The sequence below is a fragment of the Sturnira hondurensis genome, unplaced genomic scaffold, assembly GCF_014824575.4.
Source record: "Sturnira hondurensis isolate 20B ecotype Veracruz unplaced genomic scaffold, ASM1482457v3 Scaffold0004998, whole genome shotgun sequence".
Lineage (NCBI taxonomy): Eukaryota > Metazoa > Chordata > Mammalia > Chiroptera > Phyllostomidae > Sturnira > Sturnira hondurensis.
In genome coordinates this window covers 2,302,615-2,353,691 of record NW_028077629.1, presented here as the reverse complement: position 1 = coordinate 2,353,691, position 51,077 = coordinate 2,302,615, and the positions used below count along the sequence as shown (strand labels likewise).

The window sequence follows — 51,077 nt, the reverse complement described above, 5'->3', positions numbered from 1 at the left end:
AAAAAAGTTTAAAAATAAAAGTAAAAAACAAAAACAAAAAAACAAAAAAAACCCAACAACAAAAACTCCTTCCTTGTTGGTTTCAAACTGTCCAATCCGGTTTTTCTGGTTTCGGTGGGACCCCTCTGTGGACTGGGTTGTAGGCCCAGGCGCACACCCGCCCACCAGCCAGGCTACCAGACTGGGGTGCAGGCGTCCGACCACCTGACAGGCTGCCTTGGTCCCACGGGATCTGGTACTGTCCTGTGGCTGGGTGAGAAGCAAGTCAAGCTGCCTTCACAGCAGAACACCTCAGTCCACTTTCCAGTAAAAACTTCTCCAGAAAGCGTGCCTCTCAGCCCAGCCCAATCCCCAACCTGACTGGTTAGGACAATGCTCCTCTCAAATTTCCTGGGCTGGCAGGCTGGTGGGCTGGCGACCACAGAGATCACAACTGAACACGGCCCCCTGTCCTTGCCACCCTCCCTGCACACCTAGGCAGACAGGTCTCTGTCACCCAGCCCCTCCTAGATGGTGAGGGAGGGAGCCAGCTCTTCCAGGGACCCCGCAGCCGGCCCAATCCTTCACTGGGTGCTGGGCTCCCTATGAGTCCTCTGTGGCACTGGCCACAGACGGAAGCCTCTACACCCCTAACAGCGGCAGTGGCGGCTCTGAGGCGTTTGGGCTGGCCCAGGGCAGCCGGTCCTGCCACTGCCGCGTTTGTCTTTACTCACAGTTGCTGGGCTCCCGCTGAGTCCTCTGTGGCAGACGCCCCGACGCTGGCCATAGACAGAAGCCTCTGGGCCCTGGAAGCTGCGGAACCCGCAGCTCCGAGGTCTTTACGCGCCAGCCAATGGCTGCTGGTCCAACCGCTGCTGCTTTTGACTTTACTCTGGGGTGCCTGGCTCCCGAGGGCAGCCGGCCCTGCCGCTGCCGCTTTTGTCTTTACTCACAGGTGCCAGGGTCCCGATGAGTCCTCTGTGTCAGACGCCCCTGTCGCTGGGCGCAGGGGGAAGCCTCTGGGCCCCGACCGCTGAGGCAGCCAAGGCTCCAAGGTCTTTATGCGCTGGCCAATGGCAGCCGTCCTGCCGCCGCCGCCACCGCTGCTGCTGCCCTTGACTTTTCTCAGGGTTGCCGGGCTCCCGATGAGTTCTCCGTGGCAGCCGCCCTTGTCGCTGGGCACAGACGGAAGGAAGCCTCTGGGCTCCAACCGCTGCGGCAGCCGCGGCTCCGAGGTCTTTACTTGCTGGCTAATGGCTGCCGCAGGTCTGGCCGCCTCCGTCCTTACTCGCGTCCCTGAAACCCCAACAACCCCCAGCGGTCTGGTTCGTCACTATCTCTGGTCTCTTATTTTCATAAATGCTGAGGAATTGTTGGTTGGGGAATTGATTGCGCTGTTCTTCTGTAAATCTGCCCGGATTTTCCCCCAAGTGTAGGAGAACTGCAGTGGCTCCGTCCTACTCCGCCGCCATTTTCTCCCCTCCTCTTATTGATTGATTTTTAAAGACAGAGGGGGAAGTAGAGAGAGAAAACCAGGGAGAAACATTGATTTGTTGTTCCACTTATTTATGCATTCATTGGTTGCTTCTCGTATGTGCTCTGATAGGGGATTAAACCCACCACTTTGTGTATTGAGATGACGCACTAATCAACTGAGCTATCTGGTCAGGGCAATATCCAAAATTTATAAGAAACTCCTAACATTCAACACCAAAAGAACAAACAATTCAATGTAAAAATTAGCAAAGGACCTGAATAGACACTTCCCCAAAGAGGACATACAGATGGCCAGTAGACATATGAAAAGATGCTCAATGTCACTAATCATCAGAGAAATACAAATTAACACCACAATAAAATATCACCCCGCATCACACCTGTCAGAATGGCTATCATCAATAAATCAACACATAACAAGTTCTGGTGGGGATATGGAGAAAAGGGAACTCTAATGCACTGTTGGTGAGAATGCAAATTGATGCAGAAAGTCATTGCAGAAAACAGTAGGGGGGGGTCCTTAAAAAATTAAAATACTCTTTTACCTATCAGAACCTGGTGTGCAATGACTGCAAAACAGTAGCATTCCTTGGTAGTGCATATGGTCTGTTGCAAGCATGGTGTGCTTTAAGGCACCTTGGATGTGGCCCTTTCTGGTGGAGGCTCATGTCTGACTTCATGCTGTCCTCAGTCTAGGCTCCAGATAGCTATGTGGGGTGCCTTTGGAAAGCCCCAGGGCACAGCGACCACCATCAACATTGGCCAAATCATTACGTCCATCCCACCAAGCTGCAAAACAAGTAGCATGTGACAAAGGCCCTATGTGGAGCTAAGTTCAAGTTTCCTGGCCTCCAGAAGATCCATATCTTGAAGAAGTGAGCTTTACTAAGTTGAGTGAGGATGAGTTTGAAGACATAGAGGCTGAAAAGTGGCTCATCCCAGATGGCTGTGGGGTCAAATACATCTCAAGTTGCGGTCCCCTAGAAAAACTGTGGGCTCTGAACTCATGAGAGTCTCTGCTCCATCAAAAAATGAAAAGACAACCTACTGAATGGGAGAACATATTCATTAATCATATATTTGATAAGGGGTTAATATCCAAAATTTATTGATTGATTTTTAAAGAGAGAGGGGGAAGTAGAGAGACACCTACTAATAAACGCTATTTGTTGTCCAAAAAAAATTAAAATAGAGCTGCCTATGACTCAGTGATTTCACTTCTGGGAATTTATTTGGAGAAACCCGAAACACTAATTTAAAAGAATGTATGTACACCTGTGTTCATTGCAACACTACTCACAATTGCCAAGATATGGAAGCAGTTCAAGTGTCCTTCAGTAGACGATTGAATGAAGAAGATGTGGTACTTTTCTACAATGGAATATTTCTTGGCCATAAAAAAGGATAAAATCTGCCCTGGCTGGTACAGCTCAGTGGATTGAGCGCAGGCCTATGAACCAACGGATTGCGGTTCGATTCCCAGTCAGGGCACATGCCTAGGTTGCAGGCCAGTTCCCAGCAGGGGACGCCGAGAGGCAACCATACATCGATATTTCTCTTCCTCTTTCCTTTCTTTCCCTTCCCCCTCTAAAGATGAATAAATAAATAAAATCTTTAAAAAATCTCTATCTAAAAAAAAAGGATAAAGTCTTTTCACTTGCAACGACATGGATAGACCTAGATGGTATTATGCTCAGTGAAATAAGTCAGAGAAAGACAAATACCATATGGTTTCACTTATATGTAAAATCTAAAGAACAAAAATAAATGAACAAACAAAACTGAAACAGACTCATACACGCAGAGGGGACTGGTGGTCGCCAGAGGGAGGAAGGTGGGGGATTGGGTGAAACAGGTGAAGGGATTAAGAAGCACGAATAGGCTGTTACAAATAGTCATAGGGATGTGAAGTACAGCATTAAGAATGCAGTCAATAATATTGTAATAACTAGGTACGGTACGAGGCTTATACCAGAATATAGTGAGAGGGAGAGAGACTGAGGTAACGTAAGTACATGATTTTCTAATCACCATGCTCTAAACCTGAAGCCAATACAAAAGAGTAAATTCCTCTTTCCTCCACCAGGGCGAAGTCTCTCTCTAGCACCGTTTCTTAGGGGAGCCCAACAGGCAGCTAGCTGGCCAAGGAGAGAGGTCATTCACCGAACCCCAGCCCACTTCCTGCTGGGTATGTAGCTTGGAGTCATTAGCCTGATAGGGAGCACAGAGTCCCCCCTTACAGCCACCGTCACCAAAGTGTGGTACCTGCACCCACAAGGTAGGTACACAAAACAATCCACAAGGAAATGGGAAGAAATTTATTTTACATTTTTTAAAAAGATTTTATTTATTTATCTTTAGAGGGGAAGGAAAGGAGAGAAATATCAATGTATGGTTGCCTCTTGTGAGTCCCCTGCTTGGAACTGGCCTGCAACCCAGGCATGTGCCCTGACTGGGAATTGAACCATGATCGTGTGGTTCGTAGGCCCACGCTCAATCCACTGAGCTACACCAGCCAGGGCTTATTTTACATTTTTAATCTAAAAAAGTAAGTAAGAAAGAAAACTTTATTATATTTAAAGTGCAGGTTGAAAGGGAAAGCTCTCTTTGGGAACATGAAGTGTGAAAAAATGAAAATAAAGGATGCAACTAAGAGGAAAACAATCTAAGGGAAACAGCAGGAGAAAAACTGTTCTTGCTTAAATGCGATACTTACATGTGAAGTGGCAAGGAAGAGGAACAAAGAGTGGTACCTGAGAGCTTTCTGTATAATTAGGACATGTTTGTACTACTAGACACTCAAGAAATTCAATTCGAGTCTTTGACTTATTTTTTGGATATAAGAATCATATGGCCTGTCCCACAATCAAACTTCCTAGCTATTTATACAATCTGGTATGGTATCTGTAACAGTGTCAGTTACTTAAAAATAAAAGGATTACAGAGACAAAAGTGATAGCTGCGGAGGATGGAAGGAAGTCTTCCCTAAGAAAGACACCTGTGCACTAAATTAGTCTTCATCAGGGCCAGCGTCTTAGAGATGACCATCGACATGAGTCTGAGACAGGGCAGAGGCCAACCCACAGTAGGTTTTACATGGCTTAACAGAGAGAAACTAAAGACACTGGTAAAGACTCCATGCAGCCCTTTCTCCTTGAGAACTCCATCAGGTGTTAATACTATAGTTTACCACTGTTTCTTGGGTGTGTCTTAAGCTTTGATTTTATATTTACAAACAATCATGGGGACAAGCACGTTCATATCTTAGTGCATTAGTTGTCATTTAGAGTAACCCAGAGATCCCTTTAGATTTTCCCTTTTTTGAGTTTGGGCATGATTCAAGTTGATAACCCTTTATTGAACACAAGTAGCCAAACTTCAAGAAGTTATGATGAAGAAGAAAAGCATTCCAGGCAGAGAGAAAGTTTGAATAAAGTCACTGAAGTCAGAGCAAAGAGGACATTTAATATGTAAACCACCAGATGGGCTGGGAGTGAGGGATGGAGAAAGCTGTCTGAAAGGGCCTGACCCACCAGACTAAAATGCTAGGGAGGGCAGGCCCCAAGGTGGTGAGGAGTCACTGAAGGATTTTAAGTAAGAAAGTGACAGGAGTACACTTTTTACTTGTGACCCATCACAGTATGGATTGGAGAAATAAAAAAAAACTCATTCAAGGACACCAGTGCAATTATAAAGGCTACACAGAATTATAAAGACTCTTCCATAATACCGGGTGTCTACCTGAATCCACATGGTTCTAGAGTAACAGTATAAGCAAAACATTCATTTCTTTTTTTACATTTTTAATTGAGCAGTCTGATTTCAGTGAACATCCTCTTAAACAAAACCCCTAAATTATGCAGGCTCATGGGAAAAAGGAATTGTACAGGTCATTGTGTAGTTCTGCTTGAGAGGCTATTAGGTTCAGGGCTAAGATCCCATCCATCCCCCAGCTCTGCTTCCTCTAGGTTAGCTCCATTTTCGGGCTCCAGCTGCTCCCAGATTTCTCTTCTGGTTCACAATATCTGGGCAGGTGTCATCCAAAAGTTCTCTTTGTCCCCAAACCTTTTACTAGGTTTCCCAGAAGCCTAGCAAACATCACCTAGAATTTTACGGACTGACTGCAGGCCAAATAATTCTATTAGGTACTGTAAGGCACAGTGTCTAGGTCACATAACACTTTTAGACACCCAAGAAAATGTCTTAATTTCTTTTGAAGTCAGATGAAAATAAATGTCTAGGGTAAACTCTTTATAAGACTTCTCTGATAGTAGATTAAAAATTATTTGATAAATAATTTGATAAAGTGGAATATTGATCATACATGTACATTAAGTGCTATCACTGTTTTTGATTCTTGCGCTGTTTTACGCCAGATGAAAACATAATCTAAGGTAGCTTCTGCTCATCAGGACTGGTTTACCTCTTATTCTTCGTAGGGCTATTTTCTAGTGCTCCCGAGCAGAGAATTAAAAAACATAAATAGCAAAGCATGTATTTGAATAAATTGAACTCATGTGGTGAACTCAGATACACATTCTTTTAAGGAGCAGTGAACTAACCAAAATTTCCTTCAAAAAGCCATTTTTCGGGAATGAGTCTGAAAAAAGCCAAACCTACATATATTCGAAAACTACTCAGCCACTGGGATGATGGCAAAGTTGTGGAGAGGGGTGGTGGTGAGATTGCACAATGATGTGAACGCACTGCGACACTGAACTGTACAATTAAACATGGCTAACATGATCAATTTTGTGTTCTACATACTTTGTCACAATAAAAAGTTTTAAAAATTCATCCTGAATAAAACCAAATTGGACAATGTTCTCCAAATTGAGCTTGAACTTTCATTGTATGTTGTTTGGTTTGAGTCTTGAATGACCCCCACACCAGTGGTCCATAAATCCCTTCCAAAATCTTTCTGAGTGTTTGGCTTTGTTTTGAAGGATAACATTTATTGGATACATAAAATATAATTCATGTCTTTACTGATTCATTAAAATAAGTAAATAAATACACAGTCCAAACAAATGCACAATTTGGATTAAAAGTCCTATCTTTAGCTCCAAGAAAATGGCTATTGCTTTTCTAACATATGTGTTCAATACTTGTATTTGCCAAACAATCACTCCTCCAGAGATACCCTATGACTGCTTTTAATTGGAACATGTTGGGCTGCTTTATCTGATGTCCAAATCAGATGAAAAATATTTGCAGGGAAAACTGGCTAATGGTTCACTGTCCATGTTCTGGCCAAGGTGTGTGTACACGGCCCAAATTATGTTCAGCTCTAGTCTGTTGGGATCAACTCTCAGCACAGAGTTGCTCGTCCTGTGATCCAGGAAGTTGCTGTCAAATATCTCAAGTAGGATTCTTAAGCCAAGTGGTTATATGTATTTTCAATACAAAACTGACTTAGGTTTCTATCTGTCTTAAACTCAGGGTGTTGTATTCCAAGATTTTTTTCATAATAGTATATAAGCTCTTCTGCATTAAGTCTAGGTACACAGTAATAAAATTTTTGATTTCATTTTGTTTTTATTTTAACAATTTTTTGTTATGGCCAATTTAATATCATTTCAGCTGATTGTAGGTATTTCTTATTAATTTAAGTGCATTTAATTTTGCTCATATATAAAGTGATTACTATCCAACTAAATTCAAATGGCTTATTGCAAATTCTTCTTCCGTAATGCTTCAGGGTTTTTTCCCCCACTAATAAAACCCTGTATCCTTCTCCAGTATAGCTTATGACATGTATATAATTAATGGCATACCATACTGAATACCACCACTGATGATGACTCTAGTCAATAGTTCAATCAGTTACTATGTAATGATGTCTGATCAAATAGATTAATTTTTCAGAACATCATGTTTGACTTTTATTTTGAAATAGAGTGGCCACATTTTATATTTTGATTACATTATTGTCTTTTATTTCCTGTTACTAATACTCATAGCATACCCAATTTACTGCCACCAGACATTTTATAAACACTAAATATGAATTAACTTATTCAATACTTACAACACTACCATAGGTTATGTATAATTATTACCTTAATAGTAAAGGAAATGAGGTGCAGAATTTCCCACATTTGTATAGCTAATAATTAAAGGAGTTACAATTTGAACCCAGGTGGTGTGTCTTCAAAAGTGTTGTTTCTAATTCTCAAACTATAACACAGGCACATCCTAATAAATTTCCTACCTGTATCTATTCATCTCATGTGTTTGTCTCCTTGTACCCCGTACTCATACATTATCATACAAGACTCTTGGTTGTTTTGTTTTGCGCCTTCATAGTATTTATTTTAGTTAATGAAACTTATATGGCAGAAGGTAGGAGAATATTTCTGATGCAGTTGTTTTGCTCTGAGTTACTGGGTATTGGTCTCCTTGTCAGTTGTGACTAGCAATGAGTGAGGATTGCTAGGACAACTTTGTTGTACAGAAATCAGTTTCTGCAGCAATGCCATAGAATAAAAGATATTGCAAATATATTTAAAGCTGTTCCTATAGAATAATTGAGAGTCCATATAAAGATAATCTAGGTGAGCACTGTAATTGTAATAGTGGAAATAAAAGCTGAGGTCCAGCACTGCTCCTGATTTGTCTCTGGCGGGACTTGCAGTTGGCTGCAGGGCCGAGAACGGGAGCTACTTCTCCTGATTCCCCATTTAGTGCTCTTTCCCCTCTGCCCTCAAGAACTCGTGATCTCACAGTGGGTGTCGGAGAATAAAAAAGACAGTGATAAAACTGGAAATGTGTTAAGAAGAGCACAGGATGGAAAATGGAATCTAAATGGAAAGACCAGAAAGTGCTTCTGAAAGGAGATGGTACAAAACCTTAGAGCTGACTAGGTAAAGAGAAGGGAAGAATGCCGGACAGAGTGAGAGCGGCATATTAAAAGTCCCAGATGCCTGAGAGCGGGGTGCCTGGTCAGAGGCTGCACCTCACTCAGGATGTCTGGGTGAGCTGGAATAAGGGGAAAGAGGAGGCTGGAGGTGGACTAAAGGGAAAAACCAGCGCCTACTATGCCATACTGAAGAATTAAACTTAAATAAACTTTTTTTGAATGACACTGGATTTTATACAAAGAAGGGTTGTGATTCGATTTGCATTTTAGAACGAGTGCTCTGGCAGTTTGCACTGGACTCTGGAGCGGGGAGAGAGGACTGGAAATACTGAAGGGACGATGCAAGAGGAAACTCGCAGTGCAACGGAGAGAACCAAACAGAGTCTGGAGGTGGTGTGGATACAGTGATGTTTTGCAAACACGCGCCATAGGTGTCTGTTGCGGGCCATCGAGTCCAAAACGCAGAAGGAGGAGGCACCAGGAGATTCGCCATGAGGCAGAGACATCCAGTTGGTATAGGACAGGTTCTGTGGGTACCATGCTGAGCAGACCATTCGAAAGTGAGACAGAAATGTGATGGTCAATCATCGATTTAATAAACACCTAGTGAGCATGTACAACGTGCCAGGTATTGTGAAAGGCTCTGGGAATTCAGAGATAAAGCAGAGCCTACCCCTGCCTCCCAGGGGTTTATAGTTTACAGAGGAGATGAGGGACGTGAAGAGTAAAGGAAAGCAAAGACTGTAGGTGCTCTTTTGCAAATGTGTCTAGGGCGTGCTGGGACAGTCAGTTCTCCCCAGAAAAGTTCATTTGAGACAGTGCTCTGAAGTTATATTCTCAGCGTTCTTGAAAAAAATGATTTGCATAAATGATAAAGTGCTAATTTGCTGAGAATTTTTCTTTGGCATTTGACTCTAATGGGTAACATGCTCATTGGTGAGTTTTTCTAAACCATTGTTTCAGGAATAGTAGTAGCTAACATTTATTAATTGTTTACTGCATGTCAGATAATATTCTAAATATTTCAAGTATATTTTCTAATTTGATCCTCCCAATGACTCCAGAAAATTAGTACTATTACAATCTCTATTTTATTTACTTTGTAATTAATGTTATTTATTTCTCAATAAAAACAATTATGACACATAATCACATGTATAAATTATGTTAATCAAGTTATTAAACACCAAATAGCACCTTGGTTTTTTAATCATAATAACTAGAATTCAAAGGCACTGAGGTACAATGCCTTACCTTCATGGCAAGACTTTTCACACTAATTTTCACATACAATCCGTAAATTACACATAAGAGAATTGAAGCACAGAAAGAATAAGTAATTCACCCAAGGTCCCTGGTTAAAACTGGCTGCTCTAGAACTCAGGCATATGGAGTTGACTCCAAATCTCATATCTTCTTGTAGGAAAAAGTCGGAACAAGTGCCAAGAGAAAAGATAGTAAAATCTTTTTTGTATCGTCTGCCGTGGATGAATGTTGACATCTATTATTTCCCTCTTTCTAAAAATTGTTATGGAGTTACCTTTTTTCAGGAGCTCATTATTGTTCTGAGTGAAAAGCCCATTGGACCTCCTTCTTCTACACATGCAAACTGCCAGGGCTCATCTAGGAGCTTCTTCCCCCCAGGTCTGCAGGGAGACCGCAGAGGTCTTGCCTTTAGAAAGACACTTAGTTTTTATAAAGAACTAGTTAGTACGTCTTTTGAATGATTACTTTGGCTGAGAGAAATACTATAATGGAGAAAGTTATAATTCATTAAAGGCAAATTATCAAACACTTACTTCTGTATTTCAGGCACTGTGCCAATCTCTGGAGATAAAAACAAGTGAGGTATGATTTCTGCCACATGTTATAAAAAAATAATGTTTAAGGCCTTCATTTCTGTGTCCTCATAAAGAAAAAACACCCACAGAACATACTATGGGCCTAAATCTTAGTGGGTGATATGGGAGGAAAATGATATATTTGCATTAATATACTTAGCTTCTACGTTAAGATGCAACAATCACTTAGTTTGATTTCCAAAGTAGAGGGCCACTATTAGACCCTTGGAAATTTCTTTTCACTTTTATCACTAGTTTTCTGGGTAGTCCAGTGTTTTACTTTACAGAGTCATTCTTTGACAGAACTAACACAATCTTGATGCCCTGGATCTGAATATTTGGGTATATTTTAACTGACTGAGAACCACTGACATTTGTGTGTGTGTGTGTGTGTGTGTGTGTGTGTGTGTACACTCGCACGTAGTAAATTATCCTCTTGATTTCTTTAGTTGGCTGTGTCTGCTTTTGCTCATTGTTAGCCTTCCCAAATACTTAATGACTAACCAAGACTGTGACCACCCTCACTGTTATCACATTAAACATGTTCAGTCCAGCCAACACCTCTTTTACTGGCTCCTTTATCTTGTATGCTTTAAAAAAATCAATTCTAGACACATTTCCTTTTAGTAGTATCATTTTATCTTCTCTCTCCAACTCTAAGTCTTTTGTCAAATAGAGCCATTCTTCTAGAGAAATGACAGAGATCCTTAGCAACACAGTCAGTCTTTGAACACAGTGGTGGTGAGCAAAAGCAGTGCAACCTCCCATCTCCAGCAGGCTACCCCAAGGAAGGAGCATCGTGGCGTGGAAGAAGGTCCAACACTGCACTGCTGTGAGGACAAATGTGGGACACTTGTCCTTAATCTACTGACTTGAATCTCCTCAAAAGAAAAGAGTAGGAGTAGGAATAGGCAATTTTGTGAATGAATGTAAAACATACCATACAGAAACCAAAAACAAATTACTGAATTTTCTGCTTAAAATTTCATTCTCTTAGTCTGGACCACAGTACAATGGCTACAACAGTGAAGATCTTAAAGTGAAATTAATGTTCAGCTAGTTAGAATGTGCTGTGTGTCAGGCTTGCTGATAATAATGTTTTAGATTATCTTTGAACTTTAAAATATATGATCAATTGTTTTTGTTTATGATTATGAATTTAATAATAATATGGCACATAATTAATTTTATTAAGAAATAATTTTGGATTGTGATTTAAAAAGCATAGTTGAGAAAGCCACCTCATTGACATCTTATAACTAATGATAATTCCAATTTAACGGTCAATCTGACTTTTCAGGTTTGATAGAAATTGCCATTAGACAACATGTGAGGACACAGAAAGAGGAAGCTCTCCTGAACATTAAGTTAGGTTGCTAGAGATCAGTCTCCTGCCTCCAGTCTTGCTCTTTTACAATTAGATTAATCTTTCTAAATAACAATGTAATCTTGTTACTCTTTGCCTCAAACCTTCAGTAACTCTTTATTGTCTACATAAAGGTAAGGCAGTTGATTACAGCAGTGGTCTCCCCCAAAATTAAGTATACAAATTTCTTCTCTATAAAATTATATATGTCCTGCTATAATTATTTAACATCTTAAAGAATAATTCTCTCTTAGCCTGGAACCTATTGCTAAACATCCTGGTTTAAATTCATGCCTCAGATGGCCTTCCTGATTGTCTGACTAACTCTATCAGACCACCTCCTCCTCTCACGTCTGATTAGATTATCATTTGCTTAACTTGGTTGTCAGAGAAGAGCAGGGGAAAAGTCGGCCTTGTGGTTTTCCTTTGTCTGTGCTTGCACTTTAGTATTTCCCAGTTAGAGTTTCTGTGCAGGGGTCTTTTCATGGACCATCCACTTATAATTGTCTGAGATATATTATAAAGTCCATCAGCTCACATCAACAGGCCTACAATATAGAGCTTTCGAAGACTCTGCAGTCAGTCCCTGATTAGACACTGGATCTTGACTTCTGTTTCTGGATAGAGGGCCATTTGGTGTTAGATAAATTCCTCCAAGTAGGACACACCTAACAACAGTGCATAAAATGTTTTTCAGAAGGACTACTGATTAACACTAGCAGAGGAATTAAGGAAACTTCAGAGGCCAAAACCACCGGGAAAGTGGAAAGTGAGCACTAGGTTTTAAGGGACCACCTGTGTGGTAAAGAGGAAAAGCTGGGCCCTTACCAAGGTGGAGGTTTAGACCTGAGACCTTGGCATAAAGTGTGGGCACTTAAAGTATAATGTTCTTATTACGTGAACTAAGGGGTACAATTAACCATCATTTTAGAGAGAAATGCCTGCTACATTCTAGGACAATTGACAAAAAAGGAAAGTTCTAATAATCCCTAATCTCAAGCCTGAACTCATGATGGTTTGTTGACTAAAATTCACACTCTCTTAGAACCCCCAACAATCCCCCCCCCGCCTCAAAAAGACCAAAAATTTATTTTAAAGCAATTCTAGATGGTAGTGCTCTCTGGAAAAAAGCACATTAAAGTTAGGCATCAAAGGATTCTCACAGATAAGGTTCCAAGGAAAATTGATTGAAAATAAAAAGTTACGGGACTTCCGCCAAGATGGAGGCATAGGTGGGAACACTGTGCCTTCTCCCACAATCAAGTTTGAATACAACAAAGGTTTGGAGAACAAAGACACAGCCAAAGAACAGAAAATTGAACTATATGAAAGTCTGACAACAAGGAACCGTTCAACCAGACCGGTAAGAGGGGCGGAGCCAGCAGCAGAGCGGGGACAGGCAGGAAAGATCCCCCAACCCCAGACACCCAGGCAGCCCAGTGAGGGCTTGGGGCGGTGGACTGGCTGCAGTCACATATTCATGTGCAGATAAACCAGCGGGGAAGTGAGCAGTGAGACCGACCGAGCAGCCCCCAGGAGCAAACCCAGCCGCAAACCCAGCAGCAGGCTGACCGTGGTCGCACATTCTCATGCAGTGGGACAGACCTCATGGCCCGTGGTGGTGGCAGGAGGCAGCCCCCCACCCCCACATTGCTTTCCTTTGGCCCCACCCCCACATACAGGGTCACAACCCAGCCACTGAGTTGCCCCGCCCTGGTGAATACCTACGGCTCTGCTCCTCATATGTAACAGGCGCGAACAGTCCAAAATATGGCTCAAGAAGAACTCGAAGCCCCAGAGCCAATAACTCTAAGCAACCAAGAAATAGCCTCTCAGATGCACAATTCAAAACACTGGTGATCAGGATGCTCACAGAACTGGTTGATTTTAGCCACAAATTAGAGGAACATATGAAGGCTAAACTAATTGAAATGAAGGGAAATGCACAGGAAACCAATAGTGATGGAAAGGAAACTGGGACTCAAATCAATGGAATGGGCCAGAAGGAAGAACAAAACATCCAACCAGAAAGGAATGAAGAAACGAGAATTCAAAAAAATGAGGAGAAGCTTAGGAACCTCCAGGACATCTTTAAACGTTCCAACATCTGGATTATAGGGGTACCAGAAGAGGAAAAGAAACAGCCACGAGTGGAAAACGTATTTGAGCAAATAATACAGGAGAACTTCCCCAGTCTGGCAAAGGAAATGACTTCCAGGAAATCCAGGAAGCTCAGAGAGTGCCAAAGAAGTTGGACCCAAGAAGGAACACACCAAGGCACAGCAGAATTACACTAGCCAAAATTAAAATGAAGGAGAGAATCCCAGAAGTAGCAAGAGATAAGGGAAGAGTTACCTACAAAGGAGTTCCCATCAGATTGTCAGCAGATTTCTCAAAAGAGACCTTATAGGCAAGAAGGAGTTGGAAGTATTCCAAGTCCCAAAATCCAAAGACCTACATCCAAGACTGCTCTACCCAGCAAAGCTTTCATTTAGAATGGAAGGGCAGATAAAGTGCTTCTCAGATAAGATCAAATTCAAGGANTATGGAAATGTAGGTGAGTGTTTTCATTTTCACAATGACTGGGAGTGTGACTGGCAAGTTACTTAACTTGTCTGTGTCTGTTTCCTTATTATTATAATAGCATAATAATATTTATCACATGGGATTGTTGTGAAGACCACAGGCTATGCTAAATACATAGAAAGCATTCATAACGGGCCATGGCACGATAACGTAACAATTACAGAACCCTGGAGCTACCCTCTGGGAATCCAAAGAGGAGTTAAGACAGTGAAGAATTGTCTGACTCAAATTTTCAAGTCCACCATCAAAAAACATTAAAAACCTATCCAACTCATTTTTGTACTATCACACTATTTTTCTCCATCTCACCTCATCACACCCCATCCTCTAGTCACTCGCTGAATTCTCTTTTTCATCTACTAGATAGTTACAGAAAGCCATAGTAGTTACAGGAGCTATTCTTTGCAATGTGAAGGCATACGTGGCAGACACAAGCTAGTCTCGGGCATTCTCACTTTCTCTTCCAGGTCATTTGGGGAATTTACTTCTCTCAGCCTCTCTTGCAGTTGCAGTAGAGCTATACAATTGGATTCTGGTTAGTGGAATAGTAGAAATAACGCACACAACTTGCGGGCTGGGCACAGAACATCCTATGCTATCTTCTCCTTCCTTGCTCTCTCTATGAGCACGGCAAATGCAAAGCACCCAGGGGTGGACTCCAAAGAGACCGGGAGCTCCGAATCAGCACCTCCAAAACACTTAGTCAGGCTTCGACATAAGTAAGAAATGAATCATTATTGTGTTATGTTACTGAAAAATTTATTTTGACCAATACAGCATGAAACTTTTCCTTTTTCATTTTGTAAACTTAGAATAGAACACAGTGCCTGGTTTATAGTAGCTCTCTATAAATACTTATTAACACAAAGAAGGAAGGAAGAGAGGGAGGGAGGGAAGAAATAATCTCCAAGTAAATTTACTCATTCCTTATCTTATATGAAGTAATTATTCTAACTCACCTACGTTTTAAATTCTAAGTCATGTTCCTCTCAACTTTTTTTTATATAAATAAAACTCTTTCCTGCCTCTTACTTATTTGCATTTACTGACATTATAAGGATTGAAGTAAGATCATTTACATTTTTTTAAAAAAGCCATCAGGTGTCTTGGGGAGAGGAGAAATGGGGCACCTTCAGAAGTGCTTTGACAGTTGGGAGTTCAGGAGGAGCAGGGAGTTCATGGGGCTTCTCCCACAAAGATGAATTCGGAGTCACTTGGATATTCCCCCTCCCCCAAAACCGCCCCAGTGCCAGTGGCCTACAGGGCCTGCAGGACCTGAAGGCTCAGCTCAGTGTTCTGAGTGCCCCCATCTCTCGGCCGCCGCAGCTGAGGCTGCGGTGGGCTGTGAATACTGGGCAGCCCAGAGGCCTGCAGGGCATACCGTAGGGCTTAGCTGAAGAGATTATTGGTGATGGGCATTCCTGACTAGACACCCAAGGACATTGGTGAGTTTCCTGAGGAATAGTCTTGGGTGCCAGGTGTAAGCATGTGAGAGCTGCTCTTGGGAGAGCTGGCCAGAGTAGTGGCCAGCTCACTCTGGGTGAGGGACCTGGGTCCAGCAGCTCCATTGTACCCCAGGGAGGCTGGGCAGCAGCTGAGTGTGCTGTGAGAAGGCCTGGGCCTGGCACGTGGGTTAAAGTCATCCTCATCATCAGAGAGCCCTTCAAACATGAAGCCACCTGGCATGTCCCAGTATGAGCTGGAAGGAGTGCTCCGGGAAGAGAAGTTAGCCCCCCTGCCACCCCTGTAGCTGCGTGCTGTCTGTCACCTAGTGAGTGCAAAACCAGAACAGTATCTTTGACTAGGGTTGGGTACCAAGCATGTTAGGATTAGCAAAGACAGAGAAAAGGTCCTTGTACTGGAGAACATGGAGAGTAATTGGGACACTGCTGGGGCCTGGGTGGCTGCAATGATCTGATCCAGAGACTCCTTATTGATGAGCATCTTAAAGACCACCTTTCTGTGGAGCTACTGTGCAAGGAGTGTGCAGCCCCCAGAACTCCTGCAGGGCAGCCACTTTGTCCACAGGTACTGGTTTTCTTACAGAACAGACCCAAGGGGCGGGGCGTATGATATACTATCACCCCCCACTAGGTTCACTATGCCCGCCGCCAGAGGAAAGATGTTTCTCCATGATGGAGATTTGTGAAAAGGAAAGGAATTATTTATTTAAAAGCTGCACAGACTTAGAATAGTGACTGTCTTCATTAAAACACTAAAGTCCTTTAGAATACCCACAGACTCACACAGTTTTAAAAGCTAAACAGACTTAGAGTAGTGAATTAATGTCTTCACTAAAATACTACAGTCTTTTAGAATACCCACAGACGCACAGTCTTTCCTTCTCCCTCTGCCCTAGCCTGGGGTACTCTATCTCTGGAAAAGAAGTAGAAGTCCATGATTTGGGCTCCCAGCACCATCAGCTGTGTTGCTTTCATGATCTCCAGTTAATCCAAAGCCATGTGGCACCTTCTCATGGCCCACCAGCCAGAGTCCTTTCACCCCTCTTCTTCCAGGCAACGTCTCTCCTTCTTTCTAAGCCACATGGCAAAAGGGAGCACCCCAAAGCCATGGGGTCCCCACTCTGCCAAAGCCACACGGTTCTCTCTCACATGGCTGCCATGCCTGGGTTTAAATCCTCGAGTGCTAATCTTCCTCTGCAGCCCCATTTCCAACTCCTCCTACAATCAGTTACACCTGCCAGCATTCCTGTACCTTTACAGCTCTACTGGGCTGCCATAGTAAGTCCGGGCAGGTGTGGCCCCATGGCACAGAGCCAATCATCTCCAAGCTCTCCTGTAGGTGCTATAACCAGGGGGAGCTGCCTCCCAGTTACATCTTGAGTGGAAGTCATTTGCATTCCCCTGGCTCAAAGTATGGCCACAGCTATTTAACATATCCATGAAACCAGTTAAAGGTTATAGATATGTTAAATGACCATGCCAGAGGTTAGTTGCAAAGCTGTTGCTATGCAAAACAACTCTCAATGGCCCTGCTCCATGTGTCCCATCCCCTACCTCAGACTGGTGGGGGGTGAGAACATCCTATATATATATATTTCTAACACTTCCTGGACATCTTGAGTTCTGAACCCCATTACAAATCTCTATTTGGGGCCACCCTCTTGGCTGCCCCCTATCACAGTTTCTGATGGAGCATTCGCATAGAACATGGATTGTGGACCCATAGATTGTGAATGCCATAGACATCAAGAGTCTGGTTGTCCTTTAGCTTCTGGCCACAGTAGATCAGATCAATCAGCTCAGGTTTCAGAACTGACTCCTGGAGATTGCCAGCAATAAGCTGCTTCAGAAATGAAGAACTCTACCCTCCCCAGTTCCCTTCTGGTGAGTATTCTCCCTGCTCTGTCTCTGGCAACCAACAGAAAAATCGACTGTAGGGCAAGTGGCTGGTCAGCCAGGTTCACCAACAGGTACCAATCTGAGACAGACATCCTCTCTGTTTTCGTGGTTTCTCTTTCTCCCTGTCCTGCAGCAGGAAGATCATTTATATGTCAAAGGAAAAATTCAGAATTTTTCCTCAACCATTTCCTTTTCCAAAAAGGAAAACCATAGTGAGCATTTCACCCATGGAGTTAAAGTGAAAATTATGCAGTAGGATCAAATGGAGACTGTGGATGAGTATCTTAGACTAGTCCTGGGGACCCCGCAGATAACACAAGCCCAGTGGTAGAAAGGACAGGAGTCCAAGAGGAGCTACTAGAGTGGCTCCTCTTTGGGCTTTGCCCTCATCCATCTCTTGCCATAGATTCTGTGCTGAAGAAGTACTGGAAGGATAGGTATGAAAGGTTAGCTAGTGGAAGGCAGGAGTGGGTACAGAGCAGGAGAGGAGGAAGAGACGTCTCAAGATCAGCAGCTGGAGGGAAATGAGAATCTCCGCTCTGCACTGCATGGCAGGTTTTCCTGGGTGAGCACAATTTGTTCATTAAGCTTAGATACTTTACGGACTGTCATATGTCTTAACACTAACACACATGATTAGATGTTCTTTTCAATTTTTATGATTCAAATTATTCTGAAGACTTTAAGAAAGGAAGAATAAACCAAGACCTTCAGTTGACATTGGCTACATCTAAAAAACACACGTGTGTAGTTTTTTACTGTTATTTTTCTTATACTTCTCCAAGATTTTTTCTTTTGGAAATAAGCACTGTTATAAGTGCACTGGAGTGTCCAAGGAGATAGTTAGGAGACTACTTTTAAACATATGGCAAAACAAATATGTAAAAGTATTTGGAAATGAATTTTTCCAATCATGAACATTCTTACCAATGCTTGGATAAACACAAAAGAAACTTTTATAGCTCTCTGGTGGTGCTTTGATTTAAGACAAGAAAACACTGGTAATCATTTTTCCCTCCAGTACACTATAAAACTTTTCTATTTTCTATGAGGGAAAACATTTTTACAAGACTATAGCTTTCACTGAAGAAATACCCACTTTTATTCATCATGCCATACAAATAAATGTATGTTCTGATTTTTTAAAGTGCTGTTATTTTCACAGTAATCTTTATACTTTTCTTGGACACTCCTGACAAAACACCTTTTAATACACAGGTCCTGAGACATTTTATAAACTATGTGTTTGTAAATTTCATACTGTCTCTTTCAAATAAAAACCTCAGACAGTGTTTATAAGGAGACTGTGTACTTGCTCCTGCGTTTCAGAACACGTGGAGATGGCTTCCTTTTAATTCTCCCAGGAACCCCAGTTTTAGAATCATGAGGATAGATGACAGACTTCAAGACTGACTGTGGAGAATGGACTCCCTTGAAGGGAGATAATCCAGAACTGGGGAAGGAATTGAATTAGAATAGTGGCTTTTGGTCTCCAGTCCACAAGACCATTGGAGGTTCTGAAACACAGGAAGAAGTTTATATGCACATCAACCACTAACATTATTTAGAATCAATAAAATGTCTTGCAAACATATGTATTAATAACTCTCAGATTTTTTTTTTATGTAGATGCCCGTAATAAAAGTAATAAAATGTCAAAGTATTGCTGAATTCGTGGTGGCTGTTGCTACTAGCTGTTCCCCATCAGTTACCTTCAAGCAGAGTGTGCACGAATTAGTTCCGTTACTAGAGCACCACCCGTGGGGGAGTGGGTCTGACTTAGAACAGAAATGTTCTGTGATGTCCAGAAATTTCTGTTTTAACTGAAGCAAATAGTTTCCACTAGATATTCTCTTTTTATCAGGGAGAGTTGTCATGGCTTCCTTATAAAGATCAATACATCTTGGTAATAACTGCCAAAGTAAGTTCTCAGTCAAGTTACAGGTTGTTGGTTTTGCTGACTGGAGGCCCAGTGGCCCATGGATAAGCCTCCTTGATGGCGATTATTTGTATGACTCAGATTCCAAAGTCTTGCTTCAGTCTCTATTGCAGGCTCCATCAGCCTGATGGGACATCCAGGTGCTTCCGTTTGTACTAATGCCCTTGCTGGTGTATGCTTGAACTGTAATTGGAGGGACTTAAAAGCCTGCATATGGGCTTTCCTTGCAAGACCTACTCTGTGTTGTTAATTACTGTAGTTGAGGTAGGTTTTCTGTGGAGGATGGGTTTATTGCCGTTCCTGGATCTACTGTTCTGGCCAGTCCAGTGCCACACAGAACATCCATAAATGTTCAAGAATGAACACCAAATGGAAGTGTTCTCTGAAGGATAACACAGTTCTTCATTTAGAAAAGAGTCCCCCTTACCTTCTGAAGAGCTCCAGATTGTTTTCTTTTGTTTTCATTGCTCTCTGCTTTAATTGACTTAAATATTCATCTCGAATAAGTTGAATTGTGGCAGGTTTTTTTCCAGAGAGAATGTTGATAGAACAGGTTGTTTTAAAATTTTATCGATCAATACCAGTGGTCTGCAAACTGAGGCATACCTAGGCTTTTCATGAGAAATGTGTACATGAAATGTTTTGAGGAAATTAACTTCCTTATTCTCAGCTTTCATATATACTTTTTCTTAAAACTGATCTGCCTGGAAATGACTGTTCTCAAGGAGTCATGCCAATTTTCCTCTCCCATCTTCCCTTTCACTGTATAAAAAGTGAGGTGAACAGTTCAGCCATTTGGAATTTTACTACATACATTGTATCAGGGTGTAAAAATCTCTGAAAGTGCCAAATACAGGAAAAGCCAAAAATTTGCTATCAGTGAAGCCTCATTTAAGCAAGGCACCATAAATCTACAATATTTCCCTATCTTAGACATGTTTCTGTGAATGGTGTTAGAAATGGGGTGTTTTGGTCCTTTTTGGAGTGTTCTGGATTTAGATATATTGTAGAATAGGAGTAGCAAGAGTGGTGACCAGTTTTGTTTAATAATCATTTCTTTTTTTAAGATTTTATTTATTTATTCATCTTTGGAGGGGAAGGAGAGAGGGAGAGAAACATCAATGTATGGTTGCCTTTCGTGCGTCTCCTGCTGGGAGTTGTCCTGCAGGGAACCTGCCTGCAACCCAGGCATGTGCCCTGACTGGGTATTGAACCTCGATCCTCTGGTTCGCAGGCCCGCGCTTAATCCACTGAGCTACATCAGCCAGGGCTAACGATCATTTCTTTTTCTTGCCCTTAATTATAGGCAGCAAATATTTCACCTATGGAAGAATACAAAAAGCCAAGCAAAGAGAGCATCAGTAATGCATATAAAAACGAGAGCACTTTATTTCATAGTCAGCAAATTCAGTTTCTTAAACTTCTCCAATGATCCTGCGCTTCACCCTTCCTTAGCCCTTAACTTCTAGGCTCATGAATGAGACCTTGTCATTTCCAGTAACTGCAGGTCTCCACAGTCTCCCACCACCACAGATATCTACTGACCAATAAATGTAACTATACACTCTGCTTTCCCACCTGTCATACCATGGTAGAAAGCCAATTCCTCTGCTTAGATGAATATCTCATCCTTTCTCTCCCCACACAAGCACTAAAAATAGTGATTCTACCCCTTCCTACATAATAATTTTTTTTCTCTCTACCATGTACTCATGTATTGTATCAGTATCCAAACCTGCTCTTATATTTTTCTGTCTTAAAACTACCTGCTTTTAAGATGGCAGCATAAGCAAACACAGCTTACCTCCTCCCACAATCACTTCAAAATTACAATTAAATTATAAAACAACCATCACTCAGAGCCATCAGAAATCTAGTTAAATGAAAGTATGATAAGTACAGAAGTAAAGTAACCACATCTATCCAGTCTGGTAGGAGGAGCAGAGACACAGAACAGGGTGGTCCCACACCCATGTGTAGTGGATGAAAATGTGGGAGGGATATCTTCAGGGGAAGGAATCCTAGCCTTACACTAGGCCCCCAGCCTATGGTTCCAGTGCCAAGAACATAAGTCCCCATAACTTCTGGCTACAAAAACCAGCAGGGATTGAATTAGTGGAAGGAAATTCTGGAATCCCAAACAGTTCCCCTTAAAGAACCCACATATGGACTTATTCAGGTTCACTTCATCTGAGCTCCAGTACCGGGGTAGTAGCTTGGAAGGAACCATTGACACAGGGAGGGACTGAAGTGTCTGGCATCAAAGTGGGAGCTGGGGAACAGTTTTTCCCAGACAGAAAAGTGGTAGAGGCCATTTTACCCACCACAGAACCACAGAGCCAGCAGACAAGATGGGTATCATATCTGAGACACCATCAACCTGGCTAACACTGTGTGCACCACCCAGGAGCAAAGACATTCTCATGCACTCTTGAGATTCTGTCTCATCCAATTTATGGGCCCGCCCAAGCTGTTAACAGAAACTTTCCCATATGAATGGTTGATCTTGGCTTATGCTTTACAACTTTGTAAATCCCCTCGAACATGCAACAGCTGCCCTCAGTGAGCCTCTAGTCCCCATACATCTTGCTGAATGGCCCCAGGCACAGCAATAGCAGCAGTCGCCCTAGATTCACAGCTTGGCTTCACCTGGGAATCTTCAAGCCCAGCACAAGTAGCAGCCATCTAGATTGCTTTACAACTCATGTAGGGTGGTCCCAGGCAGAACACAGGTGGGGAATGACCTTGGCCTGTACCACCTGGGAAATCCCAGAGCCTGAGCACTTAGTGGATAGCTACATACCACTTCAGAGCACTGCATCCCGAATGCTGCATAGCTGATCGTCCATGGAGGGTGGAGGTTAGTAATCAGTGGTCACAGCTTATCCCTGCAGCTGACTAGACTGGGTAAATCCTTCCACTGACTTGTCACAGCAATCAAGGCTCAACTGCAAGAGCAGAGTGTACTCAGCCCACATGAAGGGTATACTGCAAGTACCCAGCTAGGATGGTAGGGGAGGCTATGCCACTGAACCTTACAGGACATCTACTACATTAGGCCATGCTACCAAGACAGGGAGTCATAGCAGCCTCTTCCTAAGACATAGAAACAAATACAGGGAGGCTGCAAAAATGGGGAGACAAAGAAATATGATCCAAATGAAAAAACAAGTCAAAACTTCAAAAAAAGAATAAGCAAAATTGAGATAAGCAATCTTTCAGATGAAGAGTTCAAAACACTGGTTATAAGGATGCTCAAGGAATTTAGTGAGGACCTCAACACTAAAATATAGATCCAGTCAGAAACAAAGGATTCACTAATTGAAATAAAGAACAATTTACAGGGAAATAACAATAAAGTGGATGAAGGTGAGCATTACATCAATGATTTGGAACATAAGGGAGCAAAAAACAACCCATCAGAATAACGAGAAGAAAAAAGAATCCAAAAAAAAAAAAGGATAGTGTAAGCAGTCTCTGGGACAACTTTAGGCATTTCAACATTTGCATCATAGGGGTGCCAGATAAAGAGAAGAGCAAGAAATTGGAAAGTCCCCATAACTTCTGGCTACAAAAACCAGCAGGGTTTTTGATAAAGAGAAGAGCAAGAAATTGGAAATCTATTTGGAAAAATAATGAAAGAATACTTCCCTAATTTGTTGAAGGTAATAGATACGCAAGTCCAGAAAGAACAGAGAGTGCCAAATGAGATGGATGCAAAGAGGCCCACTCCAAGACACAACATCATAATTAAAATGCCACATGTTAAAGATAAAGAGAGAGTCTTAAAAAAAGCGAAAGAAAAGAAGTTATTTACCTACAGGGAAAGTCCCATAAGACTATCAGCTGATTGTTCAAAGGAAACTTTGCAGGCTAGAAGGGAATGGCAAGAAATATTCAAAGTGATGGAAAGCAGAGACCAACAACCAAGACTGCACTACCCAGCAGAACTATTGCTTAGAATCAAAGGGCAGATAAAGAGTTCCCCAGACAAGAGAAAAACTCAAGAAATTGATCATCACCAAGCCATTATTATATGAAATGTTAAAGAGACTTATTTAAGAAAAAGAAGAAGATCAAAACTATGAACAATAAAATAGTAATAAATATACACCTATCAACAATTGAATGTAAAAAACAAACTAGGCAAACAAGAAGAACAGAGACAGAATCATGAATATTGGGAAATTTTTTTGATGGTTGTTGGATGGCAGGAAATGTGGGGGAAAGGGTGAAAAGATGAGGGCAATAAGAGGTACAAATAGATAGTTAAAGAACAGCCAGGAGGATGTAAGGTACAGATAGGAAATGGAGTAGCCAAAGAACTTATATATATGACTCATGGACATCACAATGGTGTGGGAATTGACTAAAGGAACAAGGAGTGTTAAGTGGAGGGGGGAAAAGTGGGAAAAACTGGGACAACTGTAATAGTATAATCAATAAAATATAGTTTAGAAATCTCTGCTTTTTGGAAAAAATACAATAAAGATTAAAGAAATAACACTGTTAGAATACCTGCTTTTAATCTTACTCGTTCTGAAAACTACCCTTCTTTTTTTGCTCTAATTTCTAATAAAACTCCTCAAAAAAATTCTTCATGTATGCTTTCTCTGACTTCTCCCATTCTCTCCTTAATCCATTAAGTGCTGCAAAATTAGGCTTTCATCCATCACTACATCAAAAGTTTATTGTTTTTTAATGACTTTATTAAAGAGTCTATTGATGACTTGCACATTACTAAACCTAATGATCAATTCTGCTTTATCTTACTTGAAATATCAGCAGGATTTAATATAGTTGATTAGTCTTTCCTCCTTGACATAAACTTTTTCACTTTTGATGTTTCTCTTTCCTCACAGTCTCTCTTTCTCAGTCTTCTTTGTTTTTAATTCCTCTTTTCCCCAACCTCAAAATGTTGGTCTACCGCATGGCTCAGTCCTTGGTCTTCCACCATTCTCAACACTCATTTCCTTAGTGATCTTGTTCAACCTAATGGCATTAAATAACATAGTCCAGGACTCTTAAATGTATGTTCCCATTCCAGGCCACTTTTCTGAACTTCAGGCTTATTTGTAGATTCTTAGGTTATATATGTATATTTGTATCAGAAGTCTTGTGTTATCCTTTACTCTTCTTCCTCTCATGTTACATATCCAATACATCTAGAAATCCTGTGTCTCACCTTCAAAAAAAGCCATAGTCAGACCATTTAGCTGGTTTTGAGACGCCATCATTTTTCACTTGAATTATTCAATAGCCTCCTTAGAGGTTTCCCTACTTCACTCTTTACTGCCGTACATTCTAGTCTCAACAAAACAACCAGAATTATCCTTCAAAAATAGTTCAGACCATGTCATTTCTCTGCTTAAAATTCTCTTCTCTCATCTTACTCAGAGTTAAAAACAAAGTTTTTTAATGGCTTCCAGGTCCCCTCAGGGTCTGTCCCCCATTATCTCTCTGAATTCCTATTCTTCTAACCCCAGCCCCAATCCCTTACCATACTTCAGAAAAATTGGCATCCATGAATGTGCCCGGGAAGGGTTTTTGTGTAGGCTGTTCCCTTCGTCTGGAATGCTTTTCTTCCACTTAGCCATCTTCTCCCCTCTTTTAAGGCATTTCTCAAGTCTTATCAATACTACAAATTACCCAATTCTTTGTACTTTTGTATTCCTCATCTACCTCTTTCTCTTCTATTTTTTCTTTTTTCCCCCATGGCACATGTCACCTTCTAACATATTTAATTTAGTTATTATGCTTATTATCTGTTTTTAGATGGTAAGCTGCTTGAGAATCTTGGTTTATTTTATTTACTGATGGATCCCAAGAACACAGAATATCACCTGTCCATAGAAGGTGCTCAAAAAATATTTCTTGAGTAACTGAGTGAAAACTCTTTTGGGAGATACGTTAGCAAACAATCTTCAAAGTCATTGATATTAATAATTGCCAATTTCATAAAGGAACTGTAAATTCAAATAAAATATATCTAAATGAAAATCTTCTTTTAAAAATAATTTTTAATTTAATTCTTGTTCAAGTACAGCTTTCTGTCTTATATTCCCAACCCTGCCTGCCCCCCGCCCCATGCTCCCCACCTCCCTCCCATTTCCACCCCCACCCTTAGTTATTGTCCATGTGGCCTTTATACTTGTTCATGTGAGTCCATCCCCTTTTCCCCTATGATTCTCTCCCCTCTCCCCTCTGGACCCTGTCAGCCTGTTCCCTATTTCAGTGTCTTTGGTCATATTTTGCTTGCTTGTTTGTTTTGTTTAGAACCCTGATGACGGTGATATCGTATGGTATTTGTCTTTCACCACCTGGCTTATTTCACTCAGCATAATGCTTTCCAGTTCCATCCATGATGTTGCAAAGGGTAGTAGTTCCTTCTTCCTTTCTGCAGCATAGAATTCCATTGTGTAAATGTACCATAGTTTTTTGATCCAGTCATTGACCGATGGGCATCTAGGTTGCTTCCAACTCTTGGCTATTGTGAATTGTGCTGCTATGAACATTGGGGTGCATAAATTCAAATTATGGTTTCAGATTTTAATTCCACAGTGTTAAATTTGAAACCTTTAAGTCACTTTGTGAAATGTAGTTTGGAATGAACACTGAAAGATACAGATCATTTTTCAACTCAGAGCAATGAGGAACTATTACTAACTCACAAGCAACTTAAAATAGGATATTCTCTGCACATCTGCTTTTGAAAAAGAATGGAGAAGTACCCTGGAAAATTTCATACTAAGTGGGTATATATATTTTTAAAAAGACAATATCAAGAATTGATTCATTCCTTAGTTTTTTAAATGTCAATTTTAGTATTTCTTTGGTAATGTAAATTCTGTTGGTAAGAGCCCATGCATTTGCTGCCTTTTTTGTTGCTGTTGTTTAGAAAAAGGGGGGCACTTTAGAAATTATAAAGTTAAGAGTTAATGCTTCTTCCTTCCAAATGCTTCTTACAAATTGTAGGCTTAAAAGTTCAACAACAATTCCCTCCAAATAGTTAAATTTAATTAGAAAATCATTTGGCAAGTACTTTAGGAATAACAGAATAATTAGTGGTATGGCTTTATGAAAAAAAAAAAAACCCTTGGGACCACTCTAACATTTTTTTCTGCAGAATGACAGAAGTGCTTAGAAGAGCTATAATTTATCCTGACTTAAGTAGAACCACTTCAGGAATGGAAACCATGACCCTAGAAAAATGCCATCTGGCATGAGTGTCAGCCCTTTCTTTCAGTCAGTTTCTAGTCAGACTGTAAGTGAGATTTCTGCACACACTGCTTTTTGTGGTTTTGGCAAGAATTCTGTGGCTCAGAGTCACAGTTTGGTGGCACACAAAAGAAGTGAGGTAATTCAGATAAAACCACACTGCAGAGCAGGCCGGCATATACTATAGCCAAATGGCACGAGCTCACAGTGGGTCCTTTTTGGTCTGTCTACAAGAAGCAAAGATAATGATGCTCGAAGGATGAGCTCACTGTGGCATCAATGAAAATCCACATCCCAAACAGAAAAACGTGTGTGTGTGTGTGTGTGTGTGTGTGCACCCCCAAAGATTGCCTAGCTAATGTTATTATTCAATGGAAATATTTCCCAGGGAGAAAAATTTTCAAAGGTATCACTGACCAATAAGTCATATATTTTATACAGTTTATGTTGAATTTTCATTTTTTATATTTTATTTGATGATCCCATTGGAATATAGACCATATAATTTAAAATCGTAGGTAATTTCAAATTAGAATATTTGCCACTATAATCAGATAATTTGTCCCACTCAGAAAAAAATGAAATTAAGTTTCAATATTCATTGGTAGTCACAAAATACTTATGGGGATGTAAAGTACAGCATAGGAAATAGAGTCAATAATATGTAGTAACTCTGTACTAGAAACATCAGGGAAAACACTGTAAAATATATGGTTGTCTAACCACTGTGTTGTACACTTAAAACTATACAAAATAATGTGAATGTAAACTATAATTGAAAAATTTTTAAAAACAGATTTATATTCGTTAAGTGATCTAAATACAGAAGAGGAAAATATACACTAATTAATTTCAAGAACATGTGGTTTAGCTAAAGAGAAGACAGTAATCACAGAGAACACAAATAATAACCTATTAGAAATGCATAATATTATTTAAAAGTACATATGATATTAGGGATTTAAGGTCATAGTTGTAAAGAGAAAAGAATTACTCTCAGCTCTGGTACAAATATTAAAGTGTCTTATACACAATGTATGGGAGATGAAAAACTTCAAATTCACAGGCATGAATTAAAATGATTAAGGACTTATAAATAGGTGATAAGAGGGCAGGTTAAATGAATGGGATGATTATCCAATAAGAAAGGCTGTGAAATGACTTCAGCCTTCCAATTTATAAAGGAATATTATGCATATGGTGACCAGCTGTTCTCCATGTCCACTGAGGACTGAACCAAAGGAAGTGGGTCGAAACTTTGACTTGTGGGATTTGGGGTAAATATGAAGAACAGCTTCCTGACAGCAAAGTTTATAAAGTACTAAAAGAATTCCCAGAGGCATTACAGAATCTCCTCCCCCAGATATCTCTTGAGGATGTAAACTGCTTTACCATCTGTGGGCAATGAGTGCACTAGGTGTAGAGAGAATAGGCAATAACTCAAAGTCCCGTGCTTATGAGTTCATATAATCTGATGTGATATTTCTACCCAAGCAGATTTTCATGTATTTGGTTTGGGGTATTTTTGTTTTGTTTTTTGAGAAGTGATATTTTTAGTAGTTGAAAATTTTACTCACACTATTATATTTTCTATGAAAGCTAAAAACACTTCCCTCTAATTCACTTAAAAATATGTGGTTCATTTACACTAAGCTCTAAAAGTACTTCAGCCTTATAGGACTTCTGGACAATGAAATACTGCCTCACCCATCACCCAAGAGGAGGTGTTATGAGACTTGATAGTGTTTGTCCAGGTTTATTATTACACTATAGCTAGAACATTATTTCTAAGAAACCCTGGACTGGTCTATTTTCATGTGGTGGAGATATTTTCACTGTTGAAAACAAGAGGCTTGAGAGTGACTCACAGGATTATACAAACAATGGTGTGTTATCTTCAGTTTGTATATATTTAAGCCCTTCTCATTTGAAAGAAGAGAATTTTGTCCCTGGGCAAAATATTTTAGTTCGGTATTTGTGCTCTTCTTATCTGAGTAAATCAGACAAGGGAAGTGTGAGGCTTATTGTTCCTGCTTATGTATGCAAGAAAAACATTAATGTTCAATTATACATTTAATGTCCAATCCTTAATTTTCTAAGGTGGCAATGTAGATATGGGCTACAGTTATTGTCTTAACAAATAAGTTGTAATATAATTTAAAGCAATAATGTAGGGATTTTTTTACCTATAAAATGGCATATTTAATATTGGCTATAAGAACTTTCCATTACCTATTACCTTACTAATGTCTTGGAGAATTTATTAAGTTGATATAATATAAAGTATTTCCCAAATAATTCAAATAATTTGTCCAAGGTCACGTGTTTAGTAATGAGAGAGGTCAGAATTAGATCTTGGAAACTCAGTGGGTGGCAGTTTACCTAGGACTCCTGTCTCAGGGAACACAGTCTCTACCCACGAAACCTTACAAAATTAATACAGCCTTTTCCTCGTCCCTTGTCCCTCTTCTTCTCTTTCAGTCAGAAGATCATAGCATCACTTCTGTCATGATTCTGCCAAAGATATCTAAATTTAATGAGGAAAGACTTTTTTTGAAAAATTGCAAGACATTCTACAAAATAACTGGCCGTAATACTCTCAAGTGTGAAGACCACAAAGAGAGATTGAGGACAGTTCCATATTAAAAGAAACTACAGAGACACACAACCAATACAACATACAATTCTGGACTGCATTTTTTTTTTTACTGTAAAAAACATTATTAATTTAAAGCATTTCAATGTCTTAAGGGGGAAGCAGATTCTTAATGGTTATAGCACCCAAGTACACATTACTAATTCACACTTACTCAGTGGCAACTAAACAGCTCTATTAGATGCCACAGGAAGGGGCCAGAATTTAGTACAATGTCTCTAACCTTTAATGTCCAATCTTTTCACGAATGTTTATATAGTGAACAGCCTTGGAAGATGAAGACGAGGTCTGTTTTAGAGCAAAGGACAACTGCTCATCATAAATGATCCAGGTTCCTTTTCTGGAACACAAGCCATTTCCTGTAGAGGTGTGATCTGGCCCTTTTTGATTTGACCTGTAGAAATTGGGGCACAAGGAACCAATAGAGGGTAGGAAAAAGGAAGACAAAATGTAATTGGTAACATGACGGGGGAGCCCAAAAAGAAACTTGGAATTTATTTATAAAAATCGTGTATTTATTCTTACATATTTAAATTTCAGTCACCTTCAAAGTACTCTCCATTTAATGCGATACACCTATTGAGACATTTTTTCCATTGCTCATAACAGTTTGGGAACTTGCCAATTTTGATGCCTTTTAGTGCTTCTGCCATTTTTTTTTTGTTTCACCTCTTTCACATAAGCAGGATGTTTCCCTTTGAGGATGTTTTTCATCTGGAATAACAGATAAAAAAATGCTGCTCAGGGCAAGATTAGGTGAATAGAGAGAGTGGGGCATGGGGGTCATGACATTTTTGGTTGAAAACTGATGACATCATGAACACTCAGCATGGGGTGGGCAAGTGCACTCATAAATCACCCATCATGAAATGAGCAAACACATGAGTCTTCAAAAAATTTCACTGAAGCCAAATGCAGCCTCTCACAACACCACCAGCTGGTATATTGATACAGATGGGTTCCTAGAGGACCCGCCTAGTGGGGGAAGCCTTTACTGCAAGGGGCCCACTCTTCAGAAGATAATTCAATTTGGGGGGTTTCCTCTTATATATACACAAAAGGTATACATGACAAGCAAGATGAAATATACGTAACTACTACAATCATCAGTTTTGCAACTGATCAGAGGCCAAAATTTGTACTTATACCTTCTTTTTCTAATATCCATTTTACATTTTTTTGTCCTTGGTTGCATTCAGTTTGTCTAAGTTCGTCATTAAGCAAATGTGATGGTTCAATAATACATTGTGGTATATTTATACAATGAAATACATATCTCAAAATAGATGAAACTTAAAAATATAAACTTCGATGATAAAATTTGATTATATATATCCCTGGGTGGTGTAGCTCAGTGGATTGAGCTCAGACCTGCGAACCACACGATTGCAGTTCAATTCCCAGTCAGGGCACATGCCTGGGTTGCAGGCCAGTTCCCAGCAGGGGACTCACAAGAGGCAATCATACATTGATATTTCTCTCCTTCTCTCCTTCCCTTCCCCTCTGAGGATAAATAAATAAAATCTTTAAAAATTTTGATTATATATAAAAATATATAAAAATATCACTATATTTTATATATATAGTGATAACATGTATAGCACAACTATAGTGAGAAGAAAGGAATGATAAAAACTATAAACATCAAAATTAGAAACTCAAGAGGACAAAAGGGGAATTTGTTCACATGGCCTTCAAGAGTTACTCTACATAATGCTCTAATTGTTGAAGTGGGGGGTGTGCACAGATCTTTGTTTTCTTAATGGTTTATGATGTGTGTCTTTATTGGAGACTGAGTGATATCTAAAGCCTTTTTGCCCTAGTCCCAGAAAATCAATATAAAACAAGAGTTCCTTTTTATGAGCTTTCATTTTCTTCCCCACTTATCTTTCTGGATTTATTAATAAATAAATAAAATACAAATTAAAAAGCACAACACTTATTATAGGTCTCAAGCTCATTTAAAATCTCCTTGAATAATTATTGATTGATTTTAGTGCTTTACTTATTTGTCTCTTCATGGGTATTCTCTTTGTCTCTGGAGAATAAACTGCTTTCAGGTAGTAACTATTAAGGTATAAACAGAATAAGTAGTAATGACAAGAACCTGGGTCCTGATCTTAGATTGCTCTTATAACTTGTGTGTTTGATTCCTTTCTCCCTTTTTGACAGAGAGCCACCTGCTGGCAGTAGAGAGTTAACCTTGAAAATATTTTAGAACGCAGTTACATTCACATGTTCAGGAAAAGTACAGCTGATGAGGCTGTACCTCAAAATATTGTATACATTTTACTGAAACTTAGGCTGTTCATGAGGTTGAACGTGTTAACATTAAAATGTGCTATGTTAAAATAAAAGAGCATTATTTTAAAGAGGGAAATGATTAGATCAAATGAAAATGTTAACTGGAAAATCTCCTTAAGAGCCGAGAGGTTGAAGATACAATGAGGACCAGGGTTAAGCCAATCTAAAGGTTCTTGAAGGACAAGAGGATTTCTGAGCACAGAAGGAAAATTGATCAGGAGTAGAGAAGAGGACTCTCCTCAGACGCATCAGGCAAGAATACAGAGAGTAGGTGGGATGTGGGGAGGAAACTGGGAATTGATTGTTTAGATTTTATCTGGCTGAAAGGGAAGATGGAATAATAGTCTAAGGAATTCAGGAGACTAGAAAAGTTTGAAATAGTTAAGCAAATAAGAAAGCAGGTTCCATAGGGAAACACACTAGGATTTCAGGGCCACACTGAGAACCCAGTTGAGTTGGTGACTGTAAATCTCTGGTGGTACTGATATGCCCTGTCTGGCGATTTGTTTCCATAAGTGTTCCACTGTCCAGATAAAAATGTAGAAAAAAGTGAAGAGTTGAGGTCACACTGGAGGTGTTTTGGAAAGATAGAAGAGATAAGACAAAAAACGTTTATTACATTGATAAAAACTGTTCTTAAAATTGGAGACCATGGGGGAAAAATTGAACAGAAAGCTAAACACAGAGAGAAAGCTATAGATGTGGGGACTGGTTCCTCATCAGAGGCTCCTAAGAGGTCAAAGAACTGTCAAGGCAGACGCAGTTGAAGAAGCAAGCCAGAAAGATGAAGGTGGGAGTGGGTGTGCTCAAAGTTTAGGCCATTAATTTGGAAAATTGGCGATTATGATGATTAAAAGATCCAGAGTGTGGCTATGGGAAGAAGTAGCTGAGACGGTGTAGAAAAGGTCATGGAGATGAGGAAGGTAAGCAAATGAGAGGCCAGAGTGTTGAAAGGACACTGGATATTGAAGCAACTCACAATGATGGCAGGGATTGGAGCAGAGCCAAGACTGGGAGTCTGGTGCCACCGCTTTTGATGAACAAAGGAGAGTGGTCAAGTGATAGATGACAAAGAAAATAAGCAGGCCACAGAGGCCAAATCACATAAGCCTCAAAGAAGTAGGATGACTTTGATAAGAGATTGGGTAGGGAACAGTCTCAGAGATATAATGAGGAGCAGAATGGATTCCAGTCTTGCCTCTGGAGAGTAAAGTCTATACGGTTTGGAAGAAGCACATCCATCACCTCACCAGAGTGGCAACCGGGCAGGTGGCAACCGTGCTTGGAGAAGAGGAGTTTGTGCCGACGACGGAGCGCCAGCGTCAGGGCTCCTCCGTCACAGAGGTGGGCAGCAGGTAGAACGGAGGGCAAATAAGTTACCTTCGATAGTCTGCTCAGTGTCTTTCTCCTTCCTGAAGGAGTTTCTCAAGTGGAAGAACTAAGCTGTGGCTATTTCTATTAAATATTTACTATTACTGAAGTAAGAATAAGTTGGTTACTGAACTAAAAATGTATTGCTTTCTAGAAAGTAGGTAGTACATATGAAACATTAAGAGAGCTATAGACTTCAGTTTTCTTATTGAATGAACATTATATCCCACAGATCTATACTGATAAAATGGAATTTAATTATATGTGTGTGTCTCTATACACACATATAATTAAATACATATATACATATATAATTAAAGATAATTGATACTGCAAAAATAAATGTATACAATGGACTATAAAATAGATAGAAAATTTAAATCAAGGCAAGAAAAAGTAGGATAGTACAATGAAGACAATGATGAAGATAATATACTGGAAATCTTAAGTTCTTACACAAATGCTAGAGGTAAGCCACAAATTCCTTGATTTCCTAGAAGAAAATATGATGAATTCAAAATTCAGTATTGATAAAATTAAAATATTCTGGTTGTACAGGTCAAGTGCAACTTTTTTTAGTACTAGGAGTTAAAATGTCTCTGATTAAAATTTGAGACCTGGGCAGGTAGGGAAATGGATTGCTGAAATGAAAATGCCTATTAGTATTGCTATTTTCTTTTAAAAAACCTCACAGTACCTATACTGCAGTGATATCATTGAAATACTCACCAATAGAGTAACATTTTTTAAAGATTTTATTTATTTATCTTTAGAGGGGAAGGGAAGGAGAGAGGGAGAGAAATATCAATGTATGGTTGCCTCTCGTGCATCCCCTGCCAGGAACCAGGAACTGGCCTGCAATCCAGGCACGTGCCCTGACTGGGAATTGAACCGTGAGCACGTGGTTCACAACCCCACACTCAATCCACTGAGCTACACCAGCCAGGGCAGAGTAACACTCTTGTTTAGCTTGAAATATTGCTCATAAGAGGTGGCCAAGTAGGTAGTGAGGCTGGAAAAGCAATGTCTTTGAAGTATGGGCCACTATAAGCATGAGGATACTTTGATATTTATATTACTCAGTCCCATATGATACTCACATTGGTGACACTGGCTTCAATTGATTTTTTTGTCACCATGGAACCTAGATTCTCCTCATGTTTCTTTGGACATTCTATCTCGGCTTGTTTTGCAGGTGTATCTTGCTCAATTCATTATCTTAATGTTGGGACCTCTATATTTCAGGCCTACTCTGCTTGTCACTTAGCACATAAGCCAGATGGTTTCACACATGCTCAGGGTTTTAATTACAGTATATGCTGATGACATCCAAATCTTTATCTGGAACCTGAATTCTCTCCATAGCCACATATATAACTAGTAATGTGTCCACCATCCACCAGTTGCCCTGGTAAGAATTGTAGACATCTCTCTCTCTCTCTCTCTCTCTCTCCCCCATCCCCCTCTCTGTCTGTCTGTCTCTCTCTCACACACACAAACACACACACAAACTTTCTTTTACCCTCTTATTCTTTTTCTATATCCAAATAATTTCCAAGTCTTTTAGAATCCACTTTTTACATCTCTTTCATGTCTGTCAACTTCTCTCCATCCCTTGATTTCAATCTTTATTGTCCTTGCTTGGATTGGTGCAATAGCTTCTTAACTGTACAGTTGACCCTTGAACAATAGGTACTTGAACTGCACTTGGTCCACTAATATGTAGATATTTTTTTCGATAAACATACAGCCAGCCCTCCACAGCCCTGGCTTTCACATCCTCTGATTCAACCAACCACAGATGGAGAGAAGTAGTTTTGATCTGTGACTGAGAATGCACCATTCTCAGTAGAGAGCCAGTTATACATATTGTTCTATGACATTTTATAGAAGGGACTTGAGCATCTGCAGAGTTTGGTATCTGCATGGGTACTAGAGCCAATCTTCTGCAGATACAGTTAAGTTTTTCAGAGGTTAAAAGTAATATGTGGATTTTCCACTGTGGGAGTGGGGACGGTAGTGCCCCCAAAGTCCCCACTCCACGTTGTTCAGAGGTCAACTGTATTTATAACAGTATTTCATTGCTCTGGTCCATTTCCAAATGCAGACAGAATGATTTTAATAGTGTCTGTCGTACTTATAAAAATCTACAACAGCTGCTCATTGCCTTTAGGGAAAACCTCCAAATCTGAACAAAGATAGGAGTTTCCTTCAGTACTTGACCTGGGCAAGCAAGTTCATCTCTTCTCACACCACCCTAGTGTCTAGGCTCACATCACGCTGTCTCTAATTTGGGGTCTTGCTGGTGACTCTCACTAACATACTCTTCCATCTGGAGTCCTTGCCTCCTCCTTCCCCCCTTCACTTCTGGTATTCAGTTCCTTGTTCCTACTGCCTTCAGTTCTTAGCTCAGACATTACTTTCTCTGGAAGTTTTCCTGGTTCCAAAGGTTGAGTTGTATGGCTTTTTAATGCTTCCATAAGCACCTAATAAAATCTTACCTATAGACATTAATAGAATTTATAATCTTTCATTTAAGGATGGTATAACTATAAGATATGAATGAATGTAAACAGGATAATGGATTGCCTCTTTCTTCTTAGATAATTATAAAATATTAAAACTTAATGATTCATTTTGTATGGGGGAAGAGCTCCCTGAATAACAGATACAAGGATATACTAAGGTTCATTAATTAAGAGCTTTACAATTATTTAGAAGCTCTTATTTAGTAAATAAAAGAAGATAATTTGCCTTTTCCAGTTTCCAGGTATATATATGGTTAATTAATAGAAACTAATTAGCAAAGGATAAGGGAATGTTAACACAAGCTTGAAGTTTAAGACTTTCACTTAAACCCTAACTAGCATAAAGCCCATCTGTCATTTTTGGTCATCACCTCTGTTCTATAAATAGGAAGAAACCAAGACACTTCATCACTTCTAACCAGTGACAGTCTGGAGTGCTAAGGAATGGGGCTAAACCAGGGAGTGTGAATCGTACGGCACCTGGGCTCAGTGAGAAAGGATGAAACATATCTAAAAATGACAAGCTATGACCCAGTGATTTCATTTATACAAGAAAAAAATCACAGAAACACATAAAATGTCAGCTTTTTTTGCATGTTGATAGAAAAATGTTTCCCCTGTACCCAGGTTCAAGCTACAGGATAATTTTTTTATAACTCTTTATTTACTAGAGCTACATGCTTTGGACTTGTCCCTGTTAAGAGAGTTCTCACACAAATGCATTCTGATCATGATTTCCTTAACTGGTACTGAGTAAGAACTCTGGTACTTTGCAGCTCTTTGCCTCTGCATTAAGCATACTGGTTGGACCAGGAAGGCGGAGGAAGATTTTATCTTATCTGTGGTCCCACTTTCCATCAACAGTGAAAAGCATATCATACTTTTAAAGAAAGTTCTATTTCAGTCAAAATTTTCTCTTTGATTTTTATTTAACCAATAATTTATTACTGAGCTATGCATTTATCTCTTATCCTCAAGTAGTCTCAATTACAGCAAAGCTTTACATTTCTATCTTTCAATCCAATGTTTTCAATTGAAACTATCTAAGAAAAGGGCCACTACTTTTAACTGAGACCAACTTATCATATGTATAAAATTAGTTCACCTTTTTTGGTTGTACTTCTTACCAAAACCAATACTTTGAAAAAAGATGTTGAAATCAATACTTAAAGTGCCGAACGTATTCACCCTCTTACGGTATTTGGAACTAAACCTTTTTATTTTAATTTTATACTGTTGTGCTCATTTTAGTTGTGTATTTTAATGAATTAGTATCTTTAACATTTTGTAAGCAATGATTAAATTTCCTGCTGTGGGACATTTCCCTGAAATAGTAAATATCTCAAGTTATTTTGTAGCATTCCAGAGATTTTCCAGAAAAACGGTGGTTTTGCATATTTGTACATATCACAGTGGCAAAGAAATCAGAGAATTTCACATAAATTTTAACCAGAGTCATTATACTGAATTCCATAGCTCAATCTGCACAGTAAAGTACTCTGAACATTTAGGAGACCACTGAATGATTTAGGTTTCATTTCTAGGTCTCCTATCCAAAGGAAAAAATGCAGTGCAATGTCTCTCCCCTTTTATCTGCTGCTAACAGTAAAGTAAACAGCTCAAAGTGAGACAAGCTCTTCCAGTGGAATGATAGGTCATTCTACACTATTTTGGGGAACAATGTTGGAAGAAATTTGTTTTTAGAATCTACTTGTAAATTTTGTTTCTACAAGAAGATTTGGTAAGCCTGAGGATTCCCAAGTTTTTTCCTGGCCACCCAGTCTATCACATTCATTGAACATTTCCCATTTTCCCTCCCAAGTCTTTCATCATGGACGAAAGAACAAATTCCTGAGGAAAATTATGATGGCATTGGAGTTGCTAGAGTACCTAGAAGCTCACCCTTAGTGTCCAATAGACATTCCACTTTAAACAAGTGACCTGCATCCTTTGCAAATTAAAATGTTTAAATTACTTGGTGAGAACTGGCTTTTACCTCTTTTTTCTTACTTTCTATTTTGAACAAAAATTTCAAATATATTAAAAAGATATAAGAATAGTATAATGAGTCCCCTTTTACCCTTCACCTAAGATTCAACAAATTCTTAGCATTTCATCATACTCTGTTCTGTCTCCTTCCACTGTTCCCTCTTAGAGTAGTAATTTTTATTACTATATATGTGTATGTGTGTGTGTATACATATACACACAATTATTAGTAGTAAATTTGGTACTAGTATTTTTGTTGAATTATTCTTCTATATAGCTACAATATAATTATAAAATATAGGGAATTTTGCCTTTATTGGTGTGGCTCAGTGGGCTGGACATCCTCCCACAAAGCAAACAGTCACCCATGTGATCCCCAGTCAGGGCACAAGTCTATGTTGCAGGTTCAGTTCCAGGTTGAACACATAGGCACGTACAAGAGACAACCGATTGATGTCTCTCTCTCACATCAGTATTTCTCTTCCTCTCTTTCTCCTTCCTTTCCACTCTATCTAAAAATAAATAAAATCTTTTATTTAAATTTAGGAAATTTTACATTGATAAATTACTATTTTGTAATATATAGTCCACATTTAGATCTTGCCAATTGTCTTAGTGTCCTTCTTTATAGAAATTTAAAAAAAATCTACAGTCCAAGCCCTGGCTGGTGTAGCTCAGTGGATTGAGTGCACATGCCTGGGCACATGCCTGGGCTGCAGGGCACATGCCTGGGTTGCAGGCCAGTTCCCAGCGGGGGACTCACGAGAGGCAACCATACATTCATGTTTCTCTCCTTCTCTCCTTCCTTTCCTCTCTAAAGATAAATAAATAAAATCTTTAAAAAAATAAAAAATCTACAGTCCAATCCAGGATTACACTTACTATGAATTCTATATTTTGAGATCCAAGATGGCCACAGAGTAGGTGGAAGCTACACTAACCTCCTCCTAAGACCAAAATGAATTTACAATAAAATTACAGAAAAATTGTCCTGAAAAACTAACTGGACACTATCTAGATAGAAGCCTATCACAAAGGGCTTAGGTAAGAAACAACACTACAACCACAAAACTGGTACAAAGTGCCAAGGTGTGAGAGGCCTGGCTGGCTTCCCCATGGGCAACAGTTCCAGCTCCAGGGGCATATTTCAGTGGCTGGAGGTTTCCCCTGGGAAATGTAGGGTCAAAAACCAAGCTGGCCTCTTGAGCCCACAGCCCAGAACTGGAAAAGGAAACCAAATAACATCCAGCTGTGAAAAGCAGCAGGGATTCTGTCCACCAGGGAATGAAGGCTAAAGACGCAGAGTCTCTTAAAAAGCCAACACACAAGAATTCATGTGCAGCCACTTCCCCTGGGCACTGGCAGAGAGAGGGCAAAGTTGACTACAGAAGCATGAGGAGAGTCAGGGGTTGGTGGCTCTGGGGACAGAGCCAAACAGTCAGCTGCCAGGATTCCTTTGCTGAGTCATTCCCCATATTGCAGCAGCCACCTCTCTCAGGCAACACTTCCATGAATGCAGCATCAGCCTTGGGAGAAGCAATAGCCCCACCCACAGGGATCACTCTTACCCCTCCTTATGGAGTTTAAACCTGGCTGCTGAAAAGTACAGCTAGAGACTATTGCAGAGACAAAGAGTAACAGAAAGTATGCAGGCCAAGACAGATCTCTGGGAGCACTGAGATTTTAGCTCATCATATCCCAGACCCAGTGCTGGTAAAAGCCACACTTGGTGCACAGCGAGGTTCTGTCAACACACATCCAGGTTCAGTAGAAGGAGCCAAACACTGTGGATTGCTGATAGTTCCAAACAGGTTGCCCAGGGCCAATCACAAGCAGTATATGATACGGGTCCGCACCAGAGCCTTTGCAGCTCTACCTAATACATAGAAACAAACACAAGGAGGCAGCCAAAATGAGAGGACAAAGAAAGAGCTCCATTTGAAAGAACAAGAGAATTCTGAAGAGAAGAAATGAAATGGATGCAAGCAATTTATCAGATATCATTTACAGTAATAATTATAAGAATGCTTAACAGCACGAAAAAAGACATGGAAACCATAAAAAATGATCACTCAGAAATAAAGAATACAGAGACTTCCGCCAAGATGGAGGCATAGGTGGAAACACTGTGCCTTCTCCCACAACCAAGTTTGAATAAAACAAAGGTTTGGAGAAACAAAGACACAACCAAAGGACAGAAAATTGAATTACACGGAAGTCCGACTACATCTAACCATTCAACTGGGACGGTAAGAGGGGCGGAGCCAGCAGCGAGCAGGGTCGGGCAGGACAGGGCCCCGACCCAGGCGCGCAGGCAGACGGGAACCAGTTGGGGTGCGGGGCAGACCGCGGGCGCATATTCGCGCACAGTGAGACAGACCACGCAGGCCCCAGGGGGCGAGGGCTGACGGCAGTGGCACACTCACGAGCAGTGGGACGAAACGCGTGGGCCAGGTGACGGCAGCAACTGCGGCACCGGTGAGGGCCGTGGCGGCAGGCGGCGGACAGGACGCCATAGTCCCTCTTTGACCCCGCCCCCGCATACAGCGTCACAACCCAGCGACTGAGTTGCCCTGTTCTAGTGAACATTTTAGGGCTCTGATCCTGCTATGGAACAGGCACGAACAGCCCAAAAGATGGTGCAAGAAGAACTCAAAGTCCCAGAGCCAATAACTCTAAGCGACCGAGAAATTGCCAGCCTCTCAGAAGCACAATTCAAGACACTATTTATCAGGATGCTCACAGAACTGGTAGATTATAGTCACAAATTAGAGGAACATAGTCACAAATTAGAGGAACATATGAAGGCTAAACTAATTGAAATGAAGGGAGATGCACAGGAAACCAATAGTGATGGAAAGGAAACTGGGACTCAAATCAATGGAATGGACCAGAAGGAAGAACAAAACATCCCACCAGAAAGGAATGAAGAAATGAGAATTCAAAAAAATGAGGAGAGGCTTAGGAACCTCCAGGACATCTTTAAACGTTCCAACATCCGAATTATAGGGGTACCAGAAGGGGGAAAGAAACAGCCACGAGTGGAAAACATATTTGAACAAATAATAAAGGAGAACTTCCCCAGTCTGGCAAAGGAAATAGACTTCCAGGAAATCCAGGAAGCTCAGAGAGTGCCAAAGAAGTTGGACCCAAGAAGGAACACACCAAGGCACATCATAATTACATTAGCCAAGACCAAAATGAAGGAGAGAATCCTAGAAGCAGCAAGGGATAAGGGGACAGTCACCTACAAAGGAGTACCCATCAGACTGTCAGCGGATTTCTCAAAAGAGACCTTACAGGCAAGAAGGGGCTGGAAAGAAGTATTCCAAGTCATGAAATCCAAAGACCTACAGCCAAGATTGCTTTATCCAGCAAAGCTTTCATTTAGAATGGAAGGACAGATAAAGTGCTTCTCAGATAAGGTCAAGTTCAAGGAGTTCATCATTACCAAGCCCTTATTATATGAAATGCTAAAGGGACTTATATAAGAAAAAGAAGATGAAAAATATGAACAGTGAAAGGACAGCAAACACACAGCTATTAACAACCACACCTAAAACAAAAGCAAACCAAGAGGACAGCTAGATCAGGAGTGGAACCATAGAACTGAAGAACACATGGAGGTTTAGAAATAGGGTGGTGGGAGGGGGAGAGGGGGGAGAAGGCACAGAAAATAGCATAGATGGTAGGTAGAAAATAGATAGGGGGGAGGGCGAGAATAGTGGGGGAAATATAGAATCCAAAGAACTTGAGACACGTGGTTATAAACTAAGGGGGGCAGAATGGTGGGGGAGGGAGGGTGCGGGTGGAAGGGATTGAAGGGGGGGAATAGAACAACTGTAATGGTATAATCAATAAAATATATTAAAAAAAGAAATAAAGAATACAATATCTGAGGTAAATAATACACTGGAAGGAATGAACAGTAGGTTAGATGAAACAGAGGATCGAATCCGTAATTTGGAAGACAAGGTAGAAAAAAACACACAAGCAGAGAAGCAAAAAGGAAAAAAATTTAAAAATAAGGAGAATTTGAGAAAACTTTGGGCAACATGAAGCATAGCAACATTCGCATCATGGAATACCAGAAGGAGAAGAGAGTGAGCAAAGGATTGATAACCTATTTGAAGAAATAATGACTGGAAACTTCCCTAATCTGATGAAGAAAAAAAAACACAAAAGTCCAGGAAGGATAGAAAATCCCAAACAAGATGGACCCAAAGAGAACCACACCAAGACACATCATAATTAAAATTGGAAAGCTTAAAGACAAGAGAGAATCTTAAAAGCTGCAGGGAAAAAAAAAGCAGTTAGTTACCTACAGGGGATCTCTCATTAGACTGTCATCTGATTTCTCAACAGAAACATTTCAGGCCTGAAGGGATTGGCATGAAATATTTATGGTGATGAAAAGCAAGGAACTACAACCAAGGCTACTATTTCCAGCAAGCCTGTCATTTAAAATTGAAAGAGAAATGGCTCTGGCTGGTGTAGCTCACTGGATTGAGCACGGGCCTATGAACCACATGATCGTGGTTCGATTCCCAGTCAGGGTACATGCCTGGGTTGCAGGCCAGTTCCCATCAGGGGACCCACAAGAAGCAACCATACACTGATATTTCTCTCCCTCTCTCCTTCCCTTCCCCTCTAAAGATAAATAAATACAATCTTAAAAAAAATAATAATCTTTAAAAAAATGGAAGAGAAATAAAGAGCCTCTTGGACAAGATAAAGGAAAAAGATTCTGTGAACCCCAAACCAGTATGGCAAAAAATGTTAAAGGGTCTTCCAGAAGAAGAAGAGGAAGAGGATGAAGAAGAAGAAGAAGGATAAGGATAGGGAAAAGAAGAAGGAAGAGGAGGAGGAGGAAAGAAAAAAGGAGGAAAATATCTAAAACTAAAGTGGCAATAAATACACATCTATCAATAATAACTTTAAATATAAATGGCTTATATGCTCCAATCAAATGACATAGAATAGCTGAATGGATAAGAAAACAAGAACCACATATATGCTATTTCCAAGCAATCCACTTCAGAAAGAAAGATACACACAGACTAAAAGTAAAGGGATGGAAAAAGGTATTTCAAGCACATGGAAAGGGGGAAAAAAAAAGCTTGGGGTAGCAATACTAATATCTAACAAAATAGACTTTAAAATCAAGGCTGTAGTTAGAGACAAAGAAGAACATTACATAATAATAAAGGGTAATATCCAACAAGAAGATATAACCCTGGTAAACATTTACACATGTAGCATAAGAGCACCTAAATATGTAAAGCAAATCTTGATGAACATAAACGGAGAGATTAACGGAAATACAGTCTTAGTAGGGTATTTTAATACTTCATTGACTTCAGTGGAGAGATCTTCAGGCAGAAAAATCAACAAAATGACAGCAGCTTTAAATGACACACTAAATCAAATGCATTTAATTGATATTTAGAGAGTATTTACCCCAAAGCAACAGAATATATATTCTTTTTAAGTGCACATTTTCTAGGCTAGACCACATGTTAGAACAAAAAACAAGTCTCAATAAATTTAAGAAGATTGAAACAATATCAAGTATCTTCTCTGACCAAAATGTTATAAAACTAGAACTCAATCACAAGAAGAAAACTGAAAAATACATAGACATGGAAGCTAAATAACATGTTATTAAATAATGAATGGGTCAACAATGATATAGAGGAAGAAATCAAAATACATTTTTACCTTGAAATGAATGAAAATGAGAACACAATACCCCAAAACTTGTGGAATAGAGGATAGCAGTCTTCAGAGGGAAATTCATAGCCACGCAGGCCCATCTCAAGAAACAAGAAAAGCTTAATAAACAATCTAATTTTACACTTAAGAACTTGAAAAAAAACAAGAAATCCCAAAGTGATTATGAAAAAGCATATAATAAGGATCAGAGTAGAATAAGTGAAAAAGAATCTAAAAAAAATACAAATGATCAATGAATCCAAGAGCTCGTTCTTAAAAATATAAACAAGATTATAAACCTTTAACCAGACTCATCAAGAGAAAAGGACAGAGGACCCAAATAAATAAAATCAGAAATGAAAGAGAAGTAACAACTGACTCCAAAGAAATACAATGGATTGTAAGAAAATATTATGAAATACTATAAGCCAACAAATTGGTCAATCTAGATGAAATGGATAAATTTCTAGAAACATACAATCTTTCAAAACTTAATCAGGAAGAGACTCTGAATAGATGGATTACACCTAGTGAAACTGAAGCAGTAATAAAGAAACTCCCAACCTACTAAAGTCCTGGAGTAAATGGAGTACATTACTGCACCTTTTTCAAGTCTCTTTCGCCTTGCATTTGCTCATTACCTTTTTTGGCTAAATTATATCCAATGGCCTAATCCAGGGTCATAATATGAGTGTTTATCCAATGACATGGATATAAGGAGGCATGGATAAATTGAGGTCATTACTGCAATAATCTATCCTACCAGAATAAAATCTGACTAGAATGAGATTGATGTGCAAAATCACAGAATAAGTATTATTTTGTAACTACACCTTACTAAAAAATCAACTACTAAAGAATAGTTAAAATGCACTTTAAGAATTATGATACAAAATTGTTATGACTAGAATAGTTTAAGAAGCCCTTCAAATAAGGAATGATGTGCAATGGCTCTCAAAGAATGGACATGTGTTCAATGCACAGGGAGGAAGTTATGGGTAAATGAGGGATAGAACTTCAGAAAAGGCATGGAACTGACAGAGAACATAACGTATCTGTAAGCCAATGAAGGAACAAACTTACGTTGAGTAGACAGCCCATCAGAAATAGTAGAATGTAAGAGTAAAGTGTCAAATCTGCATAAATTATGAATGGGGGCCTTTAAAGGTCAGCCATAGTTCAGAATGGTTGTAGCTCCATGACATCAGTCATATTTTGAGGAGAATCATTTAGTAACAGCATTAAGATGAATGAAGTCAGGGATGAGCTAAAAGCCACACACGTTTATTACAGTAATTCAAATTAAACTACAAACATTGAGAATAAAGAGTCTGGGAGAAATCTAGGAGACATATTAAACACAAAGAAAGAAGAGTACAAATTTGAGGTATATTTTATATAGAAAACAGTGGAATTTTGGAGTTATGGATCTAGACAATATCTTTTTCCTCTCCCATTCCTTTTTCTTCTATATCATAATCTTTCACACAGTTGAAAAAGTGAAAGTATCACTACATCTTTAGTATTTTTGCTCCAGTTCAGCTGTTTTACATAGGACTTTCATCATTTCCTGTTTCTGAATACTCTGTAATTTGTCGATATTATTAAACTCTGGTGCCTAGACTAGAACATAGTACCTCATATGCGCCTGGACAGCCCAGAGTACAGTATGATTTGAATATCACACATACATTAATTCAGTTAATGTCTACATTATGTATTTTCCCTATATCATCTGATCAACTCATATTTACCCTATCAAATCAACTAAATACCTTAGAAATTTTAATGAGGGTCCAAATGAAGTTCAAGACAACTAAGTGCTACTAGAGCCATCTTGCAGGAAAAACCAAATGAACTTCTAGCCAACCCAATACATTGGGAGATTTCTAGTCAGGATGGTAGAGTAGGCAGATGCTGTCCATGACCCCTCCCATGACTCCATCAAAATTAAAGCTAAACGACAGAACAACCACTACTGAGAACCATCTGAAGACTAGCCAAACAGAACTATAACTAAGGATATACAGAAGAAGCCACATTGAATTCGGTAGCAGGGGCAATAGAATATTGCTCAGCCATAAAAAGGATGTAACTTGCTATGTATGCAACATGGATGAACCTAGAATGTATTGCCCTGAGTGAAATAAGTCAGACAGAGAAGACAAATGCCATATAATTTCCCTTATGTATGGAATCTAAGAAACAAAATAAACAAGCAAAAACAGAAACAAACTCACAGATACAGAGAACAAACTGATAGTTTCAGATGGCAGGGGTATTGAGGGAACGGGTAAAAAAGGAGAAGGGATTAAGATGTACAAATTGCCTGTTATAAAAACAGTCACAAGTATCTAAAGTACAGCATAGGAAATACGGTCAATAATATTGTAATAACTATGTATGGTCTCAGGCGGGCACTAGACTTATCAGGGTGCTAACTTTGTGACATAAATGTCTGACCACTATGCTGTACACTGAAATGAAGATAGTAGTGTTGAGAAACTATAAGTGAGAAAGAAACATTATTTTTTAAGATGATTATATTGACAACTGAGGGCAAACTGTTTTTTTTTAATGGTTGCACTCTGAATAAATAAGAGGAAACCCCTTAGGGAAACAGTTGAGGCGCTCACAGTGAGAGAGGAAAGGCGCCACCAGAAAGCAGTAGCCCCCTCACTCGCCTGAACTGAAGTTTCACAGAAGTGCAGCTTCCTATACATATCCCTGTTTAACCTTTCTTTCAGCTAATACTTGATCACGTTCTTCCTCTCACAGTAATATCTGTCATGGCTTCACTCAGTTTGACATCCTTGTAATTTACAGGTGTAAGATGGAATGAAACATTTAGAACCTGCTGCTTTTGTTGTTATTTTGGTTTAATAATTAAAAAATAAGGTAACACCTTATTTGGAATTTGTAAGAAGAATCATTAACTAATTCTGAATTTGGAAGAAAAATAATTCGCACACCAAGCACTGTTCTTACAACTAAAATGTAATCCGTGGCCTGTTGAATACCAGTTAAGACTGCCTCCTCTCAGGCACACTTTGGTCTTTACCGCAGCACACGGGCAGCTGCGGCAGAGCCCTTTGCCAACAACAGCTCTGTGCCTGGCTGTCGCTCCACCTAAAACCCACTGATAGTGGTTCCCAGCCTCTTCAAAGCAAGGGCCCTTCACAAATAAAATGTCATGGACCCCCTCATGTAATAATTCTTGAACTCTTAAGATCAGTAGATTAAAATACATCTATATATCATTAAAAGATACTGTAAAAAGATACAATAACTTCACTGGGACATTTTATTGAATTATGACTGTATTAATCATAATACTGTAGATTAAAAGCAAATCAGTATAAATATACAAAGTGTATTAGTTAGTAAATAGTTAAGGTACTTGGCCTAAATAAGTTCATGAACCCCTTAGAATAAACCCATTGTGTACCCCTTACCCACAACATACGGTCTGGGATCTGAAAGAAGAGAATCATTGAAGTTACATTTTACACCACTCAACTTCCACTTTTAAGATAGAAACATCATATTTTCTGGTTACATTTTTTTTTAAACCTCACCAACTCTTAGAAAGTGTATCCTTCTGCAGGCAGCTAAGAAACGCCACAGTTCCTGTCATTAGAGCTCCCTATGTGTTTCCTACCTGTGACTTTTACCACGGTTAGTTTTAAAAATATCAATAGAAGCTTGATCTCTAAAGACGTCAATTCCAAATACGTTTTGTCTGTTTGACCTGAGCAGATTTACTCGGTGTCCTTCTGAGTACGTAACAGGCATTCTTAGTCCAAATGTCTTGCGAATTTTGACATCATAGATGAAATATCTCCTGACCTATTAAAAGAGGGTCTGGCATCGGGTGGCTCCGCACAGCGCCAGGATTCCACCACTCCATTAGCTGACAGTGCCACTCCACCACGTAAATCTGGGAGGAGTCCAATTGTGTGTTTTATGGAAATAACTTACCGAATAATCTGCTCCTGCTTCTCATTGAAATTTGTCAACCAAAGAACAACATTTATACGAAATCAAATACATAATTACACGTCCATGGTTGTTTAATTGTCAGAGAAAGGTCTCAAACATAATAAAGACTATATGTCGTACTGAACTGAAGAAAACAAACTTACTCAAAAGGCAACACTAAGAAGTCATCATATAATACGGAGAAAATTAATTGGAGAAACTTTAGGCACTTTCCTATGCCTACAGTTTGTTTTACTGTGAAAGAGAAGTGATTATTCTTACCCTTGTGAGATGTTCTTACTTTTGTCAAAGTAGAAGCAGAGTCTGTGAGTCAAAAGACAACCAAGAGGTAGAAGCTCACCCACAACTTAAGCCAGTGCTTCTCTCCCTCTTCAAAAGTCCTCTTAGGAAACCCGTAAGTCCACCACACTTCACATGCAGTGGTAGCACTCAGTCAGACAATTCTGGGCAGTCATGGGCAGTTAGCAGTAGACAGGACCGTCTGGAATTTGAAGGCCACAGGTTGAGAAATGCTGATCGGGACTAACCTTCATTTTCTGAGGTCCAGAGAGATGAAGCAATTCGTACAAAATTACACAATTAGCTAGGGTCAGCTAGAGCTAAAATACAAGTCTCTTCATCTTTGTCTCATGCAATTTCCACTACGTCAGAACTATAAATAAAAGTACATAAAGTTATTGAAAGAAGATTCCTACGCTAATTCTGGGAACTATATATTCAGGCAAATCTATCGGCTGAACGCCGAGAGCACTACTACCCTCCAGGTCTGGAAACACAGAAGGGCGCTCAGGATATGAATAAATAGAACGGTTACGAATGGTTTCATGTCAGACGCCAGACATAAATAATGTTTAGCAGGTGTTAAACCAAGGCCTGGTTCTGCTTGATACTTTCATCAGTGACCTAGATAAGACATTGGCAACCTGAAGTGCCCAAACCTCTCAAAAGAATTGTACATTTTAGGAATGTGGCTCCTGGCCACAAATCACTATTCATCTGCTCCCATAATCAAGTTTTATTTTATTGCCAGAGCTCAAGTGATCTCAATGAAGAGTTAGATTTCTTTATTAATTACCATGAAACTGTGAGTGACTAATGTTAACAGATGGACCAATGTCTTAGAGACCTTTCATTTTTTTAAACATTAGTTTATTTATCTAAAAGAATATTATTTGGTGGGTGGAGATATGTGTCTGTGTGTGGCTTACCCACTAGAACGTTTCTTCTTGACAAATGTAACCATAACTTCTCTAAATTCATTAACATTTTTGAAAAAATGCTTGAAGATTTCAAAAACAAACACTCTTTCTTGCTGAGTCTGAACTAACCTCTGAACCCTTATCAACATGATTCTCCATGCAGCCTAGTAATTGATCAATGAAAATTGATCGACACATACCATGGAACTTATTTGCCATTTCTGATCTATATGGTGTGAGTACATTCCTGCTTAGAGGTAGAGAATGGTATTTTATAACACCCTCCCCCCTAAAAAAACCTATCTGGTATAGCTCATGTTGTGAAAAGGATGGTTGTATTTCCTTTTTGCCCTCCAGTTATAAACAAACCATACTGAAGCCTGAAGAAAAAGAGCAGTAGCAGTCTTGGTTCGTCTGATAGAGAAAGCAGATGCTTCTTCAGGATCACTTAGGTCTAAAAATTATTTCGGAAGTAACCAAAATGCCTTCAGTGATATGAAATTATGTAAAGTGAAATTCCAGACATGTGTAGTATAAATTAATGTACACTACTACATTTTTTAAAAAATAAAAATGATGCCAATTTTGAGGGGGTGGGGGAACACAAGCAAGGGCTTACAAATGAGGCTGCTCAGAAGCAGCCACAAGGTCAAGATGACAGGTCATCTTGACAGGTCAAGAAAGCAGACTGTCTCATCCAGGCTTTGCTGTTAAAAATACCCCAGGGAGTTATTTTTACAGGCAGGAGAGGGAGAATTTCCATAAATGTTTCTAAGTAGTTTAGCCAAAAACTTAAGTTTCCAGTAAAAATATATTGACCATTATTAGAAATATTTCATGTTTAGTTAATACTTGAAAGACAAAAAGAAGAAGCCTGAATTATAGCAACATTTGTTTATAGAAATAATTTGTATATGTTATTGGTTTTTCTAATTTTTTCCATTCTTTCTTTCCCCATTTTCCTATCCTATGATTTTCTTCACCCCAAATTTTATTTTTATTCATTATATATATTTTTTAAATTAAATTCAATTTATTATATTTTAAATGTTTTAATTCTTTTATGCTTTAAAGTGTGGGATATTTTTACCTTATTCTGGAAACTTTCCCTTCCGTGACTCAAATTTTCATTTCTAACTTCTTTTTAAGGAAAAAAGAACATTTAAATGTGTGCAATGGGTTGGGAGAGAGAACTTCATCTTCTAGCTCTGGTGGTCCATCTCCGTAAATGTCCTTCATCCTGGTGAAGGACATCCCTGAGTGTCGACACTCAACCACGAACTATGACTTGGCACCTATGATGTCTAACCCCAACTCAGGTTTCACGATGTTTTCCCTTGAGAAGAGTCTATGCTGAGCTGGCACAATATCACCAAGCACAGGTTGTTGAAGAGTGCTCTCCTCAAGTCCATGTATGTAAGAAATGGCATAGTCGGTCATGGCAGCTTTTCCTAATTCAATAGCATCCCTGAGAGTGAGGAGGAGGCTCTGAACCTCTCTTGGGTAGGCTTATCTCACATTAGTTTAGGAAGGAACTAAGAAGAAACTATGACTTTAGTTGACAACATTTAACGAAGGTCTGATCGTGATGACTCCTAAATTATTGAGAAAAATAGTATTTGTGTACATGAAGCACCAACTGACTTGACCCTTTAACTGATTATACATTTTAAACTGACAAGCTTCTTCAACTCCCTCCTCCGATGAATGTAGAAGAATGACTTACTTCAGCCCTTCATTTGTGCCTAAATTGAGGAATAAAGCAAGGAACAAAGAGGAAGAGAGTCAGAGCTGAAAAGCGGAATCAGGGACTAGCTTCAGTCCTGTTTCTAGTCCCTTCGGTTTTGGGAAACTACCGCATCTGTGTTTTCTTTAGACACAGACAATATTTCCCGATGTCTTTTTTCTCTTAAAGATTTCTTTTAATTGTTGTTCAAGTACAGTTTTCTGTCTCTTACTCCCATCCCAGCCCATCCCCTCGGTGCTCCCCACCTCCCTCCCATTTCCACCCCCTTTGTTTTCGTCCATGTGTCCTTTATACTTGTTCGTGTCAACCCTTCCCCTTTTCCCCTGAATTTCCCTCTTCTTCCCTATGGTCACTGTCAGCCTGTTCTCTAGTGTCTTTGGTTATGTTTTTCTTGCTTATTTGTTTTGTTGTTTAGGTTTCTGTTAAAGGTGAGATCATATGGTATTTGTCTTTCACTGCCTGGCTTATTTTCCCATGTCTTAAAATGTGCATTATTGTTCTGGCTAAAGAATATTTAATCTATTAAGCTTGCAGTTCTGTCTTTTATTCTAATTGTCTTTATGCCTCCACAATCATAGTTCTATACTAGTTACTACAATAGAGCTAATCTCCGCTAGCAATTTTAGAGAAGACATTAAATTTAAATGTAAAAACATCTTTCTCAAACTTCTTCCAACAAATGACCCGTGTCATTTCCTCTAATACTCTGCCACTGAAAGCTACAAAAGAGGTTAAGTGTTGACAAGAGGCCACTTTTCCTGTTTTTCTCCCAGTTGTTGCAGTTTCAAATTGCTACTAAGACATTTAATGTAAACAAGAAAGGGTTCGCATTGATTTTCACATGTCCTCTGAAACCTCTGAGCCTCATAAACATCCCTAGGGTTATGTAGAAGTATGTAGAATGATCGCAGCTGGG

General features: G+C 39.6%; 1 non-coding gene and 1 pseudogene across 1 annotated transcript; one reads left to right on the top strand and one right to left on the bottom strand.

Annotated features, from left to right (window-relative positions):
* The first annotated feature begins 1,970 nt into the window (after positions 1 to 1,970).
* LOC118987106 (small nucleolar RNA SNORA70) lies at positions 1,971 to 2,125 on the top strand. The gene has a single exon (XR_005066513.1). It is a non-coding gene; the product is annotated as a small nucleolar RNA SNORA70 (small nucleolar RNA).
* Positions 2,126 to 15,388: 13,263 nt separating this feature from the next.
* On the bottom strand, positions 15,389 to 17,603 carry LOC118987090 (ubiquitin-like protein 7; annotated as a pseudogene).
* Positions 17,604 to 51,077: the final 33,474 nt, after the last annotated feature.